The 71764-nt window shown below is 39.9% G+C and overlaps 1 long non-coding RNA gene and 1 pseudogene across 1 annotated transcript; one reads left to right on the forward strand and one right to left on the reverse strand.

Annotated features, from left to right (window-relative positions):
* Positions 1–13020: 13020 nt before the first annotated feature.
* Positions 13021–36940, forward strand: LOC138177334 (uncharacterized). Its single transcript, XR_011172473.1, has 3 exons — positions 13021–13272; positions 19800–19934; positions 36810–36940. It is a non-coding gene; the product is annotated as an uncharacterized lncRNA (long non-coding RNA).
* A 26372-nt stretch (positions 36941–63312) lies between these two features.
* On the reverse strand, positions 63313–71156 carry LOC138177305 (coiled-coil-helix-coiled-coil-helix domain-containing protein 2-like; annotated as a pseudogene).
* Positions 71157–71764: the final 608 nt, after the last annotated feature.

Below are 71764 nucleotides of genomic sequence, written 5' to 3' on the forward strand. Positions count from 1 at the left end.
GCAACACTCATTTTTTATAAGATTTTGAGTTCTAAATTTTTTTCCCTCCTTTCTCTTCTCCCTCCCCAAGACAGCAAGCAATCTGATATAGGTTATATATGTGTAACCATGTTAAACATATTTCCACATTATTCATGTTGTGAAATAAAAAGAAGCAGAACAAAAGGGGGGAAAGCACAAGGGAAAAAAATCAAAGAAAGTTGAAATAGCCTGCTTCAGTCTGCATTCGGACTCCATAGTTCTTTCTCTGGCTGTGGAGAGTGTTTTCCATCATGAGTCTTTTGGAATTGTCTTAGATCATTGTATCGCTGAGAAGAGCTAAGTCTATTAGAGTTGATCATTGCCTAATATGGCTGTTACTGTGCACAATGTTCTCCTGATTCTGCTCACTTAACTTTGCATCCATTCATATAAGTCTTTCCAGGCTTTGCTGAAATCTACTTACTCAACATTTCTTTTTTTAAATTTTATTTTCATTTCTTTATTAATTTGTTTGTTTACTTTGAGTTTACAAGATTCAATTCCACAATTCCTAGAGTTTCAAATTTGTCCCCCTCCCCCCCCATGAAGGCATACAATCAAGTATAGTATCTGCAAATACTTTCATCTTAGACATTAGTCATATTATAAAGACAGATTGTATCAGATGGAATGAAAAATGATAAAGAGGAAATAAAACCAAACAAGAAAAAGAAAAACATCAGATCGTTTGCTTCAATCTGGATTCAAACTCAGTTCTTTCTAGTTCTTTCTCTGGATGTAGACATCTCTCTCCATAAAGAGTCTTTTGGGGTTGACTTATAACCCTGCATTGCTGAGAAGAGACCAGTCTATCAAAGTTGGTCGTCACACATATGTTGTGACTGTAATTGTCTACAGATTTCTCCTGGTTCTGCTCTTCTCACTCAGCATCAGTTCGTATAAGCCTCTCCAGGTAAATATGAAGTACATCTGCTACACGTTTCTTATAGCACAATAGTATTCCATTATATGAATATACCACAACTTGTTCCGCCATTCCCCAATTGATGGGCACCCCCTTAATTTCCAATTCTTTGCCACCACAAAAAGAGCTGCTATAAATATTTTTGTACATTTGGGTGTCAACAGTTCTTATAGCACAATAATATTTCATTACATTCATATACCACAACTTGTTCAGCCATTCCACAATTGATGGACATACCCTCAAAGTCCAATTCTTTGCTGCTACAAAAAGAGCTACTAACAAATATTTTTGTACATGTGAGTCCCTTTCCTTTTTTATGATCTCTTTGGGATATAGACCTAGAAGTGGTACTGCTGGATCAAAGGATATGTATAGTTTTATTGCCCTTTGGGAATAGTTCCAAATTGTTCTCCAGAATAGTTGGATCAATTCACAACTCCACCAACAATCTAGGCATTAATTTCGGGCTAATATGTACAAAATAGAATTCATTACCTTTCTCCCTAAACGCACGCTCTTCTTCCAAACTTCCCCTACTTCTGTTGAGGACCCTGCCATTCTTCCAATCACCCAAGCTAGCAACCTCGTCATCATCCTCATAACTTTAGTCTCCCTCACCCCAAACAATCACTCAAGTGCCAAAACTTGCTGCTCCCACTTGTACGTTGTGTATCACATTCTATCCTTTCTTTCCACTAACATGACCAACACTGTAGTTTAGGGTCTCGTGACTTCTCATCTGGATTATTAGAATAGACTCCTAATTGTTTTCCCTGCCTCTAGTCTTTCCCCTGCTCGTTCTATCTTCTACATAGTTGCTAAAGTGAATTTCCAAACTCAGGTCTGACCATGTCATATAAATTCCACTATTACTTCTAGGATCCAGTAGAAACCCCCCTCCCCACTCTTCAGCCCCAACCTACCTTTCTAGCTTTATATATGTAATGTGTGTATACATATATATACATACATACATATATATATATATATATATATATAAAAACAAAACACATGTGTGTGTGATGTAAATATTGTTCCCTTTCACTCACTCTGTGAGTAATTATTTCTGTTTTGGCTAGAAACTCTGAGGGTCTTCCCTTCCCAGGTTCTTTGTGAAAGCAAACTAGGCCATCTTCTGCCTCATTTCTTACCTAGCTTTTAATCACTGAATGGGTGTTGCCCCAGACAAACTGAAACCTGGGGAAGACCTTAACTTAAAAGGCCAAGGTCTCCTACTGTATCCTGGGCCATCTGCAGTCATCCTGATTGATTTCTGGCCACTGGACCCCAGATGGCTCTGGAGGAGAAAGTGAGGCTGGGGACTTTACACAGCCCTCCCTCACTCAAATCCAATTCACTTGTAAGTCATGGCATCACCTTCCTGCTGTCAAGAATGAAGGACAGACAACAAACAACAACTCTATGGGCCAGTCAAACTGCCTCCTGCTACACACTGACACACACACACACACACACACACACACCAGCCCACATTCCTTCTACACAACACTCTTGCCAACTTTGTGTCTGCATAAACAAACACCCATTCCTGGAATGTTCGCCTTCCTCATTTTCTCTTGGAATGGCTAGTTTGCTTCAGACTCACCTAAAGTACCACCTCCTCCTCCTGTGAATGAATGAATGAATGAGTGAATGAATGAATGAGTCCCTGTATCAATGAACAAAAAGCATTTCTAAGCATTTACTATGTGCTAAGCACCAAGGATACAGACAGCCATAAAAGACAGCTTCTGCTTTAGCTGCCAGTGTTGTGATTCCAAAATGATTTTTGTCTCTAAATGTTTATTATTCACTTTCCCCTTATAACGTGTAAGCACCTTTAGAACAGAGGCTGTCTAATCTTTATCTTTTTATCATGTATATTACATAGGCATGGGGAGACTTGGGATTTTATTAACATAGGACATTCCTGAATGAGAAAACTCCTTCTACTAATGCAGGTTGGGATCTCTAGTCTTGAGAGTTGCCTAGAATGCTAAGAAATTAAGTGACTTGCCCAGAGTCAGTCAGAGGCAAAGAAGCAAGACTTTAGTCCAGGTCTTTCTGACTTTGAGGTCAGCCCTCTCTCCACTCTCTGGAATATACTGGGCATTTAATTAATGTGTGCCAATTGATTTAGATATGAAAGGGACCTTTGAGGTCATCTAGTCTAACCACTTCATTTTATAGTTGAGGAAACATGAGACATGAGGTATATTACACCAAGGTCCCACACGGGACAGCACCAAGTCCTCTAGCTATGATCTGGGACTCCTGTCACTGTACCACGCTGGAGCAGAGATCTGCATTGTCAAAGGAAGGGAAACATTAAGGACCCTACTAGGCTTCTGAATTGCACCTATTACAAGAAAGGCAGCATGGTATAGTGCAGGCCTGCACAGCATGCTTCTGGACAAAGGATTCCAGGCAGCCTGTGAAAAATCGTTCCCATGGGGCACTCACTCCTGTTTGTCACATGACCTGAGATAACCAATCATTGTCAGTCTGTCTCTAGTCTACCCTATCTGTGGCCAAAAGAAGTTAAGCCTATTTTAATTTTGGCCCTTACCTACTGCCAAGTTGTACAGGTCTGGTATAGTGGATAGAGAGCTGGCCTCAGAGCCAGGATGACCTGAGATCAAGTTCCACCATTCACACCTACAGGCTGTGTGATCCTGAACAGGTCACTTAACTTCTGACCAGAGGTATCAACCTTGAAGCTAGCAAAACTCCCCAGTATAGCCCCAACCAGATTAAAATGTCATTGGGAAATGGGTAACAAATGAATAAAAATATAATGAACAGTGTTAATATGTAGTGTTCTAAGTCAATATGTACCAGACAGGGATCTGTTTCTGAGTTTACCACCATTGGTCTAGGAAATTTTCTTCTTTTTTTTAACTTCTTTTTTTGGAGGGGGGAAGGCAGGGCAATTGGGGTTAAGTGACTTACCCAAGGTCACCGGGCTAGTAAGTGTTAAGTGTCTGAGACCGGATTTAAACTCAGGTCCTCCTGACTCCAGGGCCAGTGCTCTATTCACTGCACTACCTAGCTGCTCCTCTACGCAATTTTCTAAGACTAAGACTTTCTAAGACTTCTGCAAGTCAATTTTTTATTAATTAATTTTTAGTTTTCAACATTCACTTCCACAAGATTTTGAGTTCCAAATTTTCTCCCCATCTCTCCCCTCTCCCACCCCAAGATGGCGTGCATTCTGAGTATTCCTTCTCCCAGTCTGCCCTCCCTTCTATCACCCCCACCCCTTTCTCTTATTCCCTTCCCTTCTATTCTCCTCTAGAGGAAGATAGATTTCTTTCTATACATCATTCTGCAACTAGATTGCAGAGAAAATGTCAGCGGGCATTGGTAAAGGGACTTTCAACGTCTGAAAGTTCAAAACACCAAAGAAATTTCACTTCTAATGTTTATCCTCTTAGTATTCCAAGTAACAAAGAGTGAAGTAACAGAATAGTCATTATATTCTGTAAGTAAATTTCAAATGAGTCACAGATGCTTCATAGGTTTGTTAAATGGGCTGGTATGAAAATGTGACAGGTAGTTTTGCATTATATTTTTATTTAATTGGACAAAAGACTCAATTTCAGAGAACCTGGCTCCAAAAGAAAGCCTTCCTCAAAATGAAGGTGTAGATAGTATGAGGAAAGGGTTCATTTCTTTACTCATAAGGGGATGGAGTCCAATGTCCACCCTCCCACCCCCCCCACCCCCCCACAATGAGTTACTCTATGAGAGGACTTTGGAAGTCTGTGAAAAGTAGTATTACCTTGCATTGGGTCTGTCAGTTGCCAGATTTCTATTTCAATCCACTTATTTATAGCTCAAATAGAATTCTTAAGGTATCTGATCCACAGAATTAGCTGTGTTTCTTCTGAGTCATATTTCTGCAATGTTTTGGCAACTCAAGAGTTTCATTTAATCTTGTAACTTTGATGAACAAATGAGGAGAATGAAGAGGTGTAAAAATCCATTTGGGGGGAGTGTGTGTGATTATTTTTAAAATACTTGTAATATGCATTTATTCTCACATCACCTTTGACTGACCATAACTTTGCTGGTGACCATAACTCTATACAGAAAAATGTTATCAGATACCACAGATGAAGAATTTTGAGAGACCTCAGAGTTCAAAGAAGGAAACTGAGGCCCAGAGGCATTATGAAGGGAATGGAATCTTAAAGATAGAGGAGGAAACTGAGGTTTCCTAGAGGTTTGAGATCACATGATCTCAATGTTGGGAGGAAACTGACAAATCATTTGAAGTAGGAAGTCAGTTCAGGCCCCTTCCATTAAAGACATTACCCCTTAAAGAGGAGTTCTTTGGGGTTCACAACCGTGTGTGTGTGTGTGTGTGTTTGTGTGTGTTTAATATTTGGTTAACTGAATTTCTATGTAATTGGTTTTCTTTGCAATCCTGTGTACTTTACTTTGTACATTTAAAATCTTGATTCTGAGAAGGGGCCCATGGGCTTCACTAGACTCTGCCAAAGGGGTGCAGGACACATGAAAGTTTAAGAACACCTGCTATAAAATCCTCAACTCGTGGTCAGCCCCAATCATCATAAGAAGGGTTCACATTGCTGTAATGCTTAGAGGTTTACAAAGCATTCTCCTAGCAACGCCGCTGTAATCTGGAATGCTAGTGCTGTCTAACACAAATGATAAATGCATACACACACAAATGGAGCTATAATTATATGTAATTATGCACAATACAGTATGAATATTTGTATTGTACATACATTTTCCATCTGTTTCTAGATACATAAATATTTCTATAAGCACATGCATGTAGATATGTATGGAATCATATGTCCTTACTTGGCAGGTACACAATCTGCACATAGCCAAAAAACTTTTGCAGCGAAAAAGGACCCTCCTCCCAGAGTTGGCACTTAACTCTAAGTGCCATCTTGATTTGCCCTAGTCATGGAGCTTTGAGCTGAAATGAGGCTTTGGAGATCTTCTACTCGAACTTCATTTCACTGAAGAGGAAAGTCAAGCCAAAAGCGGGGAAGGAGGGACTTGCCCAAGGTTATATAGCTACTAAGTAGCAGAGCTGGGATTTGAGCCCAGTGCCTCTGATTTCAAATCCAGTGCTTTTCCTGTTGTGTTGTAGCTATCTCCATTTCCCCTGGCAAAAGGCAGATATGACATTAACATTTAAATGCAATAATATTGGTGATAGGTATAAGGTCTATGTGGACCTAACTATATATTTGCTTAGACAGTACAGAGCTGAGGTGAAGGTAGAGAGATATATTTAATAATCCCACTTAAGTGCTTCATGTTATAAAGTTTTCAGTGTGAGCCTCCTAAGAAAGTATAATAGAAGTAAGAGTGAATATATATGATATATAATATAATTATTATATAATAATAGAATAAAATAGGAGTGAAAGGTTACTATGTCATGTTTTAGGTTGTATATATACATGTACATGTGTAGAGGGAGAGAAAGAGAGAGAAAGAGAAAGAGTGAGAGAGAGCTTGGGATTTCGTTGATATAGGGAACTTCCCAGGTAAGAAATTCCCTTTACCAACGTAGGTCAGTACCTAGAGCTACCTATATCAGTGGTGTCAAATAAATAGAAATGAGGGCCACTAAACCATACATAAGAATCTCTGTGGCTGCATATTTTCTTAGAAAACCATGTAGTAATATTATCTACATTTCATTGTGTTTGGTTTATTCGATTTTTAATCTGTTTTGTCAGCTCTATGTTTCTGATGCCTCAGATCCAAGGCCCAAAGGGGTTAAATTATTAGCCAGGGTCCAGTGGGTGTCAGAGGCAGGACTTGAACAAAGGGCTTCCTGGCTTTGAGATTGGCTCTCTCTACACTGTATCATTTGTATGCGTTTGTATATGCAAATATGCACGCATGTGTACACACACTCATCAACGTGTATACACACCCATCTATTGCAGTGTGCCAGAGTGGAGTCAGAATGGCTGGGGTTCCAATCTTACCTTAAGACATATCGGCTAAGTGATCTTGAGGAATCCATAGTTTTAGTGCCCCAGGCAATTCCCTCAGGCTAGAAATTGTCGTTGTTGTTGTTGTTGTTGTTTGTCTTTCCTTTTCAAAGAGATGTGACATCATGTCACATGACATCATGGAATGATGTCTTGACTCACACATAAATTAGATTCTTAAATCTAATCTTAAACCTAAAGGCAGAGTTGTACAAAGTCCTCAGTCTCTCTCAGAGTCATCAAAGTCCAGTGACAAGACAAAAGTCAAGAGGACTGGCGATGTCCTGGATGCCAAGGATGACCTTGGCGTCTTTGATGTTTGACTTAGCTCTATGCACTCACAGTGCCTGGTGCGGCCATCTTCATGGCCATTGGAAAAAATTGTTCTCATCCACCCATTCTGCCCAAGGAAATCTTCACATGTTTGGGGTAGACAGCTCCCTAACTCACCAGTGGGTCTGAGGCCTGTTGGTCACCTTCAACCTGATTTAGCACACCTGACAAGAAGGTTTACCAGAGTCTGGCTGCTGCACCTGCTACATCTTTTTGGAGCCACAGGTGAGAGCTGCATGAAATGTAGACACCAAAGGTGGATGGGATTGATTGATGATCTATTGATGATCAAAACAGAGACATTTTGATGTGACTCCCTTTTTTCTATGTTCTATGTATCCAAATTATTTCCAGCTCTAAAATAATTGGTTATATATTATAATGTACTTTCTAACTTTCTATGTTCTATGTTCTAAGGTTCTTTGGAGATCTCACGTTCTATATTCTACATTTTAGGGTTCTTTCTGGCACAAATATTCTTTTTCTCTGTTAGAAAGTTACTTCCAATTGTGACATTTTATGTACTAAGGTCACTTCCTGCTCAACTATTATAAATTAACAAGTACTTTATGGCTCTAACATATAATATTGGATATTGTAAATTTTTTCAGCTCAAATATTCTATGTTCTATTGTATATGGCTCTAGAAACCTCTGTTACTCTCTGTTTCTCTACTATTAGATTCTATATTATACTGTAATATTATATCCAGATCTGATAGTCTATGTTCTTTTTTCTAAGGTTGTTTCCAACTCTAACTTTCTAAGTTATCTTTGGCATGTTTCAACCTAAGTCTGATATTCTATGTTGTATTTCGAAGATGCTTTCCCAAATTAACATTCTATATTTCGCATTTTACTGTCCCTTCCTACTATGATATCCTATGTTCAATGTTACAATGTTCTTTCCAACTAAGGTGCTTGTCATTCAACATTCTGTGTATTAAAGTCCTTTCCTGCTCTGGTTTCCTATATTCTTCAATTTTCACATTTTACATTCAATGGGCCAAGGTTTTTTTCAGCTTAGAGATTATGTTATGAGGTCTAAGGTTTTTACACTCCTATAATTATATTGCAATAGGAGACTGAAAAGGGAGAACACAGTACTGGGAATATGGACCTTTGGTGAGTGTGCTTCTGAGTGTGTTCTATGTTCTAAGGTTCTATAGTCCTGGCATTCTATGTTCGAAAACTTTTCCTTTCTCTGCCAATTTATGTTCTCTATTCTTAGGTCCATTTCTAATTTAACATTCTGCATTCTAAGTTCTGAGGTTAGTTCCCCTCTAACATTCCATATTTTTTGTCCTAATGCTCTTTCAAGCACCAAATGTTTACGTTCTCTGTCCTCTACTTCTTTCCAGCCTTTACATTTCATGTTCTTTGTTCTATGGTTCTTCCCTACTTGGAAGGCTAGAAGTTTCAGAGCAGGTGAAAATCAGAATTAGGGAAGGAAGTTATCTTCCTTGGGGTTTCTTATGCCAATGAGATTGCAGATCCAGCACAGATACACCAACACCTACAGTGTGTGTTTCTAAGTGTGTGAGTATACAAAAAGGTATGTGTGACAGGGCTTTCCTGTGGGCATGGCCAGCTCACCTAAGATGTAAGGACATGCTTCTGGCAAGGACTTTCTAAGGTCCCCACATTTTTCATCATCTCTATAGCCTTAATACACTGCATCTTTGAGACTACCAGACTACCTACAACAGTTCCCCCCCCCCATCCCATTCAGGTCCTATTCACCCATGGCACAGGTGCCATGAACTGAACTGGGTGAAGAGATAGATTACCTTCCCCCTCCCCTTGTAAGACCCTATGGCCCCAAGAAATGGGCTTGGGGGACTCTTCTGGTCTGTTTTGTTCGTCCTTTTCGGATACAGGTGGTAGAGTCTAGCCATGGACTAGAGCAAGGGTGGGGAATTTTGGAGACATGATACCAGGCTAGATGTTATTGTCAGCCCATCAGGGAAGGACTGAAATTTCCAGGTAGCAGGGACTTGAGCCCAAGGGGAGAGTTGGGCTTGGAATTTGGAGGATCTGTACTCAGCCAAACTGTGAATATGATCCCAGAGACTGAGATAGCATGGGAAGGGGAATATTTATATGGTTGTTTTTGTTATAACTTTCAAACAAATGTTCCTTGGAAAAAGTTAATGAATCTGAAGATGCAAGGCACCTCTAAAATTGGGGGAATACTGTCAGTTGGAGCTGGAGCCAATAGCAGAGAGACAGATACCCCCCAAACGTTTTTAAGAGTATCAGAGAACCCTAGGGGAAGGGTAAAATGGAACATATTTGACCATTAGGCAGTGGGGGCCAGAGTAGACACTGTTAAGTAGGAATATTTGTATGTGTGTGTGGGTGTGTGCTCATGCATGTGTAATAAACCTATAACAAAGGCTATCCCCCACATGTAACATCAGGGTGTCATTTTTTTGGTTCTGAAGTGCCCATCAGAAATTATACACCAAAGCCCTCTAAACCTGCCAGAAGGGGCCCCTATCAGGGTCCCTGGAAATCACCCAATAGGCCATAATAGTGAGGGAACGTTTCACCTGTGTTGCTAGGAACATGCCCCTGATTCAGGTCTGTTTATGTTTATATCCAGGGCTTTGCTAGGTAATCAAGGCTCCACTAGAAACAGCATTAACGGAATTACAACCCCCCTCCTCCTTGGAACTACACTCTGTTGTTAGTAACACCTAACTCTATATAAGTGTATCTTACAGAAGACTCGAGGTTGTCTTTCCTACTGGGGAGGCAGTCACCGGCTGGTTAATAAACATTCCTATCAAACTATAATTGGCTTTGCTGTCCTGTTTCTCGGTTGTCCACCCCAGTTCCAAGGAAGGCAGAATAGACATCTCCCGGCTCTTCTCTCCCTACCTCTCTCCAAAGGAGACTTTAAGTCCTGCCAGGGAATTAGGGAAGCAGGAGATTGAGGCCAAAAGCTTGGTCACTCTGCTTTCCTCAGAGAAAGGGAGTATTGGGCTAAAATTATATCTATCTGCCTTTATGTCTAGGGGGTGTGATTTTCAGGTTCTTGCTAATTTCTGATCGCTGTCTCTTTAATAGGGGAAGCAGGACCCCAAGCTCTATATCCAAAGTTTGACAAATACCAGTTCCACAATGAACACAAATAGCAATTACCCCCCCCCCCAAATCTATTTCTCCAAGTCTATATCAAAACAGAAGTTAGTCAAGCTATACAAAGGAGAATATATACCAGGCAACAGACATAGTGAAAAGGTCTCCTGTTGTAGTGACGTAACTTAGCTCAAACAAGAGAAAGAGTCCTAGATCTCACCCAAGGGGAGTTTCCTGAAGTCTCTAGTGTAGCAAGTTGAGGCAGGAACCTGACAGAGCCTGCCAGCTCCTTTTGTGTTGGCTTCTTCACAGAATCTTTTCCTTCAAAAACCTGAAATAGAGTTAGCATTGTCCATTTTCTCTCTCTTCAGCCAGAAGAGGCTAAAAGTGACCATAGAACTCAAAAAAGGTTGAAGATTTGGACTCTCTCCCATTTTCAACAACTCTGCTCTGCCCTTCATGTGTTCATCTCCACCAATAAAGAGACAGGCCCATAGTAGTGTACTTTGGGATCAGGGTTACACTTATGTATGTATGGTTGTTGTCCTTCATTCTTGAAGAGGACCAAAATGCCATCACTATGCTAGAGTCAAGTTTCAGTGTGTCCAACTATGATTGATCAGACCAGTGTGAGTTCAGAATGCTCTACCAAAGGTCAGGTACAAATAGGCCATGGGAACATTTGGGGTGGATTCTCTAAATCTATGCATCTGGAATTTCTTTTGAGCTAATTCAGTTCTTCTTTGCTCATAGAGCACAGCAACTTCTCTGATGAGGGCACGCCATGCTGAGTGGTCCTGTGCCAAGTGTCTCCCATGTCACACAATCAACTCCAGAGTTCTTAAGAGACACCTTGAGAGTATCCTTGTACAGCTTTTTCTGACCACCATGTGAGTGTTTGCCCTGCTATATGTATGCATATGTGTATATGGAAAGCCTGGGAATGAAGGACGGAAGTACTCTCTCTCACCAAGGGATGTATGTATGTATGTATGTATGTATGTATGTATTTTTTTAAAGCAATTGGGGTTAAGTAACTTGCTCAAGGTTACACCGCCAGTTATTTTGTATTGGTGCCAAGTATCTGAGGCCAGAACCAATCCCGGGTCTCCCAACGCCAATGCCGGTGCTCTTACTCACTGTGCCACCTGGCAGCCCTGGGATGTATGCATTTATATGTGTATATGGAAGATCTGGGAGTGAAGGATGGAGGCCCTCTCTCTCACCAAGGGACTCAAACTCTGGTCACATGTAGCCTGGTTTCAGCTGTGAAAGTCAGACCCCCAGGGGAGAAGTCAGATTCCCCTCACATGCTCAAGCTTATTCCACATCCCTACCCATGAAAATCTCTTAAAGATGAGGCTTGGCTTATGTCTGGGACCTACCCAAAAGAATGAATAGTGACCCTTCTAGGAGGTCCTCAATGGTCAGAGTAGATTGAGTCTAAGACAGTCATTTATCTCTTCCACATCAAAAGAAATGCTTGAAACATGAAGAATATGTGTGTTAACTTTATTAAGTATTCAGTTTATTGAGTTTTTATTATGTATTAAATACTTAAATTGAATGAAAAAATGTATTAAGCACTTGCTGTGTGCCAAGCACTGAAGATATAAACATATAAGCAAAGATACTACCTGCCCTCAAGGAGCATGCACTCTATTGGGGGAAGGGAACTGTCAGTCAATCACGTTTATTAAGCACCTACTAATGTTCAAGCCACTGTGCTAAGCACTAGGGGTAGAAAAAGAAGCAAAAGGCAACGCAGATGGGGGGCAGTGGCCAAGGAAGGACCATTTTGAACCAGGCGAATTACAGTGCTGAGGAGGCTGGAAGGGACAAGATGAACAGCCTCCTTCCCTAAGCAGTAAAACTGATTTGATTTGATCATGGTTCTGAGACTGAGAAATGGGGTGAAGGCAGGGGCAGACAGCAAGGGGGAGCATGGCTGGGGAGTGCCTGATGAAGTGGGCCAAGTGAGGGATTCACCAAACAGGACAACTAGGCCCAAGGCTTCAGTTCTGGAGAGGAAAGAGTTCAACCTTCCAGGGCAGTTTCAGGTTCCTGAGCCAATCAAGGTGACAGGGGAGGGGATGGCTGGGGAGTAAACCATCATTCTTATGTTCTCTCAAACATAAATCATTTTTGTGGCAGTACTGCTTAGACACATCATCTCCCCCTCATGCCTATACCGTCCAAAGACTTGAGGCCATGTATTACCTTCTAAGTCCTTGGGTGAGGTCTTTTGACTGAGTCCAAGTTTTACAGAACAAATCCTTTTATTAAGGAGATTTCTTCTGTGAAGTTGAGATTCAATCAAAGGGCTGCACTTGAGGACCTAGAGGGTGACATGTGCCCTCCAGGCTTCAGGTTCCCCACCCCTGGTCCAAACAATTCACTTAAGGTCCACATTTTCTAGGAAGTCAAGGCACAGCTTGGTTCCTTTCTCCTGGTTGCAATCCCTCTGGGAGGTTGTTTCAGCAATTACCTCTTGTTGGGCAATCAGCACCTAGACCCAGAAGCTCATCAGCTGTCAAAATCATGAGGTCACCACTAAGGCTAGAGGATCATGGGACAGGGAACTCCCCAGGAGAGGCAACTCCTACCAATGCAGGTTGGTGCCTTCTCTGCAATCTGCAGTCTTGGCAAAATGCCTGGAACAATGACAGATTAAGCTACTAGGCCAGAGTAACACAGCCAGGTACATGTCAGTGAAGGGACTTGAACCCAGGGATGTGCCCAGGGAAGGAAACACAAAGGTGGAGAGGAAGACCAGTATGTGAGATCCAATTTCAAGGTCACACTCACAGCTCACTGCTTTGTCCAGTCCAGACTGGCTGGTTGAAAAACCCCAACATGGAGTCCACTCTCAGATCTCCTGGTGACTTGCTGTCTTACCTTCTCAGAGGTAAGCATCACTAGTCTCCTTCATCTAAAAGTGAGAAGAATAGACACAATAGAATTAAGAACTGAGTCGAGTGCTCACCATCCACATTGTGGTGGCTTCAGTGAAGAAATGAAGGCCTGGGGCCTTCCCCCTTACCCCTTCACTGAAAGTTTAGTCTTAGCCACCATAGTCAGAATTCAAGGGCCAAAGAGTAGATTCTCAGTTAATGTTAGAGTGAGTAAATTCTCATAGAGAAAAAAGTTTGAGAAGTGAAAAGTGAGAAAGGCTTTCCTTATGAACACAGTGAAGGATTCTTTATCAATCTTCTAAGAACTAGCTTGCCTGAGTATGGAACCCATTACTGGGAGGGTTGGCCACCAGACCATGAATTTTTTGGGGAAAAGCAACACATGAAGGCCATGTACACTGAAAAATGAAAAAGGCACAGTTTACTTTGGTAGAGGCACAAAATCAGATATTTGAAGCATTTAGTGTTACTTTAGGGAAGCACCCTCAAAGAAATTCAGCCAGGAAAGCTGGCAAATTGAGCAAGTCAAATGTTCAAAACACAATAGGTCAATATCGAAGGTTATTATCCTGCTGACTCCAGATGTATCTGAAAGGATATGCCAGCAAGCCCCTTTCATGTGCATGTGAAAGGGGAGGAATGCAGTTAAGCCGGTAAGAGAGTCAATGGTCTTGCCCCCTGGGCTTAACATGTGTCAGGTGCTATTTTCCACCCACTCATCTACATAGGAAAACTGGGAGAGGCTTCAAGTTTCCAAACTGGGGAATGCTGTTTGGTAGTACTAGGTAAATAACCATTAGCTAGTCTTCAAAGATTCAAACTGGCTACTATTTGGAATGCTCAAAATAAGCCTGGGTAAAGTTTCCCCAGAGGGATCTAAGCCCCTGGACTAGAAAGAGGAGTTTAAAGAAGATTTAAGTCTGAGGGCCAGCTGGGATGACCCTATTCTTTGTTCTCAACATCTTGGGGAAAGTGGGTTAATTAGGAGGAAGCAACAAAGATCTAAGAACAGAGCCAAGTAGTGATGAGGAAATCTAAGGAGACATCACAGTGGATCATTGCAAACAGCCCACAGACAAGAGATCTCAGACATGGTAGAGTAACTTTATAGCCTCAGACCAGGAATAAGGTTGTGTCAGTTAGCCCTGCAGTTGTACCCAGGACTTGGCCCAGGGGCAAGTGACTAGGAGTCAACCACAGCTCTGTCACTCTGAACCTGCAGAGTCTTCTAGCTAAATGACAAAAACTCAGGCCAGTTGCTGAACTCCACCCAGGGGCAAGTCTATGGTTGTATTGCCTAGACGCAAATTGGGGTCTAGAACTAGAAAAACTCAATCCAGGAGAATAGCAATCAGATCAGATTAGGGCTCATTGTAAGTTTACAGCTCCCTAAATTGGAGTTACCCTTGTGATACCTGAAAAAAACACAACTCATTACCTGGAGGACACAGGAGCAAGACCCCAGGTAATACAGATCTGGCATACAAGGCAATGATGTTCCCTCCAGAGACTGGCCCTAATACCAAGTCTCAATTCAGGAAATAAGGTTAGCAGAATGAATAAAGAAAAAAAGACACCCACAACAAAGAGCTATTCAAGTGCCAGGGACACCCAAGAACCAAATCCAGGTGAAGAAAATATCTCCAGAACTGGTTGGTTGGTTGTTGTCCTTCATATTCAAAGAGGATCAAAATACCATCACTATGTCAAGTTACAGTGTGTCCGACTATGGCTGATCAGATCAATATGAGCTCAGGTCGGGCACATGTAAACATTTGGGGTGGATTCTCTAAATTTGTACATCTTGCATTTCTTTTGAGCTACTTCAATCTTGCTTTGCTCATAGAACACAGAACCTTCTCTGACATATAAGCAAAGGCACAAAGAAAGCTACAGCTTGGCCACAAAATCAACTAGAATTCCTAGAAGAATAATAATTATTATAAATAATAAAGTATCCATAATTATTATTGTCAATAATAATTAGTATTTATATAGCACTTTAAGGTTTGCAAAGTACTTTAAAAATATTAACTAATTTTATCCTTACAACAATTCTGGGAAGTAAATCCTATCTTTATTTTATAGATGAGGAAATTGAAGCAGACAGAGGTTAAGCTATTTACTCCCCTGGGGTTACACAGCTAACAAATATTAGTAGATGTATTTGAACTTGTCTTCCTGATTCCAGGTCCAAAATTCTACTTAATACAGCACCTAGTTACCCTAATTGAAGAAAGGAGGCAAGAAATTTATTTTGTTCCATTTAATTTGAAATTATATGAATGACATATTGTGCTACAGTAAAAAATTGGAAGAGGAAAGAAGTCAAAATTGAATGAGAATTTTGGAGGAAAAACTCAGGAGAATGAACAGCTTAGCACAAAAGGCCCAAACCTTTATCTAAGTAGCAGTCTCCTTTGAAAATTCAAACAGATCAAAAAGAAGTTAATGGCTCCATAAGATAAGAAAAAATATTTAAGAGCTTGGCACCTAGGGCTGAAAACTCTCCTGCCAGGAGGATCAGGAACTTTAGAGCCAAAACTCTAAATAAATAACACCAGAAAACCTGAGAGAGGACTTTTTCTTGGTTTTCAGGAAAGAGTTTCTGCTTTTTTTTTAAAGTTGAAGGCAAAGCCTGTTTGTTCCAAGTGCACAGCAGCACCCATTCATCCCTTCAAAAGATATCCAAGGATTTCAATTGAATCAGAAGCTGGAGACCCTTTCAAGTAGAGCAAGATTTGTAGACATAAAAACAACGTTGGGCAGAGACCATGTACCCAACTAAGAAGCATCTGAGAACAGTCCATCAGGGTCCACAAGACCATCAGAGAGCAGCAGTACAATGACCAAATTCAAAGACAAGAGTGGGGTGGGGGCAGAGCCAAGATGTCAGAGTAGAAGCAAGTGCTCACCTGAACTCTCTTAATAGTTCTCTCCAAACAACCTTAAAATAATGCTTCACATTGAATTCTAGAACAGCAGAGCCAACAAAAGGTCAGGCAGGGTGAAACAACTTAGATCAGCAGGAAAGGTCTCCCTTACCAAGATGGTGGCTGGCCACCAGCAGCAGGATCAGCAAATTCAGGAGTTCACAGCTGGGTCAAAGTTAAAGGACAGTAGCTTTCAGCTCATTAAGTGGGTTGAACAACTGGTCAGAAGGAGATTACAAGGGACACTTTGCTGGCACTGGGTTCAGGACCCTGTTTCATCAACCATACACAGCTCTAGGTCACAGTCTCAGGGCAAAAAGGAACATTAGTTATTGCAGACAAGGAGCACTAGTGATTGTCACTACAGGGAAACAAGTTCCCCTCCTGGGTAAAGAAAATCAAACTCTACTGTGGGCAGGGGGAGGTTGTACCTCAACTTTTCCCTCTCAGAACAAGATAAATCTAACCAAAAATAAATAAGAAAGAAGTGAAGGAAATAAATAGGATTTGAGAAAAGTTAGATATGATAGACTTCTGGAGAAATTAAATAGGAATAGAAAGGAGCATACATTTTTTTTCAGCTGTTCATCTCACCTTCACAAAAACTGCCCCTATGGCAGGGTAAAAAAACATCACAACCTAATGTAGAAAAACAGAAATATTAAATGCATCCTTTTCAGACCATAATGCAATAAAAATTACATTCAGTAAAGGGCTGTGGAAACATAGATAAATAACCTTATCCTAAAGAATGACTGGGTTAAAGAATAAATCCTAGAGATGATCAATAAGTTCATTAAAGAGAATGACAACAATGAGATAAAATACCAAAAGTTATGGGATGCAGTCAAAGCAGTACTTGGGAGGTACTTTATATCTCTAAATGCTTCCATCAATGAAATAGAGAAAGAGCAGATAAGTGAATTGGGCATGCTATTAAAAAACTAGAAAAAGAACAAATTAAAAATCCTTAATTAAATTAAACACCAAAATGGAAATCCTGAAAATCAAAGAAGAATTTGAAAGTAAGAAAACCATTTCAGTAATAAATAAAGCTAAGGGTTGGTTTTATGGAGAAAAAAAAGATAAGATAGACAAACTATTGGTCAATTTGATTTACAAAAAGAAAGAGGAAAACCAAAGTACCAGTATCAAAAAAATGCAAAGGGGAGGGGGCGGGGCGGCTAGGTGGCGCAGTAAGTAAAGCACTGGCCCCAGAGTCGTGAGGACCTGAGTTCGGTTCCGGCCTCAGACACTTAACAGCCACACACACACACACACACACACACACACACACAAACCAAAAAAAAAAAAAAACTAGCCGTGTAACTTTGGGCAAGTTACTTAACCCTAATTGCCCTCCAAAAGGCAAAAAAAAAAAAATGCACAGGGGGAATACATCACCAATGAGCACAAAATTAAACCACATTAGACATTAGTCAGATTATAAAGAAGGATTGTAACTGATGGAATGAACAGTGGAAAAAAGGAAACAAAACCAAACAAGAAAAAGAAAAAGATCAGGTAGTTTGCTTCAATCTGCATTCAAACTCTGTTCTCTCTAGTTCTTTCTCTGAATGTAGACATCTCCTTCCTTCATGAGTCTTTCAGGGTATCAAAACTGCTTGGTACTGGCTGAGGAATAGAGTAGTGGATCAACGGAATAGATTGGGTACACAAGACTCAGCAGTCAAAGACTATAGTGATCTATTGTTTGATAAACCCAAAGACCCCAGTTTTGGAGATAAGAACTTACTATTTGACAAAAACTGATGGGAAAACTGGAATATAGTATGGTAGAAACTGGGCATAGACCAATATCTAACTCCGTATACCAAAATCAAGTCTAAATGGGTGCATGATCTAAGTATAAAGGATGATACTCTAAGCAATCTGGGAAAGCAAGGAATAGTTTACCTGTCAGATTTATGGAGAAGGGAAATCTTTATGACCAAACCAGAGTTAAAGAACACTATAAAATGCAAAATTAATAATCTTGATTACATTAAATTGAAAAGTTTATGTACAAACAAAGCCAATGTAAACAAGATTAAGAGGGAGGTGGGAAATTGGGAAAATAATTTTTGCAACTAGTATCTCTGATAAAGGCCTCATTTCTAAAATATACAGAGAATTGAGTCAAATCTATAAGAATACAAGTCATTCCCCAATTGATAAATGGTCAAAGATAAAATTAAAGATACTGGGGGCAGCTAGGCGGCACAGAACACCAGCCTTGGAGTCAGGAGGGCCTGAGTTCAAATCCAGCCTCAGACACTTAACACAAAAGCTGTGTGACCTTGGGCAAGTCACTTAACCCCAACTGCCCTACCTTCGCCCCTCCAAAAAGCAAAAAAAAAAAAATTAAAGATATTTATAAGCACATGAAAAAAAATTTCTACATCACTATTGATTAGAGAAATGAAAATCAAAATAACTCTTAGTTACCACATCTCACCAGTCAGATTGGCTAAGATGACAAAAAAGAAAAATGACAAATGCTGAAGAGAATATGGAAAAATTGGAACACTAATGCATTGTTGGTGGAGTTGTGAACTGATTCAACCATTCTAGAGAGCAATCTGGAACTATACCCAAAGGGCTATAAATAAGTACATATTCTTTGACCCAGCAATACCACTTCTAAGATTGTATCCTAAAGAGGTCATGGAAGTGGAAGGAAGACACGTATGTACAAAAATATTTATTGCAGCTCTTTTTGTGGTGGCAAAAAATTGGAAATTAAGGGGATGCTCATCAACTGGGGACTGGCTAAACAAGTTGTGGTATATGAATGTAATGCAATACTATCATGCTATAAGAAATGAGGAGAAGACAGACTTCATATTTACCTGGAGAGACTTATGCAAACTGATACTGAGTGAGCAGAGCAGAACCAGGAGAAATCTGTACACAATTACAGACACAACGTATGTGTCATGACCAGCTTTGACAGACTGGACTCTTCTCAGCAATGCAAGGTTATAAGACAACCCCAAAAGAGTCATGATGGAGAGAGATGTCTACATTCAGAGAAAGAACTAGAGAGAACAGAGTTTGAGTGCAGATTGAAGCAAACTACCTGATCTTTTTCTTGTTTGGTTTTGTTTCCTTTTTCCCACTGTTCACTCCATCAGTTACAATCCTTCTTTATAACCTGACTAATGTTTAATGTGGAAATATTTGCAGATCCTATACTTGATTACATGCAGCCATGATGTGGGGGGGGAGAAGGAGGGAGAGAAAATTTGAAACTCAAGGGATTGTGGAACTGAATCTTGTAAACTAAAAGTAAACAAACAAATTAATAAAGACAAAGAAAAACTTTGCAATACTTTGATAAAGAAAAAGGCGCCCCTCCAAGCCTGCGGAAGCCAAGAGGCTGCCATGAGTCAGCGCCATGTCTGCTGAAGGGACCCTCTTCGAGGTTCAGCCCCCAAGCACCCAGGCAGCTCATGTCCGTCTTGAGGCCCCGGTCCTGGAGAGCACCCTCAGGTAAATTTTTCCATAACCTTGTGGAGAGAAGAGACTTTGAGACGCGACTTGATAACATTTCTGTTACATTTCTTTCTCTGACGGACTTGCAGAAAAATGAAAGTCTGGATCACCGGATTAATCTGAGTGGACCAATCCAGCTTACGCACCTTTCCAATAACCTAGAGACTCTAGAGATTCAAGGGAGACGTCCTCAAACTTCTTCCCCTGGAACTCAGTTTTTGTTGGTAAGTAAGGCTCGATCCTCAGGCCTTAGTCACATGTTGCCTGGTCTCTAGGCAGTGGAATAACGTTATAAGTGTCTCTTGGTTGCTGTTCTTTGTTCTGGAAGAAGACCAAAATGCCATCACTATGCTAATGTTAACTTCCAGTGTGTCCAACTGTGGCCGATCAGACCAATATGAGCTCGGAATGCTCTAACACAGACTGGGCACAAATAGTCCATGTGAACTTTTGGAGTGGATTCTCCAAATTTGTACATCCTGTGTTTCCTTTGAGCTATTTCAATTCTGCTCTGCTCTTAGAGCACAGCACCTTCTCTGATGGGCATGAGATTGCTGGGTGGTTCTGTGCCAGCATCTCACATGTCACACAATCAATTCCAAAGTTCTTCGAAGAGACCTTGAGAATATCCTCGTGTTTACTTCTGACCACCAGGTGAATGCTTGCCCTGTGTGAGTTCTCCATAAAACAGTCTTTTTGGCAAGCACATGTTTTGCATTCCAAAAATGTGACCAGCTTATTGGAGCTGCGTTTTCTGAAGCAGTGTTTGAATGCTTGGCAGTTTAGTTTGAGTAAGGACCTCAGTGTCTGGTACCTTATCCTGCCAGGTGATCTTCAGAATCTTCCTAAAAAATTCCAATGGGATGTAGGGTGTGCTCAGGGAGGACTGGTACCTCTGGTGTGATAAGTGCCTGTACAGAGTTATGGCAGACCACCTGTATAAACTTTGGCTGGCAGATAGATGATTCCATTCAAGATGCTTTGCATTGGAAGAAAGTTTATTTGAAGGCAATTTTGCGAATGAAACAATTGAAGGACCATGAAATCTTTGAGACCTCATTGTTAATTGGGCACAGTGCCAGATTATATGCACTTTACTACAAGGATGGCCTTTGTACAGGATCAGATGACTTGTCTGCAAAATTCTGGGATGTGAGTACAGGACAGTACATATATGGCATACAGACCCACTAGTTCAGCCCTAGGACTTTATCAGTGGGATTTTGCCAGCTATGATATCCTCAGGGATATCAAGACTTCAGAGTTAGAAAATTTGGCATTACTTGACTTTGGAGACATCTTTACCATGTTATTTGACAGCTGCTATCTCTACATCATGGACTTAAGTACAGAGAACCTGATCAGCCTTTGGCCTCTGCCTGAGTACAGGAAGTCAAAGAAGGAAGGGCTCAAGTTTCATGGCAGGTTAAATGTCATGGCTGAACGGACTAAATGGGCAGAATGATATGGGTTTTGTTTTTGCCACCAGTATGCCTGACCACAGTATTCACCTGGTGTTATGGAAAGAACATAGTTGAGGATATGGACAACAGCTTAAAAATGACTGATGCAACCTCTGTGGGAGCTGATTTTGCATGAACCAAAGTTCACACCTAAGGGTATATCATGCAGTGCACAACCATTTATTTTCCTGCAAGTGGGGAGTGATGGGGGTTGGGAGAAAGGTGGGGGGAGAGGGTTTATTTTATTGGCATCATGCAAGGCATCATGCTAACAGTCTACCCCCATTTGTACTTAGTTATGCTTGTCATTAAAAAAGAACAAATTTGGGGCCTATCTTTCTTTTTTGATTTTGATTTTTTTAATCAAATGCTTTATTAACTTCTAGTTTACATCATTCATTTTCGCAAGATTTTGAGTTACAAATTTTCCCCCGTTTTTCCCCTACCTAGCACCCCCAAAAGCAGTCCCACAGGATATCCCCTCCTCCAATCTGCTCTCTCCCATATCTTCTCCCATACCCCCTCCGACTTTCCCGTAAGGCACGGTGGATCTCTATGCCCTAGTGCCTGTATATCTTATTTTCCAGTTACATGTAATAATATTAATAATAGTATATGTATATATATATATATTTAAACATTTGATTTTAAAACTTTGAATTCCAGATTCATTCCCTTTCTCTCTTGTCACCCGCCCTTACTGGGAAGATAAGCAATTGAATAGAGATTGTACATGTATAACTATGCAAAACACTTCCATAGTGGATATATTGTAAAAGACTGACTATATTTCCCTCCCTCCTATCCGACCTGCCACTTGTTCTATTCTCTACTTTGATCCTGTCCCTTTTCAAAAGTGGGTGCTTCCAACTTCCCTCCCTCCCAGCCTACCCTCCCTTCCATCATCCCCCTCTCATCCCCTTCCCCCCTACTCTCCTGTAGGGTGAGATACCCTATTTAGTGTCCCTCCCTAAGCCAAATTCAATGAGAATAAGGTTGACCCAATCTTTTTTGCCTTCTTTTTCTTCTCCTCCATTGTAACCATTGTCCCTTGCCTCTTCTATGAGACAGTTTACCCCATTCTGTCTCTCCCCATCTCCTCTCATTATATTCCTCTCTCATCTCTTAATTTCACCTTTTAAGTATCATCCCTTCCTATTAAATTGGTCCTGTACCCTCTATCTATGTATACTTGTACACATATATACACACATTCACACATATATTCATATACCCATATGCCCTCCTATATAGACATATATGTATATGTGTATATATACATTTCTATTCCCTTCAACTATTCTCATGCTGAGAAAAGTTTCATAAGTTACAATTATTGTTTTTCCATGTAGGGATGTAAATAGTTCAACTTTGATAAGTTCCTTATTATTTCTTTCCCCTGTTTACCTTCTCATGCTTCTCTTGCTTCTTGTATATCAATGCCAAGCTTTCTGTTCATATCTGGATTTTTCATCAAGAATGCTTGAAAGTCCTCTATTCCACTGAATGACCATATTTTTTCCCTGAAATATGATACTCAGTTTTTCTGGGTAGGTGATTCTTGGTTTTAATCCCAGCTACTTTGACCTCTGGAATATCATATTCCAAGCCCTTCGATCTCTCAGTGTGGAAGCTGCCAGATCCTTTGTTATCCTGATTATATTTCCACAATATTCAAATTGTTTCTTTCTGGATGCTTGTAGTATTTTCTCCTTGATCTGGGAATTCCAGAACCTGGCTATAATATTCCTAGGAGTTTTATTTTGGGGATCTTTTCCAGGAGGTGATTGGTAGATTCTTTCAACCTCTTTTTTGCCCTCTGGTTCAAAAACATTAAGGTAATTTTCCTTGAAAATTTCTTGAAGGATGATTTCTAGTTTTCTTTTTTTATCCTGGCTTTCAGGTAATCCAATAATTTTTAAATTATCTCTCCTGGATCTTTTTTCCAGGTCAGTGATTTTCCCAATGAAATATTACACATTGCCTTCTATTTTTTTCATTTGTTTGGATCTATTTAATAGTATCTTGATTTCTCATAAAGTCACTGGCTTCCATTTGCTCCAATCTAATTCTGAAGGAATGATTCTCTTCAGTGAGCTTTTGAGATTCTTTTTTCATCTGGTAAATTCGGCTTTTTAAGGCATTCTTCTCCTCATTGCCTTTTTGAGCCTCTTTTGCCATTTAAGTTAGTGTATTTTTAAGGTGTTATTTTCTTCAGTCAGGCTGTTGACACTCATTTCATAATTTTCTTGCATCGTTCTCATTTCTCTTCCCAATTTTTCCCCCACTTCTCTTACTTGGTTTTCAAAATCCTTCTTAAGGTCCTCTATGGCCTGTAACCAGCTTGTATTTTTCTTGGAAGGTTTTGGTGTAGGAGTTCTGACTTTTCTGTCTTCCTCCTGTTCCATGCTTTGATCCTTTTTGTCCCCAAAATAGGAGTGTAAAGTTGGGTTGCTCTGCTTTCTTTGTTTCCCTTGTTTTCTCATGTTACCCCTCAATTACTTGACTTTTGAGCTTTTTGCCAGACAGTGGAGCTTTATCCCAATCCCTGTGGTTTTCTTAGCTGCTGAAGGTATTAGTTGTGTGCCCTCTCTGAAGCCTCCACATGCTCTGGCAAGCTGGTCATACATGCCAGGACCTCCACCCTAGACTGCAATCCAGATCCAAGCAGGTTAAAGCAAGAGTGATTACCCCTCAGACTGGTTCCTTGGTCCCCAATAATCTGCAGGCCAGGAGCTGAAGCTGCCACGTGGCTGTGGCTGCAGGGCCATGGCTCCTAAGCAGCTTCTCCCTCCAGGGGATAAAGGCCGGACCACACTCCTGAACTACACGATCCCAAAGTCCACACTGTACTGACCTCTAACTTTGTCCATAGCATCTATGTTTTGATTATTCTGGAAACCACCACAGCTGCTGGTGATCTGAAGTCCCTCCCGCCGGCCACTGGTCAGGCTGCCCTGAGGCTAAAACCTCCAGCTCATGCAGGGCTGGGCTCAGCTTCCAACACCATGCGCTGGTTGCTTCCTGCCAGCCTGCTGGGCTGTCCTCACAGGAGGTTAGCTTCTCTGTGTCATTTTGTGGGTTCTGTAGCTCCAAAATTTGTTCAGAGTCACCTTTTACATAAATTGGAGGAGATGGAAACCACAGCCCTGTGGAAGTCCTGTTTCTACTCCACAATCTTTGGGCCTATCTTTCTTGACTGGAGTATTGGTTTAAAGTAAAGTAAATTAAATGGATTACAAATCTTCTAATAATTGAATATGAAATCCCAGGGAGTGACTAAAGAATTTTTTGCCCTGATAAAAATAAAGGAAAAGGACCTATACGAAAATATTTATAGCACTTCTTGTGGTCGCAAAGAATTAGAAATTGAGGGAATGTCCATCAATTGGGGAATGGCTGAACCAAGTTGTTATATATGATTGTGATGGAATACTATTGTAGTATAAGAAATGATGAGCAGGATGCTTTCAGAAAACCCTAGGAAGACTTACATGAACTGAGGCAAAGTCAAGTGAGCAGAACCAGGTGAACAGCAACAAGCAGTATTCTATGATGATCAACTGTAACTGAACTAGCTGTTCTCAGCAATACAATGATCCAAGATAACTCTGAAGGATTTATGATAAAAAATGCTATCCATCTCCAGAGAGAGAATTTATGGATTGTTAATGTAAATCAAAGCAAACTTTTTAAACTTCCTTTATTTGTCTTGGGATTGTTGTTGTTTGGTCTGTGTTTTGCTTTTGCATCATGGCTAATATGGAAATACATTTTGCATGACTGCACATGTATAATCTATATAAAATTGCTTAGCTTCTCAAAGAGGGAGGAGGGAGGGAGAGAGGGAATTTGGAACTTAAAATTTTTAAGAAACAAATGTTAAAATTTTTTTTACATGTAATTGAGAAAAAATACATCAGCGGCAAGAGTTGCCCATCCATGTATGTAACCATGTATCCATGTTGGTGGGTCAGCCTGCCTCAAGTCTCTCCCCACTCTAATCCATTCAACCACCAAAGTGCTTTTCCCAAAGCACAAGTGCAACCATGTCACCTCCCTACCCAGTAAACTCCAGTGGTCCTCTATTCCCTCCAGGAGCAAATATAAAATATTGTGCTTGGCATTCAAAGCCCTTCATAACCTGGTCACTCCCACCTTTCCAGTCTTTTTACACCTCACTCTCCGCCATGTACTCTCTGATTCAGTGACACCAGCCTCCCAGCTGTTCTATGAACAAGACATTCCATCTCTCAGCTCCAGGAATTTTCCCTGGCTGTGCTCCATGCCTGGTATGCCCTTTCTCCTCCACTCTGACTACTGATCTCTCTGGCTTTCTTTAAATTCCAGCGAAGATCGCATCTTCTACAGAAAACCATGCCCAATCCCTCTTAATTCTTGTACCTTCCCTCTATTAATGATTTCCTATTTGTCCTGTATATAGTTTAATATGTATGTATGTATGTGTGTATGTACATATATATATATTTGCATCTTGTCTTTCCCATTAGATTGTAGGATCTTTGAGGGCAGGGACAATCTTTTGCCTCTTTTTGTGTCTCCAGCACTTACAAAGTACCTGACACATAACAAGCACTACATATATATATATATATTGACTATACGGGCCCAGGTCATACATGTTCCTTACATGTCCCCTGGCCATATGTTTCCCATAAGTGAGCCTTAACCACATATGTCCCCTATGTGCATCCACTCTTCTCACCAAGATCTTGTTTATTGGTGGGGGAGCACATCAAAGGCATATAGGGGAAATGTTTGTTGCTGCTTTCTTGCTATACCCTTTTATTCAATGCCTTTATTTTGAACTAATTGTGTCCTAAGGCTGACTCTTACAGGTAAATTCATTAGTGAGGGAGTGAACTCATTAGTTCATGAGCTAAAGTTTTAGGAATACTGAGCCACTGAGTACCTTTAACCTGCAATAGCTGTTCCCTGAGGGACTGATCCTATTAACTATGACATTTCACATGCAGGAAAATAACTCCAAAAGGAAGGACTTAGGAGAGGAGCCAGAAGGAGATTCTGTTAGGAAAGCAAAAGAGGGGAGATAATGAAGACAATTTTGTGCTGATAAGTTGCCGTCCTCCAGTACACTAAATCCATCAGGGCCATTTCAAATAATTTTACTGAAGATTAGAGAGTGGGTTAGAAGAAATTCTGCCATGGAAATATGAGGAAAAGTGAGATGATTGCTTTTGGATAGAGATGTCAAAAACCCAAGAATCCTCTTTTCAGGCTTTGAATAACAGTACCCATCATTGTCTTGTATAGTTAGCACTCTTACATAAGAAGTGAAAACCAAACTCATAATGACCAATGGATTATCAAAAGACTTCCAAAGAACCCCTGTGGAAACAAATACATAATGTCCTATGCAACATGGGGGTTTATGAGAATGGGAGTACAATGATGTCCAGTGCTTGGATACTGGAAAGTGAGGCTCCCTTGAAAGAACTCTAACTGATCTCTAGCTGGTACACAGTGTCTCTAGGCTTCGAGTCTGTTCATATGAAAAAAAAATCCCGTAGTTGGGTGCCAAACTGGGCTGTTTAAAGTCATTACAATGTTTCTGTACCGTATCATTCACAGTTTAATTGTCTTTGATTACTTTAGTAATTTTCTTCCCTTTTTTCAAAAGGAACGCCAATTAATTTCAGCAGATGATAGAGCAAACTGGCATACAAATTGCTACAACAAAATGAGTCTACTTTAAAAGTCAAATCCGCGAATTAGTAAGGAGGGAAATGATGTCCAAACAACCAACCAGGGAAAATGGTTTGAACTGTGCCATTTATCAGAAATCAAAAATTGTTTCCTGAAAGGGTTTAATTCATTTGTGGAAAAATGGAATTCAAAATAGCATCCTTTTCTTTTGCCTTGTAACACCATGATCATTTAGACTGGAAATTAGCTTAAAACAAGTGGGTTTACTTCCAAAAAAAGAAAAAAACCTTCAAATACTATAAATTAAGAACTGCTTTTGAAAACTATTAGTCAGTGTTTATGAAGCATCTACTATGAGCCATGAATTGTACAACATTCTGATAACATAAAAAGAAACAAAAAACAGTCCCTGCCCTCAAGAAACTTACAATCTGTGGGGTAGATAATGAGCATACAAACACCTACTAACAAGCTATATAAAGGAAAAACATAGGAAATAACTTTTAAAGGCAAGGCACTAGAATTTAGAGGGGCTGGGGAAGGCTTCCTGTAGAAGATGGGATCTGGATCGGAACTTGAAGAGAAGCCAGGAGGCAGGGAGGGAGGGAGAATGCCACAGTCGTGGAAGCCAACCAGGGAAAATGCCTGGAGCCAAGAGATGGAGGGTCTTGTTCCTTAAATGTCAAGGTCAGTGTTGCTGAATCAAAGAATATGGGGCAGGGAGTAAAGCATGAAAAGACTGTAAAATTGGTGGGCGGAGGGGAGGGTAAGTTATAAAGGTCTTTAAATGCCAAATAGAGAATTTTGTATTTGATTTGTTGTTGTTCAGTCATTTTCCGGTCTGACTCTTTGTGACTCCATTTAGGGTCTTCTTGGCAAAGATACTGGAGTGGTTTGTCATTTCCTTCTCCAGCTCACTTTACAGATGAGGAAACTGAGACTCTAGGCCCAGAATTCTATCCACTGCAGCACCACCTAGCTGCCCTTTGCATTTGATACTGGAAATTATAGGAAGCCCCTGATGTTTATTGAGTGGAGGGAGAGGGGGGTGTATAGTTGGACCTGTACTTTGGGAAAATCAATTTGGCGACTGAAGAGAGGATGGATTAGAGTGGGGAAAGAGGAGGCAGGCAGAGATAGGACTCCCCCAGAAGGGTATTGTGATAGTCTAAGAATAAGGTGATAAGAGCCTGTACCAGGGTGGTAGCAGCATCAGGAGGAAGAGATATACTTGAGAGATGTTGCAAAGGTGAAATTGCCAGGCCTTGGTGATCACTTGGACCTGGGTAGGTGAGAGATATTGGGAAGTCCAGGATGACTCCCAGGTTGTGAGCTTGAGAAATTGGGAAGATGGTGCTGTCTTCAAGAATAGTACGTAGGAGGACACAGTTCACAGGGAAAGATGAGTTCAATTTTAGACAAATTAGAGTTTAATATGTCTATTTCAAAATGTCTAAAAGACAGTTGGAGAAATGAGATTGGAGGTCAGCAGAAAGATTGGGGCTGGATAAGTAGATTGGATAATCATCAGCATAGAGATGATAGTTAAATCCATGGGAGCTGATGAGATCATCATGTAACTGGAGACAAAATTAGAGATGAGTAGAGGAATAAGAGAAGAGGATCCAGGACAGAACCCTATGGGACACCTACAGTTAGAGAGTGTGACCCAGATGAACATCCAACAAAGGAGACTGAAAAGCAGCAGTCTGATGGGAAGGAGCAGAACCAGGGGAAAGTTGGGCATTCTGAAAACCTAGAGAAAAGAGAGTATGAAGGAGGAGAGAATGATCAGTAATGTCAAAGGTGTCAGACAGGTCAAAGAGAATAAAGATCGAGAAGAGGCCATTGGATTTGGCAACTAAGCGATCATTAGCAACTGTGGGGAGATCAGTTTTGGTGGAATGAGTTTGGAAGCCAGATTGCAAGGGGTTAAGAAAAGAGTGAGGGAAGAGAAGGTAGTGGAATTTATTATAAACCACCTTTTTGAGTTTAGCTAGGGCAGAATCAATATAGAACAATAGTTAGCAGGGATGGAAGGATTAAGTGAGTTTTTTGAAGTCGGGCAAGATGTGGGCATGTTTGTAGACAGTAAATAATCCAGTGGAGAGGGGAAAACTGAAAATAATTGAGAGAGTGGAGATACCATAGGGGAGAATCTGTTGAAGACAACAGGATGGGATGGGATCACTTGAGCAAGTATTGGTTTTAGCCTTGGTAAGGAGTAAGGTCACACCTCTTCATGTGAGACAGGGGTGAAGGAATAGTGTCAGAAGGCATCTGAGTGAATGGAAATGAGAAGGAAAGGAGAAGAGGGAGCTCATGATAAATGGTCTCAATTTTTTTCAATAAAATACAAGGCAAGGTTCTCAGCTGAGAGAATAGAAGAAAGGGGAACCATGGGATGTTTGAGGAAGGATGGAAAAGTTTGGAAGAGCTGCTATAGGGAGTGATCGAGTTAATTGATAAGGGAGGTGTAGAAGGGTTGCCTAGTAGCAGGGAAGGCCTAGATGTGATTGTGTAACATAAATTTGAGGTGGACCCAGTCAAAATAGTTAGGTGATTTTCATCACCTTCATTCAGTAACCTGTGTGTAGGAGTGAAGGCACTGGATAATGGTGATCTAAGACTGAAACATGGCAGGGCATAATCAGCAATGTGAGATGAGGTTATGGCAGGGGTGAGGAACCTGCAGCCTCAAAGTCACATGTGGTCCTCTAGGTCCTCAAGTGCAGCCCTTTGACTGAATCCAAACTTCGCAGAGCAAATTTCCTTAATAAAAGGATTTGTTCTTTAAAACTTGGACTCAGTCAAAAGGCTGCACCTGAGGACCTAGAAGACCATATTTGGCCTCAAGGCTGTAGGTTTCCCACTGCTGGGCTAGGGATTAAAGAGAAGAGGACAATGCAGAGTTTAGTTCACCAAGGGGTTAAGATGGGGAAAAGAGGAGAGAGTGGCTGGTATAGGGGAGATAGCCTGGGAGAGGATTGAGGGGTCAAGGGACTGAAGGTCACAGTGTGGACAAAGAGTAGGGTTTTGTAAAGGAAGGCAGAGGTGGAAAGCAATAGATTACTGTAGGGTAAGGAGATTTACAAATCCTTGAACATAGAGGTGGTGCATTTGTGAGTGATAGAAAGATAAAGGGTATGAGCATCTTTGTGTGTGACTGAGGTGAGGCTGAATAAGTCATGGGGAATGAGTAGGTTGAAGAACTGAATGGTTTGGGTGTTTGAAGGAAAGTCAATATGTGTGTTCAAATCCCCTAGTATGAGGGCAAGAGTTGTGGAAGAGAGAAAAAAACATGTGATATAATTGTAAAAGGAAGGGGAGTGACCTGGAGGTCTATAGATAACAGCTACCAGGATTTTGATTGGTTGGTACAGATGAATGACATGAACCTCAAAGGAGGAGAGGTTACTGAGTGATGGAGTAGAGGGAGAATCCAGAAATGGGGAATGAGGGGTATTCCAACCCCCCTGCCTCAGCCAGTGATCCAAGGGAAATGAGTAAAGGTGCAGCATTACTGGAGGATGTGCCATTGGGGGAACCAAATTTTGGTGATTAATAGAAGATGGAAGGAGTGGAAAGGGAAAAGATTTAAGTCGAAGGGAAGTTTGCTCCCTATGGAATAGGCATACCAGAGGGCATAGTAGAAAGAGTGGATGGTATTTGATTGGAACTTTGAAGTAGGAGAATTGAGGGAGATAGTAATAAGGAATTGGTTGGTGAGAGAAAGAGAATGGGATTTGGTTGATGACCTACAGTGGTTCAGAATCATTGGGATGTGTAGGGTTTGACCAGATATAAGAACATTTGTCATTGAATGGAAAGTGCCACTGCATTTTCAGAAGGGGCTGGAGATCACTGAGAAGACAAGCACAGCACAAAATGGAAGGCAACAGTCAGATGGGCAGATGGGAGGTCCCTTTAATTACTCCTCTTCCCTCTAAAAGTTAGTGATTGGGTAAGAGAGGAAGCATTAGGAAATGGAAGTCAAAACCCTGACTGAGTGACTCGATATTAGCTAAAACTCAGGAGGAATACAAATTCATCAGATGTAGAATTTCAAGAAATTTGCTTCTCTGAAGAAAACTCCCAAATTATCAGAGCACAAGCAAGACCATCAAACTACACTTGGGAAGGACCACCTGCTCTCCTGGGCACCTTCAACTAAGATGGGGGTGATCACTGAGCCCTGGAGCTGAAGCAGCCAGGAAAAACTTCAGTACAGCTTCTTTGCCCCTTCTTAGACTCCTTTGCTGGATCTTCAGCCAGGTCATGTTCTCTTACTGTGGGTGTCCTCTGAGGCAGAGGTGTCAAACATTCAGTCCCCAACACTGCCAAAAGCAACACAAATTAAATTAGAACACAATGGGGAAATATTTAACAAAAAACTGAAATAGAATAAAACCTAAGTAATATTATGTTTTTAAAACAAAGTCAATATGCAATCCACAGAGATGTACACATTAGTGGTCCCCATTTTTATTTGAGTTTGACACCACTAGTTCAAGGCTCTACCTGGGCCTTCGTCTCTTCTTCTTCTTCTTCTTCTTCTTCTTCTTCTTCTTCTTCTTCTTCTTCTTCTTCTTCTTCTTCTTCTTCTTCTTCTTCTTCTTCTTCTTCTTCTTCTTCTTCTTCTCTCTCTCTCATTCAGTGACCTCATCAACTGTCATAGGACCACTGATCATCTCTATACAGATTCCTGATTCCCAGATCTATATGTAGAGTCCTGTCTTCTCCCCTGAGTTCTAGTTTTACATCACTAATTGTCTATATACAACTGATGTCCTCTAGACATCCCAAACTCAACATGTTCAAAACAGAATACAGTTTCTTTACTCTGTGTTGATCACCTGTTCTTTCTATATACTCTCATCCCTGGGTTTCTGTAACACTACTGTGCTGTGGTTCTTTCCCAACCTGCTAACTCTATCCTCCTTGGCATCCTTTGTTGACAAATCATCCATAGCCACTCTCTATGCAAGAAGGACTCCCTCCTCTTTACTCTCTTCTTTCCTCTATAAAATTTCTCTTAGTCATATATGCTTAGGGAAAGAAACAAAGCAAAAGGGGCAGCCAGAGACTCAGGCTCAAGATCTCCATGCTTTAGATCTAAGAAATGATCATTTCTGCAGGGATGGTGACACAAAGGTCTCAGAGAAATGGAGTTAAAGCCAATTCCATGTGTTCCAGGAATTGATTGGCTCTTCATTTAAATTAATGCAGCTCCCCTCTTCACTACCACTATCATGTGGCAACTGAAGGACCAATATGGTACTATAGACACTGTGCTAATCACTTTACAAAAACTATCTCATTTGATACTACTCTGGGAGGTAAGTACTATTACAGTTATCCCTTCCACATTGCAGGGCTTAGGGACATGGCACCCCTGCAATCTGGAAAATCTGTGCAAAAATTTTTGGCCTTCCCTGCATACCAGAGAAGTTTGAGTTTTTTTTCCTTTTCTTTTATGGGTTGTTTACAGTACCTTATCATAAAATTTGGGTCAAGTATTTGATTGTAGACTCTGTGTCATCTGCTGGCCTTTACATGTGGTCTGCAGCTTTTGCAAAATTCCTCAAAACTTCCCATCTAATTTCTTATGTGAACCTGTGAAATAGTGAAACTGCACTGGGGAAAATCATAATGTGGAAGGTATTATCTCTATTTTATAGCTGGGGAAGCTGAGACAAACAGAGGTGAGGGGACTTGCCCAAGGGCACATAGTCAGTAAATATCCAAAGTCTTCCTGATTCCAGTCCAAGCGCTCTATCTACTACACCAGGTAGATGAGATAGGATAAGATAGGGTGGAATTGGATAGGGTAGGGTAGGATATGCTAGAATAGGCTAGAATTAAGCCAGGCTGGGATAGGCTAGGATATGGATAGTTGCTGGTCTTTCCCTATGAGGTAGGTGCTATTATTAACGCTTTTACACATTAAAAAAAACCTGAGGTTGAGAGATTAAATGACTTACTCATATAATCATAATTAGTAAGTGTCTGAGGAGAGCTCCAACTCCCACTTTTCCTGACCTCAGTGCCACAGCTTTATTTGCTCTACCACACTGTCATTCTGGGCTGCTTCCTCCTCCCCCTGCCTCTTGGAATGAGTAGCTTCTTTCAAAATTCAGCTGAAGTGCAATCTCTCATGTGAAGCCTTTCTCATGCCTACTCTATTAGCACTTTCCCCCAACTCATGACTTTAGACACATTTTGTATCTACCAGTGTACATGTAAATGCGCTAGGTGGCACTGCAGTGGATAGAGTGCTGGCCCTGGAATCAGAAACACTCATCTTCCTGAGTTCAAATCTAATCTCAGACACTTCCTAGCTGTGTCACCCTGGGCAAGTTACTTTACCCTGTTTGCCTCAGTTTCCTCATTTGTAAAATGAGCTGGAGAAGGGGATGGCAAACCACCCCAGTATCTCTGCCAAGAAAACACCAAATGGGGGTCTCAGAGAGTCAGACATGACTGAAAAATGGCTGAACCACAACAATATGCAAATGCAAAGGAAAAATACCTGTACATGTTGTCACCCTAGTAGAATGTACCCTCCTTAAGAGCTGAGAATGCTTCGTTTTTCTTTTTGTATCTCCCCTGTGTCTGTTATAGTGTTGGGTACTAGCAGTAGGGGTTTGATAAACGATTGACATTCTATTCATCTGCTACCTTAAAATCCTCATTGAAGGAAAAGCTATAATACTCAATGACACTATAAACTTATCATTCTTATAAAACCTATCATTCACCTCTGTACCCCAGATCAACCAAGGGCAAGAACCAACAGATAACTTCAAAATCCTTTTCAAAGAAAAAGTTTTAGTTTCATGTTATATACTTCAAGTATTAGTTCAGCAAAAAGCCCCAGTTTCATCTCTGACTTATATACGCTGTTATACTATAGTGATAAACGTACTGGCTCCATGGCTCGACATCCTGGGTTTGAACACTGTCTCTGCTATTTATTGCCTATTTGACACTGGACAAATTACTTTTCTTCTCTAAAGTTGACTTTCTTTCTCTATAAAATGAGACCCTTGCAGTCATATGAAAAAGTACTCCAAATCACTAATAATTAGAGAAATGAAAGTTAAAATAACTATGAAGCTCCCTCTCAGACCCATTAGATTGGTCAAGTTAACCTCCTCAAAAAAAAAAAAAAAACAGAAAGTGACAAATGTTGGAGGGGCTGTGGGAAACGGCCACACTGATGCAGTGTTGGTGGAGTTGTGAATTGGCCCAGCAATTCTGGAAAGTCATTTGAAAGTATGACCCAAAAGTCACTAAACTGTCTATACCCTTTGACTCAGCTAAACCACTACTAGGCATGCACTCCAACAGATCAGAGAAAGAGGGGAAAATATCTTTATTTGCAAAAATATTCATATAGCTGTTTTCACAGTAACAAAAAAGAAAAATAAAGGAATTTCCATCAATTGGATAATGGCTGAACAAGTTATGGTATATGTATATAATAGAATATTATCCCATCATAAAAATGACAAAAAGGATCGTTGCAGAGAAACTTGGGAAGACTTGTATGGACTGGCACACAGTGAAGTGAGCATGACAAGGAAAATAAGTTATACAATAACAAAATTGTGAAGAATAACAACTTTGAAATATTTAAGATCCCTAATGAATGTGATGACCACCCACTGTGCCAGAGGTCTGATGATGAAGCATGCTCCCATCTCCTGACAGAGAAACAGTGGACTCAGGTGCAGAATGAGCCATGAAGCTTTGGACATGACCAATATGGAGATCTGTTTTGCTTGACTGTGGATATTTGTTTCAAGGATTTTCTTTTTCTTTTTAAATTTTCTTTTCACTTGAAGTGGGGGACAGAAAATATTTCTTCATTAAAAAAAGACAAAATAGGGGCGGCTAGGTGGTGCAGTGAATAAAACACTGACCCTGGAGTCAGGAGGACCTGAATTCAAATCTGACCTCAGACACTTAACACAAAACTAGCCATGTGACCTTGGGCAAGTCACTTAACCCCAATTGCCCTACCTTCCCCTCTCCAAAAAGCAAAATAAATAAATAAATAAATAAATAAATAAATAAATAAACAAACAAACAAATAAATAAATAAATAAATGAAATAAAAACTATATCAAAATAAAATGAGACCTTTAAACTAGTCCCTCTCCATGGTGCCTTTTATGTCTAAATTTTGTCATTCTGATATTTTCTGGGTTTTTTTTTGTAAAAGAAATGCATTAAATTAAATCCCCTCTAAAACATCAACCATCTACGATTTCATTATTTGAAGGTAATAACATGGGTTCTCAAGCCTTCATATGCTACTTCTAAAGCTGTTGTTTTTCTAATTGAATGTAAACAGGTTCCTCTGGCTGATTTCTGAGAGTCCAGATTTTAACTGCTTAAGTAAAAACCTTCCCTTTCTCGTTTGATAGCTTTGCTTGTTCAACAGGCAATCAGGGCTAATCATTCAGTAAAATAAAAAAAGAGGTCACTGGGAGAAGAAGGAGGGAGATGAAGGGGAGAGGAAGGAGAGAGACCCTCTTCTTGTAGAAGGCTATTGAAATAGAATACCAATTATCTTCTAAGGTACCTCATAAGAAACTAAACAATGCCATATCAGTAATTGTTCAAGTCCATTTATAGCCCCAAATGGGAGATTTAGTGTTCCTGTCTCTGGTAAGACATTACTGACCCTGAACTTCACTAAAAACAGCCTACTCTGACCTGTTCCCAGATTCAGTTGATTGTTGGGAAGTTCAGAAACCAGCTTTGTATCAATTGATCAGCAAAGCATTTATTAAGTCCCTATGGCTTACCAGGCGTCATACCAGTATTGGGGCCAGAAAAACAATGAAAGTGTCTGGGGAAGAATTCATTGGATTTTCTGGTCTTAAGAGGCTAAAGCTTATTTAGTTAAGAAATCAGTGGTGGGGAACCTGTGGTCTCAAGGCCCCATGTGGCCTCAAGGCCACAGGTTCCCAACCCATGTCAAGGTAAAGACTAGCAGAACCAGTTGATGGTACAGTGGATAGAGTCCTGGACCTGGAGTCAGGAAGAAGAGTTCAAATCTAGCTTCAGACATTGATCAGTTGTGTGACCATGGGCAAGTCACTTCCTCTATGCCTGCCTCAGTTTCTCCATCTGTAAAAGAAGGATCATAATAGTACTTACCTCATAAGGTTGTTGTAGGAATCAAATCAGATGTTTGTAAAGCACTGAGCACAGTGTCTGGCACTGTGTAGAAGCTTGTTTCTTCTCCTTCCATCAAGAGCTTCCCAGCTGTCAACAAGACTACAATTTCGAAAGTCAGATGTTGTTCTGGTGCCATAACTTTTCTTTTTTACATTATTTTAAGTTTGATTTCTTATCATGAACTTAATCCTCAATGTGAACATTAACATGAAAGAAGAGTAAGAAAGATGATATAAGATGGTAAACGTTTATTAACAAGGTAGTAGCAAAATAACCCTATTTTTGCTCCTCTTCTGTCTACTAAAAATATGCAGATTTTCTCGATTCTTTTGTTTTGAATGTCTATTACTCCCCACTCCTCCAAATAAAAGCCCTCCCTTGTAATAGATAAGTAGAGTCAAGTGAAGTGAATCCATATTTTGACCATGTCTTAGAATGGAGAGAGGCAGTGTGGGAAAGTAGATAGAGAAGTGGATATAGAAAGCAGACTTGAATTTCACTTCGGAAGTATATAAACTGGGTGACTTTGGACAAGTCTCTCTCGGAGCCTCAGTTTCCATATCAGTAAAATAAGAGGGTTGAATTTGATGACTCCCAAGTTCCCTTTGAGCTCTAAATCTGTAATCACGGGAATGCCTGCCCCACCTGTTACCTCTAGCCCAAATGCTCCCCATCACTTCTCCTCTTGAGTTATTTTGTCAAGAACACTAGGTCTCTTGTCATTCTCCCCAAGCTTTGTTTTTCTCTTATCAGATGCTGAAAATAATAATGGCAAAGTTGGTGACACAGACTCCTTCAGCAGACTGAGAACCTTCAGGATACAATTGAACCTTAGATGGAGCACGTAATGTAATCATTGACAATAAATATCTGAGAAAAATAAATCTGCTTGGTACTAATACAGGCTCTAGCCTGGGTGGCTTTGGAGTGAGGTGGCCATCCATCTGCATTCACTCCTGCTTCCCTTGGTGATCAATTGCACAAATTAACAAGACAACAAGCTGAGATTACAATTGTGGTTTGCAATCCTACAACAGACATTATTTCCATGGACCCTCTGGGCTTCAAGCCCCCATATTCAGCCCTGGTAGCATTGGGCTCAAGGTACTCAAGCTAATTGAGTTCTTTTGCTTAGTACTAAACAAAGAAGACAGAGCAGGATGGTCAAATAGCAAGATTACTGACTGAAGTACACCTAGCATTGAGCTGTGACTCTATGCTGTGGGGAACCTCCAGATAGTCTTTTTGATCTTTGTGGGCCCCAGTTTCCAAAGCTAGTGCCTGGAAAATAGCATCATTGATTTTGTAAAACCTGTCCTTGTGATTTCCTCAGTGTAGGGAATTCTTGGTGTGGAAATTCCCTCAAACCAAAGTGAATGGCACCTTCCAGCTTTAGAGAGTTGCCAGGGATGCTGAGAGGTTAAGCCATTTACTCAGGATCCCATAGCTAGTATATATGAGACTCAACACATATGTGAACTCAGATCTTCCTGACTCCAAGGCCTGACCTCTATAGACCACACCACATTGATTCTCATATACACTAGGTGTTGAATGAATATTCAGTTGAATTGTTGAATTTAGATAATGATTGGGCCACCTTAACTGATCCTCTCCCACTCTTTGTATGTACTCCAGTGCCTCTCAGCCCTGACATATTTATTGCATTGTTTCAGAGGCTGGTGACGCTGATTCCATATTACATCTCATATCATTTCAAAGCTCGTGGCTTCCTGGTGCTAGTCTTCAGTCATTAGTCATGATTAGTCTCATTATCTCTCACAAAAAGAACACAAATTTTCCCTGAGATAGCTACGCAAGGACCAGAAGAGAAAAGGGAAGAAAGGAGGTATAAGAAAAAGATATGAGTATGGATGGGTGAAAAATTGCTTGAGGTAAAATTAAATAGCTAAGAAATAGCTAGGTAGTTAATAAGATTTATAAAAAAAAGAGGGGAGGAGAAGAGTAAAAAAAGAAATGGACAAGATGTATGCAGGACTCCGTGGTGAAAGGGGTGAGTAGAAGAAAGGAGATGATGGGGAAATGGCCCCATGCTGCCTCTTTGAGGTTACTGCCAGTCACCACCAACTACTGCCTTCAGGTCCAGTATCTTGAAGTCAGTAGAGATAAGAAGGTGTTAGGTGGAGAAAGGATTGCGGGTGGGGGTATAGTTCCATTATGCTTTAGGAGTTTAATCAGATCATCTGAATTCACAAATTATATTCTATGTAATTTTTAAAATTCACAAGTCCTAGTATTTTGTTTTTAAAATTTGTTAAAACCAATCTCTATACAATATGTGTTGCTTCTCATTCGATGAACTGATATCTGACTTTCTCACTCTTCCATAGGTCCAAAAAGTCATAATTTATTGGCAGAAATTGAAAATGGGGGCAGCTAGGTGGTGCAGTGAATAGAGTAGCAGCCTTGGAGTCAGGAGAACCTGAGTTCAAATCCAGCCTCAGACACTTAACACTTACTAGCCATGTGACCTTGGGCAAGTCGCTTAACCCCAACTGCCCTCCAAAAGACAAAAAAAAAAGAAATTGAAAATGGATTCATTCCAAGGATTCACAGAATTGACATTACAAAGCAATAACAGGGAGGAGCTGTGAGAACATAGGCAACTTAATGCACTATTGGTGGAACGATGAGTTGGACCAGCTATTCTGTAGGGCAAACTGGAACTAGGCCCCAAAAGTCACTAAAATGTGCAGACTTTTTGACCCAGAAATACTACTAGTAACTTTGTACCTCTAAGAGATCAAAGCTAAAACTGAAAGGACCCTTATATACCCCAATATTTCTAATGGCTCTTTTGGTAGTGTCAAAGAACTGTAAACTAAAGGGGTGTCCATTGGTTGGGGAATGGTAGATGGATATGATGGAATATTATTCTTCTGTAAAAAATGACAAAAAGGGATAGTTTCAGAGAATCTTGGGAAGACTTGTGTGAACAGATTAGAGTGAAGAGAGCAGAACCAGGAGAAAAAATTGTTCAACAACAACTTTATAAAGACAAACAACTTTGAAAGACATAACAACTCTCATCAGTGAACCAATCATGATTCCAAGAGAACAGATGACACTCTCCCCACTCTTGGCAGCAAGGTGATGGATTCGGGGGATAAAATGAGACATAAATGATGAGAATGATGAAGACTAACATTTACATAGCATTTACTATGTGTCAAGAACTGTGCTAAGAACTTTACAATTATTATCTTACTTAATAATCACAACAAATCTGGAAGGTAGGTACTATTATTTCCATTTTATAGATGAGGAAATTGGAAAAAAACAGATGTTGAACAAGTAGGAGAGATTTGAAAGTTATATGGTAAATTTATTACATTTTAAAAAAAGAAATCTGAACTTTCTTGAATTTATGTTATACTTTGTATAGGAAAATGTCCATTTTATTTAATGTTTGTTAAGTTTAGAATTTTTAAAATCCAGTCACCTTCAGACAGACACAAAAAACCAAATTCCTATTTATCTGTGGTTATTTGAAAAAAGGCTAACATGAACAAGTGAAGTCTTCAAATGATTAAAAAGTTCTCATTTTAGCCAGAAGATTTAACTTCTACCCCCAACAATCATTTGCTAAAAGTAGTAAAATCAACTAATTTGAGTTTGTCTGTCATCTTCCCCTGCCTACTACCCAGAGAATATATAATTCAGTTTGTGAAATGGAAATGCAAAATGGAGGCTGGGTTCCCTGGCATTTCTCTTTTTCCTTCAGTTATGGCTTATGCTCACAAAAAGTGCTCCTTAGAATAAGAACTTGCCAAATAAAATAGAAAGGTTCTGAGTCTTCCTGTGTTTATGAGAAGGGTCAAAAAGGTAAGGAAGGGGGCAAAAGATCTGTAATTGGCCTTTTAAAGCTGGTGTTTCCATTTAGAATTTCAGTCTCAAGGTCATTTGGTCTAAAGGGGCAAGCAGCATCTTGGGTTTTGCTCCCTCCTGAGCCTTTAGAGTTCACTCTTCTCTGAAAAAGTTAAGAGGGGAAGGAATGGGGAACTGATAACATGTGCCTGAAACCAAGAAGAGGTAAAAAGGAATCACATAAGTAAGGTAATGGAGTGACCAAAAGTTAGAGCTTTCTTTTAAAAATGGTGGGCTATGGAGGTAAATACAAGAATGGCTAAAGAAAGGAGGAATGATTTTAGAGCTGTAATTTTCAGGTGGGAATTCTCTCCACAAGTGCAGCTTGAGGCCCATCTCTGACCTACATGATAAATCCTAGACACTTGTTTGAAGCCTACAGAGCTTCAAGTGACTTGCCCAGGGTCACCCAGTCAGAAAAAGCCAGACATAGAAATAAAAGAAGAGGAAAAACACATAACAAGACCTCTATGGTTTCTCTTTAATTCAATTCAACAATTTGTTCTTTCTATCTCATTTTATTGATATTTATTATGATATTCTGATTATATTTAGTATTTCCTTGTCACCTTTATTTCCACATATTTTCCTCCCCCTCCCTTACTTAGAAACCAAGAAAGAGGGGAAAAAGTAGTTTAGCAAAAATGAACAACATATCAGTTGTGGCTGACATTTTATGTACTATTTCACACCCATAGTACCCACCTCTGAAAAGAGTAGACCCTGGGCAAGTCACTTTCTCCATATGACAATGAAGGGGTTAGACTTGTCCTCTAAGGCAAAAGTCTCCTCTAGTTCCAATTCTATGACCACAAGTGCAGAAATGCCACGATTTGCCCTCAAAAAGCTTACAGATGTAAGCCAATAAATATAGAGGACAACAAATTTAGTGTTCGGAGTGATCGGGGAAGGCTTCATAGAGGAGGCAGGGTACGAGCTGGGTCGGGCTGGAAGAGAAGAATTTCAGCGTATAGAGATGAAGAGGGAGTGAGTTCCAGGTCTAGGCAGCTGTGAACAAAGGCATGGGGGTGACAGAGGATAGAACAAGGTGAAAGATTGACTTGCTCTCCAGATTTTCTGGATTGTCATGTTTGGAAGGGCAATAAGCCCAGAAAAGGAGAGTGAAACCATGGTGCGGAGGGTTTTAAACACTAACCTAAGAAGTTATAATTGGATAGTATAGGTACTAGGGAGTAACTGAATATTCTTGAGCAGGGCAGTGACCTGTTCAAAATGGACCTGGAGCTTGAGGATGCTAATTTTGGCCCCAGTGCCAAGGCCAGGTAATACTGTCCCAGTCTCCTTACTAACTCTGAACAAGCACCTCTAGCTCTGAGAAACCATCGTGGGTGTAATGTGTACTGTTCATTCTTTTCAATTACTCAAGGTACTCTGTGTTCAGTTCATGCAAGACAACAGAGACTGCACAAAGTAAAAAGATATTAAACTTGGCTTAAACTATTTGTGTTGTTAAAACCACTTTAATTGAAACTTGCTTTAAAAAGACAGCTGATGTCACTCAGAAACTTGCCTGAACTTCAAACTAACCAGCTCACCTCCTGGCCCCACTCAGGACTGTTTCCAAGCAACATGAGTTCCTTTACCGGGAACCCAGAAGCCTCCTTCTACTGGGGGCAATTGGCATCTTAAACCCACTGATAGGGGCCAAATCTGCACCATCCTTTGACTGGGCTTTGTCAGGTGAAGATCTTCTACACACCCAGAGACAGACAGACAGACAGACACACACACACACACACACCCCTCTCAGACACATATACACACATGCACACATACCCTTCTCTCACACACACAAATACACACACCTCTCTCATACATACACCTCTCTCACACACAAATACACATGCCTCTCACACCTCTCACAGACACACCTATCCCCCCCCACACACACACATAAACTCTTTTTCTGATGAAACCTGAGCACTGGAAGCCATGCTAAGTCTGTCTGAGATGAAGGTATTACCAAGGAGTTCTAACATAGACCTCTAAAGCCTCTCTCAGCAATTCTCACTCTGCTAACAGGGATCACAGATCAAAGAACATTGGACTTGGAAGGACCTGAGACCTCATCAAGTTCAGTCCCTCATTTTACACAGGAGGAAGCAGGTTCAGAGTTGGGGGAGGGATGTGCCTCTGCTCATCCAGTCAGTTAGTAAAGGGTCCGAGCTCGAGTCCCGGTTTCTTTCCTTCTCTCTGAGCCCATTTCCGGATTTTCCCATTTATGCATTTGTCCAATGTTAGCTCTGCCATTAGACTGTGACCTTCTTGAGAGCAGGGTCTGTGTTGCTGTTGTTTTGTTCGTTTCTATGTATCCCTTAGCACAATGAGTGAGCACAGCGTCCAGAAGAAAGTGGTCCTTCCAAAGATGCTTGTTGACTCCATTGTCCTTACTCCTAGGCCAGTATTAGTTTGGCTGTAATATGTCTGGAGGCCTCACACACATTTTCCTTCCTGCTAGCTCTGAATGAGAAGGTAGATAAATAAAGAACAAAGTCAATTGATGCAGAAATGTTTTATTTACTTGAGGGTACAAACTCTTGGCAAGCACTGAGGGTACCTTAGAAGAACTAGCTGATTACCAATTAGCAATCGTTAACCATTCATTGAAGTGAGTGAGGGTTTTATTAAAGAAGACTTGGTTAGCCAAGTTCTCGTGACTGACCTAGGATTTGAACTCTAGTATTTGAAAGTAATGAAATGGCAGCTCTTTAAAAACATCCTATGAATCATATTTTTGTTATTAATTCTGGCAGACATTTCTTCCAATTAATTTGAATGACTCGCTTCTACTGAAAACAGTCTTTAACATCTTCCTGCCTATACCACCTCAAAATGGTGAAGGAATTGGGCTTGGTTCAGAAAACCAGAGGTCGAATTCCTTAGCTTTGTGATCCTGAGCAAACCACTCAACCTCTGTAATGAAGGCCCAGTTTTCTCTTCTGTAAAGTGGAGTAATACTCACCAATTACATCACCAAGCTATCAAGGAAAGCATGGCAGAAATGTGGACAGAATTCATGAACTCCGAACACAAGATTTGAGCTAGAAGATATCTTTGACATTACCTACTCCAATCTCCTCATCTTACACAAGGGAGAACTGAGGTCTACAAAAGAGAAATGATTTGTTCAGAGTCATACAGTTAGCAAATAGTAGAGAAGAGATTTTAATTCAGAGTCTCCAGTGACAGATCTCGCCCTTTCTCTTTTTTTCTAAAATGGATTTTTATTGATATTGTTTGTTTTTTCACCAACCAGATTTCTCCTTGTATCCCTCCTACTCCCTTTTCCAAAGAGCTGTCTCTTATAATAGAATTTAAAAAGAAAAATAGAAAGACAGCAACACTGCTAAGTAAATTGAAAAGAATCTGATGTTACATGCAATGTTTCACCCCCATGTTACCCCTAATTCTGCAAAGGAGTAGTAGAAATGTCTTCTCATATCTCTCTCTCTCTCTCTCTCTCTCTCTCTCTCTCTCTCTCTCTCTCTCTCTCTCTCTCTCTCTCTCTCTTTCTCTCTCTCTCTCTCTCTCTCTCTCTCTCTCTCTCTCTCTCTCTCTCTCACGCGCGCGCGCTTTTTTTTGTTGCATTTTTGCAGGTGGAAAGGCAAGGCAATTGGGGTTAAGTGACTTGCCCAAGGTCACACAGCCAGTAAGTATTAAGTGTCTGAGGCCAATTTGAATTCAGGTACTCCTGGCTCCGCTATTCACTGCAGAACCACCTAGCAGCCCCTCATATCTGTTTTAAGGAAAAGTTTGCTTTCTGTAATTTCACAACATTCATCTTCATTTGTTTGGGAGCACTTGTTTCTACATCCATTGATGTCTTCTTTGTATATACTGTTTTCTGGGCTCCACTTATATTACTATACATCATGTAAGTCTTCCCATGCTCCCCAACATTAGTGTTATTTGTCATCTCTTATAGCACAGTAATATTCCATTGCTTTAGCTATTCCTTCGCAGATGCACATCCACTTTGTTTCCAGTTCTTTGCTATAACAAAAAGTACTGTAATAAAAATTTAATGTAGATGGAACCATTCTGTTTGTCATTGATTTCCTTGAGGTTAAGAGTGGAATCTCTGGGTCACTTTACTTGCATAATTCTGCATTTGTCTCCTGTACGTTGGAGGCAATGCTGTCCCATCAATGCATTAGTGTGCCTATCTTTCCACATCCCTTCCAGTATTTAATATAGCTATCTTTTTTCACCTTTGCCAATACAAAGCGTGTGAAATGAAACCTCATGTTTTCTTTGATTTGCATTTCTGTTTTATTGGCTATTTGAACCATGATTTCACATAGTTGTTAATAATTAGCAATTCTTGGGGCGGAGCCAAGATGGCGGAGTGGAGGCAGGGCCCTCCCGCGGCTCCGGCTTCCACCCTCCCCAATCCATGTGGAGGGGGGTCTCTGGACAAACTTTGGAGCTGCGGAACCCACGGGGTGACGCGGAGAAGCTAACCTCCCACTGGGAACAGCCTGGCAGGCCAGCAGGAATCGGCTGGCGCAGCGCTCTGGGAGCCGAGCCCAACACCACGCCAAGGCTTTGGCCCCAGGGCGGGCCTGACCAGCCACCGGCGGGGGGGGGGGCTCGGCTCCCAGAGCGCTGCGCCGACTCCAGATCAGCGGTGGCTGCGGCCGTTTCCAGATTTGTCAGTGCATAGATGCGAAGGACAGGGTGGGAGGCCAGTGCAGTCTGGCCTTTGGGACCCAGTGGGTGGGAGTGCGTGGCTTTTGCCCCTGGGGCGAGAAACCGCCGAGATGCCGGCACAGCCTGCTGGCGCCAAGTGGGGGCTTCGGCCTGGAGTGTGGGGGGACCGGGCGCCAGTCTGAGGGTTAATCGCTCTTGCTTTGGCCTGCTTGGATCTGGATTGCAGTCTGGGGTGGAGGTCCTGGGGTGTGTGTCCAGCTTGCCGGAGCGTGTTGAGACCTCAGAGGGGGCACCCATCTAATACCTCTGGCGGCTGAGAGAACCCTGGCGTTTGGGACGAAAACTCCCCTGTCTGGTGGCAGAGTCCTACTGTAGCAAAAAGCCCAAAAGTCAAGTCATTGAGTGGCAAAATGAGCAGGCAAAGGAAACAAAGCAGACAGAAGATTCCAACATTGCACTCCTATTTTGGGGATAAGAAGGAGCAAGGCATGGAACGGGAGGAGATCAGTGAAGTCAGAACTCCTGCACCAAAAGCTTCAAAGGAAAATACAGGCTGGTTACAGGCCATAGAGGACCTTAGGAAGCAGATGAGAGAAGTGGAGGAAAAATTGGGAAGAGAAATGAGAACAATGAAAGAAAATTATGAAATGAGAGTCAACAGCCTGACTGAAGAAAATAACACCTTGAAAAACAGACTGACTCAAATGGCAAAGGAGGCTCAAAAAGGCAATGAGGAGAAGAATGCCTTAAAAGGTCGAATTTGCCAGATGGAAAAAGAATCTCAAAAGCTCATTGAGGAGAATCATTGCTTCAGAATTAGATTGGAGCAAATGGAAGCTAATGACTTTATGAGAAATCAAGATGCTGTTGAACAGATCCAAACAAATGAAAGAGTGGAAGGCAATGTGAAATATCTCATGGGAAAAACCACTGACCTGGAAAATAGATCCAGGAGAGATAATTTAAAAATTATTGGACTGCCTGAGAGCCATGACCAAGGTGGGAGCCTGGAGAGCATCCTCCAGGAAGTTCTCAAAGAAAGCTGCCCTGATGTTTTGGAGTGAGAGGGCAAAATGGAGGTTGGGGGAATCCACCGATCACCTCCTGAAAAGGATCCCAGGAAGAAAACTCCTAGGAATATTATAGCCAGGTTCCAGAATTCCCAGATTAAGGAGAGAATATTGCAAGCAGCCAGGAAGAAACAATTTGAATATTGTGGAAACACAATCAGGATAACCCAGGATCTGGCAGCTTCTACACTGAGGGATCGAAGGGCCTGGAATGTGATGTTCTGGAGGTCAAGGGAGCTGGGATTGGAACCAAGAGTCACCTACCCAGCAAAATTGAGTATCATGTTTCAGGGGAAAATATGGTCATTCCGTGGAATACAGGACTTTCAAGCATTCTTGCTGAAAAAACCAGAGTTGAATAGAAAATTTGACATTCAGATACAAGAAGCAAGAGAAGCATGAGAAGGTAAACAGGGAAAAGAAATCATAAGGAACTTATGAAAGTTGAACTATTTTTTTTGAAGCAATCGGGGTTGAGTGGCTTGCTCGGGGTTGCACGGCCAGTTGTTGTTTCTGGGTGTGGTGCTGGGTATCTGGGCCCGGATTTGATCCGGGTCATCCCGGCACTGGGGCCGGTGCTCTTGCTTGCTGAGCCACCTGGCCAAAGTTGAACTATTAACATTCCTACATGGAAAAACAATAATTGTAACTTATGAAACTTTTCTCAGTAGTTGAAGGGATTAGAAATATGTGTATATATATATATATATATATGTATATATATATATGTCTTTATGTGAGGGTATGCGGGCATATGAATACATATGTGAATGTGTGTATATACATTTACAGGTATACATAGATAGAGGGCACGGGACCAATTTAACAGGAAGGGATGATACTTAAAAGGTGAAATTAAGAGATGAGAGGAATATAATGAGAGGAGATGGGGAGAGACAGAGTGGGGCAGCTATCTCATACAGAAGAGCCAAGGGAAAATGGTTGCAACGGAGGGGAAGAATAGGAAGGCAAAGGGGAATGGGTCAACCTTACTCCTATTGAATCTGGCTTGAGGAGGGAGGGAAATACACACTAAATGGGGGATCTCACCCTCCAGGAGAATAGGGGGGGGAGGGAAGTTGGAGGCACCCACTTTTGAAGAGGGACAGGATCAAAGTGGAGAAAAGAACAAGTGGGAGGTGGGATAGGAGGGAGAGAAATATAGTCAGTCTTTTACAATACATCTACTATGTTATTGTTTTGCATTAGCCGCACATGTACAATCTATACTGAACTGCTTGTCTCCCCAGTGGGGGCGGGTGGCAGGCTGGGAGGGGAGTGAGTCTGGAGTTGAAGGTTTTGGAATCAAATATTCAAATATATGTATATAGAAATGTGTGTGTGTGGGGGGGTATATATATATATATAGATAGATATATATATATATATATATATATATATATATACACTATTATTTTTATAGCGTCATACATGTTATTGGGAAAAAAAAGATGTACAGGCACTGGGGCATAGAGATCCACTGGAAAAGTTGAAACGGGTATGGGAGAAAATATGGGAGAGAGCAGATTGGAGGTGGGGATATCCTGTGGGACTGCTGTTTTGGGGGGATGGGTGGGGGAAAAACGGGGAGAAAATTTGCAACTCAAAATCTGGCGGAAACGAATGATGTAAATCAGAAGTTAATAAAGCATTCAAAAAATAAAAAAAATAATTAGCAATTCTTTTGAGAATTGTTTGTTCATATTTTTTGACTTCTTATCTATTGTGGAATGGCTTTTGGTTTTGATATTAAACCCTTATCTGAGAAATTTTACATAGTGATTTTTTCCATTCTACCACTTTTTTTTCTTATTCTAAATGCATTAATTTTGTTGTGTAGAAACTTTTTATTTTCACATTATCAAAGTTATCAATTTTATCTTTTTAAATTGCCCTTGATCCTTATTTGCTTAAGAATACATCTTCTATCCATAACTGTGACAGATATGTGGTCTATTTCTCTTTGATTTTTTTTATTGTAGGAACTTTAATGTTCAAGTCACATATCCAACTTGGATTTATTGTGTAATGTGGTATAAGGTATTTGTATAAACCTAATTTCTGCCAGGCTACTTCCAAATTTTCCCAGTAGTTCTTAGGAAATAGGGAGTTCTTTCCTGGCCAATTTATATTTTTATGTTTATCAAACACTAAGTTGTTAAGTTTCCTTTGAGCTATTTTTCTGATTTTTAATCAGTACAAAATGTTTTAGGTGGTTACTTCTCTAGAATATAATGTGGGGTCTGGAAGTTTTATTCTATTGTCATTCTTACATTTTTAAATTATTCCCTTGATATTCTGGTCCTACAAAAGAATTTTATTATTATTTTATGTAGCTCTATAAAAAATTTCCCTTAGTAATTTAAATGGAGTAGCATTGAAGATGCAAATTAACTTTGGTAGTACTGGAATTTTTATTGTATTGGCACAGTCCAGCCATGAGCACTGAATATTCTTTCAGCTATTTAAGCTGTTCTTTATTTCTTTGGATAGTATGTTGTAATTGAATCTATACAAGTATCAACTGTTTTGGTAGATTGATTCCCAAATATTTTATGCATTTTGTAGTTATTTTGAATGCTTGTAATGTAATGCCAAGGAAAGGCAACTTCCCAACGTTCAAAATACCAGCATAGGTGCTCTCCATTTTATTCAGTGACAAACCAAGAACAGAGAAGATCAAAACATGACATCATTCAAAAACAGCATTTACTAAGTGTGATTAAATAATCTCCAAGTACTACCCCACCCCAGGACCTTCCATTCATTCAATCAATTACAAAGTCCCTGTTCTAAATACTACTCCACCCCTAGGCTGTACCTTCATTTAGTCCATCACAAAACCCCTCTTCTCAAATGGAGATTAGTTTCCAAACATAAGTAAAGTACATTCATTTGTTCAACCATAGAACACAAAAAGTTCAAAAGTTCCCCACCCCTGGATCATAATTGAATCTACCCCAGAGTTACATCAACTTTAAGCACAGCACTTAATACCCAAATGGAGGTCTTTTCTTCATCTTGACATGAGGCAAGTTCTCAGCAATCTTAGTTCCTGGGGAGACAAGGCTTAGCAAGGCCACAAGATACATTGCCAGTCTCTTCATTAATTCATCCTCTGTCTGCAGAACAGTCCTAGAACCCCTGAAAACATTAGCAAAACCCTCTCCCAGGATTTCTGTAAACATACAACCAGAAAATCCTTCTTCAGGGCTTCTGAACCAACAGAAAGGTTCCCAGACCCCTGCAACAACAGCACTGTCCTTCACCAGTGGACAATATTCACTCTCTGTCTGCGGGACAGTCCCAGTAGCTCTGAACCAACAGAAAGGTTCCCAGACCCCTGCAACAACAGCACTGTCCTTCACCAGTGGACAGTATTCACTCTCTGTCTGTAGGACAGTCTCAGTAGCTCTGAACCAACAGAAAGGTTCCCAGACCCCTGCAACAGCAGCACTGTCCTTCATCAGTGGACAGTATTCACTCTCTGTCTGCAGGACAGTCTCAGGAGCTCTTAGCCAACAGCCAGGTTCCAGGACTTCTTCAACAGGACTGTCTTTCACCAGTGAACAAATCTGGCAAAACAACATCAAAACAGAGAGACAAAGTACCAGCAAAACAGCCATGTCTCCTCAGTCCTTGGCAGCTATGGGGGCAGGTCTCAAAAGTCCAGAGCAATTCAAAGTAGCCCTCAGTAATCCTCTCAGTCTCTCTCTCTGCCTCCACGAGGGTGCTGCTTCCAAAAAGTTCTTCTGCCTCTCTCTTGTCTCTCCAAATCTACATCACCAGCTCCTTCCAGTTCAGGATTCTCTTTTCACATCAAGTCCATCCCACAGGTGGGATTAACAAGCTCTGGGTTTTAACACAATCAATTTGAAAACCAAGCCAATACAGGGGGATCTTTATATTCCATTACTATCACAATGCTATATGCCTTGTTGTAGCCTCTTGGATTCTGTTTTATATAGAAAAGCGGCTTATTTTGTGGGTTTGGTTGTTTTTGGGTTTTTTTGAGTCTACAACTTTGATGAAGTTATTGTTGCATTTCAGTGTTTTTATTTGTTCATTTGTTTTTTATTGATTCTATAGGATGAGTAAAAGTAAATCCAAGTTGGTAATAATAAATTATTTCTTAACTAAATTGCTCAAGGCAGTTTGACAGTACTTTATTTAAGAGTTTTGAATCCATTTCATTAGTGTCTATATTAATAGTTTATAGTTCTCCTTCTTTCCTTTATCCTTCCCTAATTTATCAGGACTATATTTGTCTCAAAATAATGCAATAATGTACTCTCACTTTTTGTGGGAAATAATTTGTATAGTATAGCTATTCTTATTATTTAAAATTTGATAAAATTCTCCTGCAAATCCATCAGAACCAGGAGGTTTGTGTTCCCCTCTTTAGTACTTACTGCTACTTTTATTTCCTTCTCTGACATTGTATTAAGATCTCCATATGATCTTTTGTTAGTTTGCATAATTTGAATTTTTGAAGTTATTTCTCCAGTTCTTTTGTGTTCTCAGTTGTGTTCATATATAACTGCACATATTACTATCTAATAATTATTTTTTTTATTTCTTGTGATTTTGTTGTCATTTTACTTTATTTGCTATTTTCTTGACTTAGTACTCTGATCCCTTCCTTGTCAATCAAATTAGATAAAGGTTTATCATTATTTATTTATTCATACTGTTCCCCCCCCCCCCAGAGGACCAATTTTGTTTAATTTCATGAGAGGTCAAACATATATGTTTTTATTTTTCTCAACTACATGTAAAAACAATGTTTGACTTCCTTTTTGAAAATTTTGGATACCAAATTCTCTTCCTTACCCTCACTTTGAGAAGGCAAGAAATTTGTTTCTAGCTTATCACTATTATAGATAATGCATGCTGATGGTTTTAAAGAGATATGACTTATCGTTTTAAGGAAAGTTCCATTTATTGCTATTCTCCCTAGTATTTTTAATAAGAATGGATAACATATTTTGTCAAAAGCTTTTTCTTCTTCTATTGAGATAATCATATGATTTGTATTGTTGTTATTGATATAGTCAATTATGCTGATAGTTTTACTAATATTGAACCAGCATTACATTCCTGGTGTTAAATCCCACCGGGCCATAGTGTATTATCTTTATATTGCTATGACCTGCTTGTTAGAACTTTATTTTAAATTTTCACATTAGTATTCATTAGGAAAATTGGTCTATAGTTTTCTTTCTCTGATATTGCTCTTCCTGGTTTAGGTATCAGCATCAAATTTGTGTCATAAAAGGAATTTGATAGGACTCCCTCTTTGCCTATTTAAAAAAATTTATATAGTATTGAAATTCATCATTCTTTAAATGTTTGGTAAAAGTGACCTGTGAAGGCATCTGGTCCTCGGGATTTTTCTTAGGGAGCTTACCGAAGGCTCGTTCAATGTCTTTTTCTAAGATAGGATTAAGTATTCTATTTCCTCTTTAGTTAACCTGAGGAATTTATATTTTTGTAAACATTAATCTGTTTTACTTAGACTGCTAGATTTGACATTTAATTGGGAAAAATAGCTCCTAATAAGCACTTTAATTTCCTCTTCATTGGTGATGAATTCACCCTTTCATTTTTGATACTAGTAATTTGGTTTTCTTTTTCTAATCAATTTGACCAATAGTTTGTCTATTTTATTGTTTTTTTTTCATAACACCAGCTCCTACTTTTATTTATTAGTTCAATACTTTCAGTTTTATTAATCTCTCCTTTGATTTTCAGGGTTTCCAATTTGGTATTTAATTGGGAATTTTTAATTTGTTCTTTTTCTAGCTATTTTTGGTTGCATGTTTAATTCATTGATCTGCCTTTTTTCCTATTTTATTGATCTAAGTATTTAGAGGTATAAAATTTCCCCTAAGTACTGTTTTAGCTGCATCCCATAAATTTTGGTATGTTGTCTCATTGTTATCATTCTCTTTAATCAACTTACTGATTGTTTCTAAGATTTGTTCTTTAACCCAATTATTCTTTAGGATTAAGCTATTTAGTTTACAATTAATTGTCAAGCTATGTTCCCATGTCCCGTTTTTTAATGTATTCTTTATTGCATTATAGTCTGAAAAGGATGCACTTAATACTTTTGCTTTTCTACATTTGGTTGTAATGTTTTTGTACCCTACCACAGGGTCTGTTTTTCTGAAGGTGGCATGTACAACTAGAAAAAAATGTATGCCCCTTTCTATTATCATTCAATTTCTCCAGAAGTCTAACATATCTAACTTTTCTAAGATTCTATTCATCTCATTCACTTCTTTCTTATTTATCTTGTTCTGAGAGGTAAAAGTTGAGGTACAACCCCCACCCCCATATAGTTTTATTGTCTATTTCTGTCTGTAATTCATTGAACTATTCCTTTAAGAATTGGATGTTATACTATTTGGTGCACATATTTCTAGTATTGATATTACTTCATTATCTATGGTACCTTTTGGCAAAATGTAGCTTCCATGCTTATTTCTTTTAATTAATTGTATTTATGTTTTTGATTTGTCTGAGATCATGATTGCTAACCCTCTCTTTGGTTTTACTTCAGCCGAAGCATTCTGCTTCACCCCTGATTTTTACTGTGTGTCTCTCTGTTTCAAGTGTTGCTTGTGAACAATATGTTCTTGGATTCTTCTTTTTAATCCATTCTTCTGTCTGCCTCCCTTTTTGTTAGTGAGTTCATCCCATTCACATTCACAGATATGATTACTAATTAGGTATTTCCCTCCATACTATTTTTCCCTTTGTTTATTCTTTTCTTTCTCTTTTTACCCTGTCCCTCCTTAAAAGTGTTATGCTTCTGACCACTGCCTCCCTTAACACACCTTCCTTTCTATCAGATCTCCTACTTGTTTTAGCCCCTTCACCTCCTACTTCCCTGTAGTATAGATATATTTCCATACCCAACTGAGTGTGTATATTATTCCATCTCTGAGCTAGTTGCAATGAAAGTAAGTTGTAAGCATTGTTTTCTATTACAACCCCCACCTTCCCCTCCACTGTAAAAGCTCTTTCTTTCTTGCCTCTTTTATGTGAGACAATTTTGCTTTTTCTTTCTTTCCCTCCCCCCTTCTTCTAGCACATCCCTGTTTCTCACCCCTTAATTTCATTTTTTTTAAATCATATCATCATAGTCAACTTACAATCTTGCTTTCAGTCTATGTATACTCCTTCTAATTGCCTTAATAATGATAAAGTTCTTAAGACATACAAGTATCATCTTCACATGTAGGGATGTAAACATTTTAATCTTTTTGAATCTGTTATCATTTCTCTTTCCTGTTTACTTTTTTCTGCTTCTCTGGAGTCTTGTATTTGAAAGTCAAATTTTCTATTCAACCATAGCCTTTTCATCAGGAACAGTTTAAAGTCTCCTGTTTCATTATTATTCATTTTTTTTCTACTGAAGAATTCTATTAAGTTTTGCTGAGCAGGCAATTCTTGGTTTTAATACTAGCTCCTTTACCTTCCAGAATATCATATTCCAAGCCCTCTGATCCTTTAATGTAGAAGCTGTTAAATCTTGTGTTATCCTTAGTGTAGCTCCATGATATTTGAATTGTTTCTTTCTGAATACTTGTAACATTTTCTCCCTGACCTGAGGGTTCTGGAATTTGGCCATAATATTCCTGGGAGTTTTCATTTTGGGATATCTTTTAAGTGGTGATTAGTGTATTCTTTCCATTTCTATTTCACTCTCTGGTTCTAGGATATCAGGGTAGTTTTCCTTGATGATTTCTTGAAATATGATATCTTAAGCTCTTTTTTAATCATGTCTTTGAGGTAGTCCAATAATTCTTAAATATTCTCTCCTGGATCTATTGTCCAAGTCAGTTGTTTTTCCATTGAGATATTTCACATTGTCTCCTATCTTCTCCTTCTTTTGGTTTTCTTTAATTGTTTCTTGATGTCTCATGTGTTCATTAGTTTTTACTTGCACAACTCTACTTTTTAAAGAATTATTTTCTTCAATGAGATTTTTTACCTCTTTTTCCATTTGGCTAGTTCTGCCTTTAAAGGAGTTCTCTTCAGGAGATTTTTGTGCCTCTTTTAACCAAGCTATTGACTATTTTCATAATTTTCTTGCATTACTCTCATCCCCCCCCCAATTCTTCCTCTATTTCTTTTATTTGACTTTGAAGTCCTTTTTCAGCTCTTCCAGGAATTCTTTTTAGGTTTGTGTCCAATTCACATTTTTCTCCTTTACAAGCTTGGGATGTAGCTGTTTTGGCTTTATTATCTTCTTCTGAGTTTGGATCCTAATGTTCTCTCTCTCCATAGTAACTTTCTATGTTCAGGTTCTTTTTTGTTGTTGTTTGTTAATTTTCTGGCCCATTTTTTTACTTTTAACTTTTTGTTAAAGTTGGGATCTGCTCCCAGTGTGGTGCAGGCACTGTCTCAAGTTTTAGGTTTTTCATGATGCTGTTTTCAGAGTTAGTTCTAAGTGTCTGTACATTTTTGGTTCTTCCAAGGTGGTATGATCTAAGGAGAGGTGTGGTCACTGTTCTCCTGTCCTGTACTGTGGCCTGTGAGCAACTTCAAGAACTCTTCTCTATCCTGGAACCATGACCAGCCCCTGCTCCCCTGTGGTCACAAGCGCTAATGAGCTTGTGCTCCTCCTTGCCCTGGGACTGCCACAGGGAACTATATAAGGGCAATGCAACAGAATCCTGTGCCCAGTGCCAGCAAAAGGTCTCCCTGTAATCTCCTTCTGGTCAGTTGTACAGCTCCCTTACCATCTATGGGCTGAAAGCTCCCCAAAGTTTCTGATGCCACTAATGCAACCACCTCCAATACTTGCTGTTGGCTTGCTAGGGAAGCCTCTGCTGTCCTGCTTTCCAAGACTGACCACAACCCTGGTGAGACAGACCTTTCCTACTGATGTCCTAAGGTGTCTTAGACTGGAAAATTGTTGGTTCTGCCACTCCAGAATTCAATTTGGAGGGGAACTGGGGAGAGTTCAGGTGAATTCCTGCTGAGTCCTGTGAGTTCCAGAGTAAAGACTCTGCCATCTTGGCTCCACCCTCGCCTCAGTGTATATATTGGTACTCCCTCAGATATCCAAATTCTCCAGTTCCTCAACTTGTTAATTTATTAGGAGCTCCTCTTCCACCTCACGGCAGCTGCATCTAGAGATGGTCATACCCTTGATCTGGCCATCACCAACAAATGCACCACCTCCATGTTTATGAACTCTGAAACTCCTTCATCTACTCACAATTTATTGTCATTCCACCTTTTGCTCTTCTTTGTAACCCCTAAATCTGTCTTTCATCCTTACTGTAACCTCCAAACCCTTGACCCCTGAGTTCTTTCCCAGGCTATCAACTCTGCACTAGCTATACTCTCCTTCCTTCCCCATCTTGACACATTGGTGAACCAGTTCAACTCTATACTATACTCTTCTATTCCTTGTCTTCTTATCTGATCTTGCCCTGTCAATCTTAAGCTTTGGATTACTTCCACCATCCACTGACTGCATTCCTACTCACATGCTGCTGAATGAAGCTGGAGAAAATCATGAAACTATGCTGACTGGATCCACTAAAATTTTTGTTACTCAAATGGACCCTCACTGCAACAAAGCAATCCGTTTGTACTCTCCTAATAAGTTCAGTATCTGTTTTCCCACATGGATTTCTCCAAATCTTTTCATCCATCCCTAAACTTCCCATGTTTCTTCCTCTCCCTCATTAGTTTGAAAATCTGGCCCTGTGCTTCCTTGAAAAACTTGGGGCCATTTGCAGAAAGCTCTCTTTTCTCCTCTCTTTCTCATTTTACATCACTCAGATGACTTATCATCATCTCTGCCTTCACCTCTGTCTCACAAGAGGAGGTGGTTCTTCTTACCAAGGTCCTTTACATGTACAAGTGATCCCATCCTGTCTCACATTTTTCAAAAGATTGCCAGATTAATTGCCCAATCTAATAGCTTTCTCTCTATCCTCACTTTTCTCTACCACTCTGTAGCCTTTGACACTGCTGATCACCCTGTTCTCCTTAATATCTTTCTAGTGTTAGTATACCTTACTTCCATCTTACACCTTACTTACACCTATGCACTTTCACAAGCACATAGTAGGTGCTTAATAAATGTTTATTGACTTAATAATAAAGGTTTATTGACTTTTTAAAATCAGTTTTATAGTTTTTTATTGCCTAATTTATCTATTCTCATTTTCAAGGTTTCCTTTTTTTGTGCTTATTTTGGTTTCATTTGTTGGGTTTCTAATTTTTAAATGTATATTCAGTTCATTGATCCATTCTTTTTATCTATTTTACTAATGTAAGTTTTGGGGACATAATTTTTCCTCTGAAGACTGATTTAGCTACATCCCAGAAATTTTACCATTTTGTGTTTATCAACACTTTCACAAATTGTTTATTCTTTCTGACTTTTTTCTTTCACCCATTCATTATTTAGGATTTTGTTAGTAAATCTACATTTAGATCACCTCCCTTTTTTCTTATTCTATGAATTTATAACTATTTTCATCATCTCACAATCTATAAAAGAAATGTTTTATATTTTTACATTTTATATTAATTTCCAATATTTCTGTCACAAGACATGGTCGGTTTTGTAATGGGGTGCCAAGAATGTGCAGTGGGACAGCTAGGTGGTGCTACAGTGGATAGGGTTCTGGTGTTGAAATTAGGAAGACTCATCTTTGTGAGTTCAAATCTGGCCTCATGTAGTAGCTGTGTGACCCTGGGCAAGTCACTTAGCCATCTTTGCCTCAGTTTCTTCATCTGTAAAATGGGCTGGAGAAGGAAATGGCAAACCACTCCAGTATCTCTCTCCAGAAAACCCCAAATGGGGTCACAAAGAGTCAGACATGACTGAAAAATGACTGAATGACAACAAAGAAGATACATATTCTTTAGTGCCTTTTAGTTCTAATTTCTCAATTTTTAAATTCTATATTTTCCTTTTTGTTTTTCTTTCATTTATATCTGTTAAACTTTGAGAGAGGAACATTCTTCTCTTCTGTTACTGAGTTATCACTATCGTTTTGGAATTCAGCTAACTTTTTTCTCAATTTAGATGCTATGCCATTTGGAGCATATAAGTTTAATATGTTCCTTTAAGAATAATGCTCCTAATCTATCTGTGTTTTTTTTAATTATGGATTTTTATATTTGTTTTGTCTGGTAGCATGATCACAACTCTTCTTCTTTTATTCTAGTTCTTTATTTTTATTCTCTGTGTTTCTTGTAAGCAATGGATTGTGGGGTTTTATTTTCTTATCCAATCTGTCACTCTTTTTCATTTTGTTGGAGCATTTAATCTCATAAACTTTCAATTCTACCACCCTGTCTTTCCAGCAAAAGTGAGAACAAGACTGTAGCACCTATGGTGATCCCAACAAGGTGCAGATAGCCCCTGAGGTTTCAGTTGGGAAGCCTCTCCTCTTTAATGCCATGAAAACCCCTCACTTTACAGGAGAGGAACCTGAGTTCCAAACATGGAAAGTGACTTGCCCAAAGGAACACAGCTAATTAGTAGTACATGAAATTACCTGAAGACTGATTAATTTCATCACCTTTTTGCAGTAAAGTGAAATTAAAGATAAAAAACATCTGGGAATTAGAGCTTTGCTCCAGGTCATTATGGGTCAGCATTATTTAAAGTGAGTCTCCTTTTCTATGTATAGTATCTTTGGGCCCTGTTTGTCTAGTTGGTTTTGGCCGGCACAGATATAGCAACAGCTCTTTCTCTCACCCTCTCTCTCCAACTGCAAGTTTCTATCTTTCCCCCTGATGAAAACTCCATATGTGTGTACAAAAGCTTCCTATAAGCCACATTAGCAAATAAAATATTCATGTTTCACTGTTTTCTCTTTAAATCAACACAACTAAGCCTCTTCAAGAGGGGTGCAGTCATGTGGATAATTTAAAAATCATTCATAGTTACCTCTGGAGTGTGTTTTTGTACTAATATTTCAATAGGGTCTGGTTGATATTCTGAGAATTCATGATGCCCTGGCTAAATTATTTAATCTCTTGGTAACTCCAGCAGTGCTTTAAGACTGGAAACTGCATAGCAGATGCCTATGGTCATTGGAAGATGGATTTTGCTTCTTGGGATTTCCTTACCCCAAGGGAATCACAGGTCTTTTCCCATTCTCCCCCAAATAATAATGGTGCCATCATTCCACTAAGAAATGAAAAGCTGATTCTGGTGGAGATCCTGGATTCTTCCTCCTGACTTACTGTTCTCTCTTACATGCGGGCAATACACTCTAAACCTCCTCATACTTTGGCTTGCTACTTTTCAGTGCACATCTTTCTTGATATGACAGGTATTAAGCTGTTTATTTTTAAAAGCCTTCCCTCCTACTCAACATGAGTAACATTAAACAAAGACCAGCTATAAAAGTCAGAATGCCCACAAGGTACTTAATTAAGCAGAGGAGGCAATTGGGGGCAACAAAAATTGGAAAGCAAGATTCATTCAATAAGCATTTAAGGAATATCTTATTACAGAGAGCACAGCTTTTCTCTGGAAGAAGTATGAAGTCTGAGGCAAGACACAGGCATGGCCTCTCATGGAGTTTCCTGTCTAGATGGGGGATAATACCCAAACACAGAGAAATACACTATGAATTATTGCATCATAAATGGATTATCCAAATGCAAAACCAAGTACTCTGTGGGGTGTGATGGGGAGTCTGCCAAGGGGATGCAAGAAAGGCTCCAAGAAGGAAGTGATGTTTCCATTCAGTTTTAAAGGATGAGCAGGAATTCAAATGGTAAATAGGGAAAGGTGAGCAAAGGCATGGAGGCAAGAGAATGAAAGACATACTTAGAGGAACAGAAAGTGGGCCAGTCTGCCTGGAGAGCTAATTCCCTGAGGTGGAGTAATGAGAGATAAATCAGTATGCTGCCAGACTGTACCAAGCCTTGGATGGCAGAGAAAGTGCTGCCAGCCTATCTAACCTTGAATGCCAAAGAAAGAAGCTTGGGTACTACTCAGCAGGGTAGAGGAACCCACTAAAGATTTTTGACTAGAGAAGGGATGTTATCAAATCTATGAGCAAGAAAGAGTTGTCATAGTGTGAAATAATTGAGAGTTGATTATATGTCTATATATAAATGCCATCTGATCTCAATCTTCTATATTAATAAAGAAGATCAGAGGTGCAGGTAGTCTTGAGTCATTTTCATTTCCTTTCAGAATGCAGTTGGGGAGACACATTCACAATAGGCATCCTCACATGGTCTCTCCCCTCCAAGCCAACATAATTCCCCCCTTGCTTGCCTCTACTGTGAGCAGCTAGGAAGGGAGTGAAGGGACCAAAGAAAGACCTGAATCTCCTAAGCCCCCTAGAATAAAGGGGTCTCTTTCTTCCTCAAAATGGCATGCAAAACAATGAGTAGTATTTATTCTATTGGTTTCCTTGAAATGGATTTTTTTATATTGAATCCTCTCATTTTCTGCTATGTACATGGCAATGTTCTTTTTCTGGTTATTTTATTGTTTTGTATTTAAGTTTAAAATGAATAATTCATTTACAAAAATTAAAAACCAAAAGAAATGTCATGCTAAACTTTATCCAGACCTTCTCCCTAGCACAGCTCAATCGCCTTCTCCCCCTTGAATGTTCTTTCCTCTCTGGGTTTCCATGACACTGCTCTCAGGCAGCAATGGATAGAGGGCTGGACCAGGAGCCAAGAAGATCTCAGTTCAAATCGGGCCTCTGACCCTCACTAGTTCTGTAACCCTGGGATAATCACTTTCACCTCCATCTGCCTCAGTTTCCCCATTTGTACAAGGAGGATAATAATAGCACCTACCTCCCAGGGTTGCTGTGAGGATTCAAATGAGATCTTATTTTAAAGCACTTAGTATAATGAGTGACACCCTTACCTGGACCTTGATCTTGTGATGATCAACTATGATCCAAGAGAAATTTTTTTTTTATCATTTCCAAGCCTATTTCTTGACTTTGAACTTTATGTTAAAGTTGGGTTCTGTTCCTGGGATTGGGGAGGGGGAACTGTCCCAAGTTCTATACCAGTAGAAAGAATGGCACCAATGAGGAAGAAGGAGCCTGATTTAACCAGCCCCAGGCCATGCTGGACTAACCTTATTGCATTCTTGGTTAGGCTAAATAGACTGCCTTCTCAGAAGAAAGCAGCAGATATGGCTATCCTAGATTTTAGCAAAGAGTTTAAGAAAGTGTCTTACACCATTCTTGTGTACAAAGTGGAGAGAGAGGGAGTAGATGCAGGTACACTTTGATTCTGGCTGAATGGCTGTACCCAAGGAGCAGTCAGGCATTAACGGGTTGATTTTATTTTGGAAGGTTTCTTGTGGATCCCTCAGGAATCTATGCTTGGCCCTGTAGTACTTAACATTTTTATGAAAGATTAGGATAAAAATATAGTTGTAGATAGCAGAAAAGCTTTGAAATGAACATACTAGATTTATTATACCCTTTTGCAAAAAGCAAGCTGTTCGTAACAGAGGTTCACAGTTTCATATGCAATCCTCTTTTTCCTGTTCTTCATGTATGGGAATGTTCATATTTGTTAGTGTTTATCAAATTCAGACTAACAAAATAGATAATTTATTTTATTTTTTGTTATATTTTAAGTTCCTGCCTCCCTGCCTTCACACTCCATACTAGAGGAGACCACCATTTCACACACTCACACAATACATTCACACACACATGCGCGAAATATATATGTATATATGTAATATACATATGTACATGTGCATACATGTATGTGTATATATGAACATATTGTGTAATACATATTTGTATATTAAATCTATACTATGTATACTTCTATTTATCAGTTCTTTCTCTGGAGGTAGATAGCATCTTCCTTCATAGGTCCCATGTAGTTAATTTGAGTATTTCTAATATTCAGGATAACTTAGTCATTCACAGTTGTTCTTTGAATAATATTGCTGTTGCTGTATACAACATTCTCCTAGTTCTGCTCATTTCACTCTTCATTATTTCATGCAAGTCTTTCTATGTTTTCTCTAAAATCACCAAGCTCATCATATCTCATAACACAGTAGTATTCCACCACAATCATATACCATAACTTGTTTAGCCATTCCCCAATTGAATAAATATTATTTTAAAAAATACAAAGGCATAAAGGGCATGCTCATTGAATTTGTAAATTGACACAAAGATGAAAGGAATAACTGATGAAGTTTGAGTCCCCAAAGATCTGGACAGGCCAGAATGTTTGGCCAGATGTAGCAGCAAGCACCCCAGCATCACCAGGGTGGCTGCCAACAACACTGGTTCTTGGATCTGCTTTGATAAAGGAAAGCAACTCAAAATGGGTTAACAAGCTTACTTTAGTCAGTCAAATACATATCGTTTACCTAGTTCAGGGGAAAAAGGTCAGCACCCTGAACTTCAGAATATACAGACAGAATTATCAAGACAGAGAAACAGATCAAGTAGACAGGTTTCCAAACTGTCCAACCATTACAACTATACCAAATAAACATCTGAGTTTTTCAAAGCCGGGGGGCTCTCAACAATGGCTTCCCAGAGTCTCATCTAATCAAATCACAGAACACTTCTCAAAGTGAGCCCCAAAGCAAAGCCTCACATCAGGGATTATATAGACTTCTCCTGGCTCAGAGAATGTAACAACCTTCTGGACCCACTGGCCAATCAAAAAGTATCTACTGAAAAACAAGTCTCCCACCCCAGGCTCCAGGTGCACTTTAGCCTAGGGTCAGGGAAGATGTTAAAAATTTACATTTCCATTACACCAGATAAAGATTAAATTGATGAAGGATAAATGTAAAGGATTCTATTGACTTTTTAAAAAATCAACTTTCCAAGTATAAGCTGAAGGAGGCATGACTAGATATCAGTCTCTGAAAATATCTGTGAAACAGGTTTAGGTAAAGCAAGCTTGATATGAGTCAATGTAGTAACATGGCAGACATAAATGTGAATGTGATCCTTGGGTGTAGAAATAGTGCTGTAGTATCTGGGAGGAGAGAGGTGCCTGCTCCCTCCTACTTCCTCACCACTGTTCTCTGCCTTTTTGAGATCTCTTTCTAGAGTATTGTTTCCAGTTCTAGGTGTCATCTTTGACGAAGGACCTTGATGAGCCAGAGGATGGTTTGGAGACAATGGCACATGAGGATGGCCTAAAGGAATTGGGGGTATTTAGCTTGGAGGAGAGATTTGGGGGGATATCTGTGTTCAAGAATTGAAGGTCTATCACATGGGGGAGGGATTATACTTCTTCTACTTTGAACCAGAGGTCATAAGTAGGGGCAAGGAGACCACTAGGGGAGAAGGAGCAATGAGGAAAATTTATTTTGATATAAAGAAAAAGCTTCCTACTTATTAGAGATAGAGCAAAGTGGAATGGGCTACCTCAGAATTGTGTCTCATTACTGGACAGGCTGAATGATTCATGTTGGGGATGGTGCAGAGGGAAGAGATTTTTGTCCATGTCCCTGTGTCTGGACCAGAGTTGTGGATTCAACTTGGATTGAAGAGAAGACCTGTAGCTAGGCTTGGACTGATTTGTAGTTGAACTGTCAGAGCAAGGAGAGGTTGCAGATCCAACTCAGATCTGGCCTGAAGCTATATCCTGGGTGAGGAAGAGAAAAAGAAGAAATCAGTGCCTATGTGACTCTGGCTTCAGAACAGGGCTGCAGATTTACTACGCAGCATGGTCTGAATCCTACTGATGAGTAACCAGGGCAGAGAGCTCAGAGCAAGGGGAAGCCTGACATTCCATCACTCTGAGCCTGTGGAGCCTTCCAGCTAACTGACAGGGGCTGGGGCCAGCAGCAATCTAGTGGAGCTCCATCCAGGGGCAAGCATTCAGTTATGTTTCTTGGACCCAAAGAAGGTTCAGGAGCTTGGAAAGCTCATACCAGAAGGACAGCAATCAGATTTGATCCTAGATCATGTCATTTTGGGCACAATTAAAATTTGCAGGTTCCTGTTCCAAGCTATTCCTGAGATCCTTGAGGAATATAGTGCTCATTAACTAGAGAAAGCAGTGGTAAGACCCCAGATAATACAACTCAGGATGAAGGAAGGACTTGATATTCCTTCCAGAAGTGCACAGAGCCTGGTCCTAATGCAAAAGTCCAATTCGGGAAGCAAGGCTGCAAGAATGAGTAAATAAACAAAGACAAAAGACACTAATAATGACTAAGAGGTATGGTGGAACAAGACAAATCCAAGACACAAATGCAGAAGAAGAGAATAACTCCAAAACATAATACAAGCAAAGCCTCAAACTAAAACATAGCTTAGATGCGAAGTAAACTAGAATTCATGGAAGATATGAAAAAAAGGATTTTAAAATAACATTATAAGTGAAATGAGAATTTTAGAGGAAATAATTAGTAAATTAATGAAAGCCCCAGATAGAGCTCCCTTAAAGAGCACCCTTACAAATAGCAATTACCCAAGCGATCCCCTTCTGCTCAGTCCTCTCCGTCTCTTTATTTGGCTCCTCAGCCAAGGAAATTATTCCTCTTCCTCTTCCTTCCAATACTGCAAATATAACCTGAAACTTAACTTTTTCAGAGTAAATGTGAAGAAGAAATGGGAGATGGGAGTGGTGTGAAAATGCACAAATTGTTTTTTTTTTCCCCAGGAGGAAATAAACTTTATTTTAAGAGTTTACATCACAAGCATTCATTTTGATGAGAGACCACACAAGCATCTGCCTCATCCCAACATTTTATATTATCTCACATTATCTACACAGTGGAGAACAGCTTTCACCCCCCCCCCCCCGAAGATTGTTCTGAAATAAAGATATTAGTGACAAATAGACAAAAAAACCAAAGTACTGGTGGTCTCAGTTTTCTTTATCATTTCAGTACCAATTATGCATTATGCTAAATCAGATTGGTCTCCAGAGTTGATTTTTCCATTTCTTCCTTTTGAAGGTCTCAATTAGGCTAATCCATTTGCAAACCTGCACTGCTTCAGCACCTCGCTAACGCCCTCACACAGTTTGAGGTCACCCTGGTCCTGGGCACACTCTAAGAACTGCTTCATCTTGCTGCTGCTGCTGGTAGGCTGGCTGGGCTGCCCGAGGCTCCTGGTAGGTGATATCAGGTCTTGCAGGCTCAGCATTGCTCCCACCACCAAAGCCACTTGTAATGGCATGACCAATGGTGTGGCTGACAGCTGAACCCACTGCCACCCCGGCTGTGGTGGTAGCCATTTGGGCCATTAAACCCAGATGCTTAGGGGCAGCAGCAGGAGGGGCAACTGCAGATAGCAGTACTGCTGCTGGATGATGAGCTGCTGGTGGTGGTGCAGCTCTCACTGGGGGCGCCTGACTGGCCGGAGGGGTCACCTGGGAGGTCCGGCTCCTGCTTCCACGCGGCATACTCGACTGCAAGCAGTAGACGTCCTGGGGGAGAAGTGACAGGCGAGCTTTTTTTTTTTAAGGAAAAAAGGATTAACAGTATTATAATAAGAGGTACAAAATCTCATCCAAGCAGCAGACCCCCTTACGACAATGAACCAAACATGGCTCCATGAGACTACAAGGAGTATCAAAAACAAATCAAAATACTAAAAGTATAGAAGAAAATGTAAGGTACCTTATATCAAGAAATCCAATAAGTGAATGGGAAGCAATTTTGGTAGGACTCAAGGAGTTGTTGAGTGAAGAGAGGGACAAATACTAAAAGAATAGACTGATCAGAACTTAAAAAGAATAAGGAATCGTGTTAGAGTAGATGGACCTGAGAAGAGAAAGGAGGAATGGTTGAAAGAGGAAGAAGAGGAGGAGGAGAACATAAGACTTTTTGGTAGTCTAAGTTTTTCTATTTTTTTCTTTTATTTATTTATTTTTAAAATTCGTTTAATAAAAAAAAAACTTTATTTCAAAATTTTCTCCCTCCCCTCTTCTACCCACTAAGAAGGCAAGGGATATTATATAAAATACATGTGAAGAATGCAAGATATAGTTCTATATTCATGATGTTGGAAAAAAAATAAAAAGCAAGAAACAAAGTGAAAAAATTATGCTTCGATCTGCTCTCTGAGTTCATCGGATCTTTCTCTGGAAGTGGATAGCATTTTTCATCATGAGTCCTTTGGAATTGACTTGGATCATTTGGGCATACAATTTCAAATTGTTTTCTAGAAGGGTCAGACCAGTTCACAACTTTAACAACAGTGCATTAGTGTACCTATTTTTCTACATACCCTCCCACATTTATAATTTTGCTTTTCTGTCATGTCAGCCAATCTTACAAGTTTAAGATAATTTTCTCCATTCTTCCTCTCTTTTTTCCCTTCTTCCAGTGAATCCTTCTTTCCCACCTATCCACTTTTTGAAATTATTCCAACATAATTAACACACTCCTGTGCCCTGTCTGCACAGGAGTCTTTCTGACTAATCTAATAATGATGAAGTTCTTGGGAGTTAGATGCATCTTCTTTCCATATATAAACAGTTTAACCTTATTGAGTCCCCCATAGTTTCTTCTTCATGTTTACATTTTTTTTCAAATGCTTTATTAACTTCTGGTTTACATCATTCATTTCCGCCAGATTTTGAGTTACAATTTTTTCCCTGTTTTTCACCTACCCACCACCCCAAAATAAGCAGTCCCACAGGATATCCCCTCCTCCAATCTCCTCTCTCCCATATCTTCTCCCATACCCCCTTTGACTTTGCCAGTAGGGCATGGTGGATCTCTATGCCCAATGCCTGTATCTCTTATTTCCCAATTACATGTAAAATGGCATTAATAATTGTATTTATATATTTTTAAACATTTGATTTTAAAACTTTGATTTCCAGATTCATTCTCTACTTCCCTTGTCACCCACCCTTACTGGGAAGATAAGCAATTCAGTATAGGTCATATATGTGTAGCTATGCAAAACATTACCATAGTAGATATATTGTAAAAGACTGACTATATTTGCCTTCCTCCTATCCCACCTCCCACTTGTTCTATTCTCTACTTTGATCCTGTCCCCTTTCAAAAGTGGGTGCTTCTAATTTCCCTCCCCCACAGGCTGCCCTCTCTTCCATCACCCCCCTCTCATCCCCTTCCTCCCTACTCTCTTGTAGGGTGAGATACCGTATTTAGTGTGTATGTCATTTCCTCCCTGAGAAAAATTCAATGAGAATAAGGTTTTTCCCTTTTGCCTTCCTGTTCTTCCCCTCCATTGTAACCATTTTCCCTTGCTTCTTCTATATGAGATAGTTTACCCCATTCTGTCTCTCCCCATCCCTTCTCATCATATTCCTCTCTCACCTCTTAATTTCACCTTTTAAGTATCATCCTTTCCCATTAAACTGGTCCTGTGCCCTCTATCTATGTATAGCTTTAAACATATATACACACATTCACATATGTATTCATATGCCCATATACCCTCCTATATAGACATATTTATGTATATATATATATATATCTATATATATATATATTGCCTTCAACTATTTTCATACTGAGAAAAGTTTCATCAGTTACAATTATTGTTTTTCCATGTAGGAATATTAATAGTTCAACTTTGATAAGTTCCTTATGATTTCTTTTCCTTGTTTACCTTCTCATGCTTCTCTTGCTTCTTGTATCAGAATGTCAGATTTTCTATTCAACTCTGGTTTTTCAGCAAGAATGCTTGAAAGTCCTCTATTCCACTGGATGACCATATTTTCCCCTTAAACATGATACTCAGTTTTACTGGGTAAGTGATTCTTGGTTTTAATCCCAGCTCCTTTGCCCTCAGGAATATCATATTCCAAGCCCTTCGATTCCTTGGTGTAGAAGCTGCCAGATCCTTTGTTATCCTGATTGTGTTTCCACAATATTCAAATTGTTTCTTCCTGGCTGCTTGTAATATTCTCTCCTTAATCTGGGAATTCTGGAACCTGACTGTAATATTCCTAGGAGTTTTCCTTTTGGGAACTTTTTCAGGAGGTGATAAGTGGATTCTTTCAACCTCTATTTTGCCCTATGATTCTGAAACATAAGGGCAGTTTTCCTTGAGAATTTCTTGTAGGATGATTTCTAGGTTCTTTCTTTGATCATGGCTTTCAGGTAGTCCAATAATTTTAAAGTTATCTCTCTTGGTAGAAGCAGGACCTCCCCGCTGCTCCAGTTTCTACCTTTCCCAGTCAATGTAAAAAGGGGACTCTAAACAAACTTTGGAGCTGCAGAACCCACAAAATGACACAGAGAATCTAACCTCCTGCTGAGGATAGCATGGCAGGCCTGCAGGAATCAGCCAGTGCAGTGCTCTAGGAGCCCAGCCCAGCCCCACACTGAGGCTTTAGCCCCAGGGCGGGCCTGACCAGCCGCCAGAGGGACTCCAGATCAGCAACAGCTGTGGCCTTTTCCAGATTTATCAACACAGATGTGAAGGACGAAGTGAGAGGTCAGTGCAGGCTGGACTTTGGAACCCAGTAAGTGGGGGTGCATGGCTTTTGCCCCCAGGGTGAGAAGTCGCTGAAACGCCAGTACAGCCAAGCAGCTCCACGTGGCAGCTTCAGCTCCTGGCCTGCAGAGTGTAGGGGGACCAAGCACCAGTCTGAGAGGTTAAAGCTCTTGCTTTAACCTGCTTGGATCTGGATTGCAGTCTGGGGTGGAGGCCCTGGGGTGTGTGACCAGCTTGCCAGAGCATGTGGAGACCTCAGAGAGGGCACCCATCTAATACCTCCGGCAGCTGAGAAAACCCCAGCGTTTGGGACGAAAGCTCCCCTGTCTGGTGGCAGAGTCCTGCTGTGGCAAAAAGCCCAGGGGTCAAGTGACTGAGGGGCGACATGAGCAGGCAAAGGAAACAAAGCAGGCAGATAAAAAGGAATATATATATATATATATATATATATATATATATATATATAGAGAGAGAGAGAGAGAGAGAGAGAGAGAGAGAGAGAGAGAGAGACAGAGGGTACAGGTATAAGGTGAATTTGTGTGAATGACATAAAAAATAATTAAGGGATCAAAAAAAGGAGTATAGTGTGTGTCGAAGGCGGAGGGAAAGGTGGCTCTCATCAGGAATAATATATACAATCAGCTGAATATAGAAATCTATCTTAGTTGCCAGGAAAGTAAGAGGGCCCGAGATAAAGTAAAGGAGAGAGGGGCCTGGCAGAAGAGATGGCAGACTGAGGAGAGCTGGTAGACAGAAGCAAAACCCTATCAAGGAGAAAAGAGTAAAAGGAGAGAGAGGACAAACAGGAGGAAAAATAGAATGGAGGGAAATATACAATTGCTAATCACAATGGTGAATGTGAATGGGATGAACGCACCTATAAAATAGAAGCAGAGTGAATCAAAACCAGAATCCTACAATATATCGTTTGCAAGAAACACACTTGAAGCAGAGGGACAAAGTAAAGGTAAGGGGCTGGAGCAGAATCTATTATGCTTCAGCTGAAGGAACAAAAAGAAAAAAAAAGCAATCCTGATCTCAGACAAAACAAAAGCAAAAATAGACCTAATTTAAAGAGATAAGGAAGGAGACTACATCTTGCTAAAAGGTACCATATACAATAAAGTAATATCAACACTAAACGTATATGCAACCAAGTGGTGTAGTATCCAAATGCTTAAAGGAGAAGTTAAGTGAATTACAGGTTCATGACCAATCAAGAAAGGATCACAAAATGTAAAATAGATAATTTTTATTATATTAAATAAAAAAGCTTTTGCAAAAACAAAGCCAATGCAACCAAGATTAGCAACTTTTGATTAGAGAAATGCAAATTAAAACAGCTCTGAGGTACCATCTCACACTTATCGAATTGGCTAATGTAACAAAAAAGGAAAATGATAAATGTTAGAGAAAAGGTGGGAAAATAGGGATACTAATGCACCATTGGTGTAGTTGTGAACTTATCCTCCCATTCTGGAGAGCAGTTTGAAACTAAACCCAAATGGCAACCAAACTGTCCTTACACTTTGATCCAGTAATACCACTGCTAGGTTTATATCTCCAAGATAATATGAAAGAGGAAAGAACCTGCATGTGCAAAAATAATATTTTATAGCAGCCCTTTCATGGTGGCAAAATAATGGAAACTGAGGAATTCCCGTCAATTGGGCAACATTCCAACTTCTAGCCATAACCCCTAATTCAAGTGGATGCTTCTTTTAAGGCACTCACGAGATAGACCACAAGTCAAACTTCTTCCAAAATTAAGTAATTGTTATAAATAACAGAATTATATCCTGGTTTCACAAGTCCTTCACCTAATTACCCTCATATCATTATGAGGAAATAAAAGACCCTAACTTATACAGGAATATACAAGCAGCAACAAATAGCAAGGCTAGATATTTAAATTGTTTGGACTAAAATTCTAGGCCACATAGCTCGATATTATATTTTCATATTACTATAATGACTCAGATGTTCCAGTATCAATCTATTATTTAATAGATTTGAAATTGTTCTTACAAAACTTTTTGATTATAGAAAATTGCCATAAAAGAATAGGGGCATAACTATAGTAAGGGAACAATGTTTCCTTAATTCCATGTCAATTTCAGGCAGAAGTTATGTAGATGGCCAATTACACTGAACCAGGCTTAAAGTCTGCCACGTTTCATGGTGGGGAAATTGAGTCAGGAAAATCCTGCCTCAGCTTCTGGTATATGAATGTAAATGGAATACTATTGTGCAATAAGAAATGTTGAACAGGCAGATTTCAGAAAAACCTGGAAAGGCTTGTACAAACTGATGCAAAGTGATATGAACAGAACCAGAAAAACATTGTACATATTATCAGCAACATTGTGTGATGATCAACTATGATCCAAGACAAGTACAAAGGACTCATAAAGGAAAATGCTATCCACATCCAGATAAAGAATTGATGGACAATGCAGATCAAGCATACTTTTTTCACTTACTTTATTCTTTTTGTGTGTGTGTGTGTTTTTCTTTTTGATCTGTTTCTTCTTTCACAACTGTGACTAAAATGGAAATTTACATGATAGCACATGTATAACCTAAATAAAATTGCCCAGCATTTTAGGAAGAGGGGAGGAAGGGGGGGGGAGAAAAATCTGGAACTCAAAATCTTGTAAAAAAATGAACGCTAAAAATTGTCTTGACATGTAATTGGGAAAAAATAAATACTATTTAAAAAGAATACTTCAAATATAGAAAGAATAGCAACTGATATACTCAGGAGTGCCAGAAGATAAAATCCAAGGGAGGAGAGAACAGTAAAACCCATGACCCCAAATATTTACACACAAATACCCAGAGGCTAGGCAAACAAACAAAAATACCCCAAGGAAATAGATGTCCTAGTGCCAGGAGGCAAATTTGATATCAGTGACATCAATGAGATTTGGTGGAATGAGACTTTATGACTAGAATGTGGCTCCAGAATGTTATAATACACATTTTAAAAAAATAGGATATGCTAGTAGCAGGATTGCATTGTGTATTAAGAAGCTATAGTCCAAAGACTATACCAATTAGGTGGCACTGCAGTGGATAGAGTGCTGGACCTGGAGTTAGGAAGACTCATTTTCCTGAGGTCAAATCTGACTTCAGACACTTCTAGCTATGTGGCCCTGAGCTAGTCACTTACCCCGTTTGCCTCAGTTTCTTCATTTGTAAAATGATCTGGAGAAGGAAATGGCAAACCACTCCAGTATCTTTGCCAACAATACCCCAAATGGGGTCATGAAGAGTTGGACACAACTGAATAATGACTGAACAACAAAATCCAAGGAAGTTGAAATCAGAAAGATAGGTCTTAGGAGCAATAAAAAGGTAGGGTCTTGTGGTATGTTTTAAAGCTTTAATGGCTAAAACATGAGAACAAAAAAAAGAATGAGACCCAATGCTTGGCATGTAGGGGACCATGATATCTGAGAACAAAGGCAAGGAAGAGTTGCTGAAGAGTGACTGAAGACTAACTACCAATATGCACCTGGAAAGTTTTTATCAGAGGGACTTTCACTTGGTTCTTTGATTCCCCAGCCCCTGCATAGTTCAGTGATAGCACAATTCAGGTTCTTAATAGATATTTGATGGTTGATGTATCCTATTGATACTATCTGTATATTAACCACAGCTTGCACTCTCTCCTCTCTCTCTCTTTATCTGTCTCTGTCTCCCTCCCATATCTCTCTCTCCTCTCCCTCCCTCTTTTTGCCTCTGTAGGTGGATATTGAAGGCAATGTTCAAAGTTGAGAAAAGAAACTTACAGATAGGTTCTAAAAAAGAAAAAAATCTGCCACCCACCTCATTTTTACCAGCACTTCCACATTTACAGCAGCATCTAAGAGCTGATGTAGCTAATGGTAGCATTAACAGCCCAAGAAGTCCCCTGGGTCTGATTTTCAATTTTTATCAATGTTCTTCTCTGCTCCAGCTTCATTTCCTTGACTTCAGGCCCTTTGGGCCCTGGTTAGTTTGAAAGGCTACAAATGACAAACAGGCTTTTTCTCCTGATAACCTGTTTATCAGGCTACAAATACACCTGGTTGAGAATGACTCATCCTCAGCCTTAGCGCAGGAGCTCAAGGCCAAGTTTTATCAGGTCCCAGAGAGTTCAAACAAACATTTCAATGCTAGAGACTGGCCCTACTGTGATTTTTTTTATTAATATAAAGCTAAATTAAAGCAAATGTTAACAGCAATCCAATTTTCTTTGCCCACTTAATAGAAATACCACTTTCTCAAAGTGTTTATTTAACTCCTTCCAAGCACAGTGAGAACAAATAGATAGGACTGATCTCTCTCTTCCTTTCTGCCTCTATCTGCATCTGTCTCTTTGTCTCTGTCTCTTCTTCTGTCTCTATCTCTATCTCTCTGTGTGTCTCTTCCCCCATCTTTCTTTTCTCTCCTCCTTCTCTTTTCTTTACCCCTCTCTCCCTCTTTGTCTCTTTCTCTTTCTTGTCTCTCTACTTCTCTGTCTCCCTCTCTATTACTCCTCTCTCCCTCCCTCTCTCTCTCTCTCTCTCTCTCTCTCTCTCTCTCTCTCTCTCTCTCTCTCTCTCTCTCTCTCTCTCTCTGTTCTCTCTCTCTCTGTTCTCTCTCTCTCTCTCTCTCTGTCTCTGTCTCTGTCTCTCTCTCT

The sequence above is a fragment of the Petaurus breviceps genome, unplaced genomic scaffold (genome assembly GCF_028583685.1).
Source record: "Petaurus breviceps papuanus isolate PSGF00001 unplaced genomic scaffold, PetGlider_PUasm1.0 90386, whole genome shotgun sequence".
NCBI lineage: Eukaryota > Metazoa > Chordata > Mammalia > Diprotodontia > Petauridae > Petaurus > Petaurus breviceps.